Source organism: Lycium barbarum, chromosome 9 (assembly GCF_019175385.1).
Source record: "Lycium barbarum isolate Lr01 chromosome 9, ASM1917538v2, whole genome shotgun sequence".
Lineage (NCBI taxonomy): Eukaryota > Viridiplantae > Streptophyta > Magnoliopsida > Solanales > Solanaceae > Lycium > Lycium barbarum.
Genome location: NC_083345.1, coordinates 88,025,981 through 88,098,069, shown reverse-complemented (window position 1 = coordinate 88,098,069; position 72,089 = coordinate 88,025,981). Strand labels below are relative to the sequence as shown.

The window sequence follows — 72,089 nt, the reverse complement described above, 5'->3', positions numbered from 1 at the left end:
GCTTCTTCATTAGGAGGTTCCTCAAAATTTTGCCCAGGTTCAAACCCAGACTGTATGCCAAAAACATCATTAACCATATCATTAACTCTATTATATTGGACATAACTATATTCCTGCGACACACTACTTTCACCGACAACCAATTCTAACTTTGAATTCTCAATAACAATTCTAACTTTAATAACTTATGGATTCTAACTTTAATTCTAAAAATTGAAAAGTAAATCTAGTCAAATAAAGTCTACATTTTAGTTTTGAGGTTATAGAAATATTATAACTTAATAATTCTAACATAACTTAATAATTCTAACTTTGAAAAGCACAATTCCAACCAATTCTAAAAATTGAAAAGTAAATCTAGAGAAATAAAATCTACATTTTAGTATTGAGGTTATAGAAATACTATAACTTAACAATTCTAACTTTGAAAAGCACAATCTCAACCAATTCTACCTTTAAATTCTCAATAACAATTCTAACTTTAATAACTTATGGATTCTAACTTTAATAACTTATGGATTCTAACTTTAATTCTAAAAATTGAAAAGTAAATCTAGTCAAATAAAGTCTATATTTTAGTTTTAAGGTTATAGAAATATTATAAATTAATAATTCTAACATAACTTAATAATTCTAACTTTGAAAAGCACAATTCCAACAAATTCTAAAAATTGAAAAGTAAATCTAGAGAAATAAAATCTACATTTTAGTATTGAGGTTATAGAAATACTATAACTTAACAATTCTAACTTTGAAAAAGCACAATCTCAACCAATTCTAATTTGGAATGATCAATAACAATTCTAATAACTTATGGAATTCTAACAAAAAGCACAATCCAACAAAAAAAAAAAAAACTAGTCAAATAATTAAAGTATACATTTTTGCACATATTCAACATCAATAATATTACAAAGAATGATAACTAAGCTAACACAAATACATTGACAAAGAACATGAAATATAGCACAATCTCAAGCCAAAAAAAAAAAATGACAACTAAACTAGTCAAATAAAGTTTACATTTTTTTCACAAATTCAACATTAATAACATTGCAAATGACGTTTAACAAAGCTAAATAGATTAGCATTAGGCCTAAAATCTACAAATAAAACTAAAATTGAAAGAATTTTAAAAGCCCTAATTTAAGAGAAACTAACCTCAATTAATTAACTTCAAAACGGGTTTGGGGTTGGTGGGGACGGGCTGCGCAGGCGGCGGGGATGGACGGAGGGGAGGGGGGGCGGCGGGTAGCTAGGGTTTGAGGGGAATGGGAGTTTAATTGGGAAGAGGAGAAGAAATGGGTATGAAAACCCGTCTAGAATGTTTTTAAAGAAAAACCGACGGACAAAACCGACCCTGTCCGTCGGTTTTTCCCGCACGTTTGACCAGATTTGACCCAAAAATGAAAAAAAAATAGGAAACCGACCCTGTCCATCGGTTTCTTAAAAAAAATTGTTTATTATTTTTTTAAAAAACAAATTGAATTGCATATTATTTAAAATATTTTTAAAAATAAAACCGACGTCGTCCATCGGTTTTATATTAATTATTATTATTATTTTTTATTAAAACCGACGTGGGCCATCGGTTTTTTTTGGCGGATATATATTTTCAAAATTCTGCCAAAAAAACCGACGTCGTCCGTCGGTTTTCTAATTAAAATAATTAAAAAAAATTAGAAATGTAAAAAACCGACGCAGGGAGTCGGTTTTCCGTCGGTTTTTTAAACCGACGCACTGAGTCAGTTTTTTGTCCGTCAATTTTTGGCAGCTTTTTAGTAGTGATAGGCAATAATCTTACCATCCTACATTAGAACACAACCCAAACCTATACGTGAAGCATCACAACACATGGTGAAATCCTTCCCTTCAACTGGTAAAGATTGAATAGAAATTGTAGTCAACAGAGTCTTGAGATTTTGGAAGCTCTCCTCACACTCATTGGACCACTAAAAATGCACATTCTCCTAAGTAAGATGAGTCAAATAAGAGGCGATTGAAAAAAAAAACCTTCATAACCCGACGGTAATAATTGGCGAGACCCATAAAACCCCGAATGTTAGTCACTGAAGTGGGCCTAGCCCAATCTCGGACTGCTTAGATCTTCTTGGGATCTACCATAATCCCGTCCACAGACAGAACATGCCCCAAGAATGCTACTGAATCGATTCAAAACTCACACTTAAAAAACTTAGCATAAATCTCTTTTTCCTTCAACAATCCCTGAGTGTTTCGCATAATCTTCCTTGTTGTGCGAATGCACCAAAATGTCGTCAATGAAGACTATGATGAAGAAATCTAAGTATGGCTTAAAAATGCTGCTCATCAGGTCCATAAAAGCTATTGAGGCATTAGTAAGCCCAAAAGACATACCAAGGAACTCGTAATGACCATAATGAGTCCTAAAGGCTGCCTTGGGAATATCCTCGGCCCTAATCATCAATCGGTGATAGCCCGATCTCAAATCAATATTGGAAAACATGGAAGCTCCTTGAAGCTGGTCAAACAGATCATCAATGCGGGGAATAGGATACTTATATTTAATGGTGACCTTGTTCAACTGATGGTAATTAATACACATCCACATCGACCCATACTTCTTCTTAACAAAAAGCAAGGGAGATCCCAAAGGGGAGATGCTCGGTCTAATGAAACCTTTGCTAAGAAGATCCTGTAACTGTTCCTTCAACTCTCAAATTATCCGGTGCCATCATATATGGCAAAATAGATATAGGATGAGTCCCTGGCTCTAGATCGATCCAAAAATTGATATCATGATTGGGTGTCTTACCCGGCAAGTCTGTAGGACACATTTCTGCGAACTCACTCACTATAGAAATAGACTCAACTGACAGAGTGTCAGCACTGGTATCACGAATATGGGCCAAGTAGGCCAAACATCCTCTATCCACTAACTTCCTGGCTTGAAGGAATGAAATGATTTCTTCGGGAAGGGACTAGGAGTACCCTTCCATTCATGTCTAGAAATACTCGGCATAGCTAGAGTAACTGTCTTGGCATGACAGTCCAAAATCGCATGATAAGGAAACAACAAACTCATACCCAAGATAACATAGAAATCTAGCATATCAAGAATCAAAAAGTCTACCCATGTACTATACCAATAAACGTAATTGCACAAGACCGATAGGCTCGATCTACCATAACAAAATCTCCGATCCGAGTAGATACATAATAGGCACGTCAAGTAGACCACACACATCATATACAAACCCCTAGAGAAATATATAAACATGTAAGAAAAAGTAGAACCCGGGTCAAATAACACTGAAGCCACCTAGTGACAGACTGAGATATTACCTGTGATAATAGCAACAAAAGCCTCGGCCTCTTGTCTTCCAAGGAAAGCGTAACAATGAACTCGTCCGCCATCAGTTTGTGAACCTCCATGACCACAACGACCTGACTGTGCTCCGCCCCTACCGAGCTGATGTTCTCCTCCGCCTGACTGAGATCTACCTCTACTAAGCTGGGTATCACCACTACCAGATGTATGCCCACCCCTCCCAGGATTTGCACTGCCTTTACCATAAGATCCACCCCCTCTAGAAGAAGAAGCTAGAGCTCTGAGGGTCTGATACTATTTACTCTGACCACTCTGTCTGAGTCGGGGACAATTCCTATAGAAATGCCCCAGTTCTTCATACTCATAACATCCCTGGTCCAGCACAGGCCGCTGAATAGAAAGTGAAGAACTCGAATACCTACCACGATCAGAGAATCTGGAATACGAACCCACTAGCTGCCCTTAAGAATAATGACTAGGCCCTGAAGACCCTCCAACAGATGTCTACCGACTGAATCAGGTGAGCGAAATAGATCTAGGGACATTACCCATACTGGCCCTGCCCTCTGGAGAATGAACCACTGAAGCTGCCCTATTTGCCTCTGTTGCATCCAATAACCTCTAGCCTGGCCTCTATCATGTGCGGCGACCCCGGCAGCCGGTATTAGTGCCACATGAAATGCAGCTCTAGCACGAGTCCTCACCATCTGTGAGAGAATAGACGGAGAAATCAAATACAAATTTGAACTAACTAGATACCAATTAGAATCAGGTAGCGCGAAAGTAAAGAAAGAATTGGGGTTTTCCTAGTGTCCCATAGCCTCCCGAAGATAAGTGTGGACGTCTCTGTACCGGTCCGTAAGAATCTACTAGACATGTTCTTGTACAGGTGAGATAGGTGAACGTAGGGCTCTGATGCCAACTTGTCACGACCCAAAATAACGTCATGACAGCACCCATACTATCCCCCCTTGGGGGCGAACCATCCCCTTAATCATTTACTTAGTCAATTACGAAAAGGATTAAATAACATGATCAAATAATAACAAGTCTAAGTCAATACTGTAAATATAAAGTGTGGAGATACTAGGTCAAAATAAAATCCCCAGAAATGAATTCACTGGACAAGAAGAGCTAACCAACGATGTATAATAATAACACATAAGTCTGAAATACAAATGTAAATGTCTAATGCAATAGTAGTAGACAAATAGAAGGAAATCTAGGGCCGAATGACAGGTAGGAAGCTCACCCTCGGGATCCTGACAGCAAATAGCCTCAAGGCTAGAAACGGGGTCAGGAAGAAGGTCCTGCCTCAAAAGATGCACTCAGGAAAAGTGTAGCAAGAGTAGTATTAGTACACACACATACTGGTAAGCATCATAGGCCGAATAAGATTAGTTTATGCACATAAGCACAAAATCAACAAGATAAACAGATAGGCATAAATAACCACTCAAGTCACAGAAAATCACACAACCTAATCATAGCCTAAGGTGAAGCCCTAAGCACAAGTCTGCCAGGTTCCAACATTCCCTTAAATAAAAACAATACGAATATAACCAACAATGTAGTCAATATATGTAAAATATGATGAAGATCTATCCAATGTAATGAATTGGACATCATACAATGCAATGGCCAGTATCTCCACACATGCTCCAGACGGAATATCAATGTATCGGCAGTCACGACCGGCGGAGGACCCATGGTGTCCATGTACCACTTGCTCTGGAATGTCCCATTGGATCCAGAGCACACATACCTTCCCCTCCGGAACAATCCTCGGATCACAGATTCACATAATTACTTTCATCAAAAGTGTCACATTTCCTTTCATAGTTGCCATAAATCTTTCATCGTCGATACCAATTTCTTTCATCAAATCATTTCCAAACCATTCCCATCACGTATGAGTGTATGAATGCAAGAATGCTAAATCAAGTGCAGTCAATGACAATGAACATGCTATGGAAGTCACAATCACCATGGGCCATGCCAAGACTTGCACAAAAATGGAATCAATAATCAAGTTTCAATCACCATAGTGAATCTATTATATCACATCACTCCCAATCACACAACAAGTACACTATGAATCACAATGCGTAAAATAACGGCGATAAGCCCACATAATTAGAAGTCATACCAACCTGAGAGTATATCCATCCCAACATCATGTCCGAAGACCTAATCATGCTTTCTCCTATCAAATCTAAGCATACATGCACTTCCCTAATTAAAGTCTAATAAAAGTAAGTCGTAACCTACCTCAATTACTGAACAGGAGCCACGAACTATTCCACTTGATCCTTCCCTTTCCGAAGCACCTCAGAGCTATCGAAGTCTCTAACAATACTGATTCTAAGTAAATAATTAACGAAGAATATGAAACTATTAAAAAAAAAAGAATCGGGTGTGAAAGTTACCCAAAAAATCCCCAATATCCCTAACGAACCTCAAGGGAAAATCAGAAATTAAGGGCTAAATTACACTACCCATAGTCTAAATAGTCATTAACCTTAATTTCATGGAGTTCTAATCACTATTTGCCCCTCAATTTCATCAATTACACCAAAACTCCCCAATTTAGTAAGGAACCCTAATTCCATAATTGATTCTTGAAGCAAAGGGACATTTAAGCCTAGAATCCAATTTCCTCATGATTAGATAGTAGGAAACAGTGATTAACTCAATCAATACTCAAACAGATAAAAAGGTTTTTAATATCACAAGTCTAGGTTTCCATACTCATCTTCCCCATAGTTCATAAACACTATAGATACTAACAAATGAAACATAAACTACTAGAATGAGGAACAAGGACTTACCCCAATGTAACGACCCATTTGGTCGTTATTATGTTTTTACAATTTTTGCCCCTGTTGACTCTTCCCCGAGCCTTGTAAGTACTATTTTGATCTGTGGGGACCGGTAGCGCAGTTTCCTAGGCATCGTTTTGGGTTTTGGAATGACTTTTAAAGCGAAAATCATTTGACTCGAAGTTTCCTTGTGGGTAAACGTGCCATTAAATGAATTCCGAAGGGTAATTTATGACTTAGTAGTGTCCTTGGTTTGGCTCCTGAAGGTTTCAGGTGTGATTTGGGTCTTTGGTTGAGAAACTAGTTAAGTTAGAATTGGAGTTGACCACGGTCAACATTGGGGCAAGATGATCCCGTGTCGATGTTTTGAAAGTTCTAATAAGTCTGTATGATGATTTAGGACATGTCCACAAAGTTTAGTTAGATTCCGATGAGCTTTGGATAAGTTTGGGTTGTATGGCGATTGTTTTCGGTTTCGACGTTGATTTGAGCATAAATGATATCATATTGACAAAATAGCCTTTGATTCGTGTTTCGACTGAACCATTATATCCGTATCATAATTTCGAAACCATAGAAACTGAAATCATCAAGTTGTGACATTGTATGAGATATTTATGGTCATTTTACTAAGAATTGGGTTGGTAGATTTTTCATATTAATTACGAAATTGCCACTGAATTCGTTTTTAAAAATCTGCACTATTCCATATATTGAAACCAACATATATCCTTCATTATAAGGTCAAATGATGTCATTCAAAAGCCTAACTTGACTGGAATTTCACACGTAATCCATTGGAGGCATCAAAAGCAAGTTTTGGGATCGTTTGGCACCAAAAAAGAGGCAGAACAGCTGGGCGTTTTTGCTATTTAATGTTGTTTGGGTTTCTCTCATCTTGAGAGCTTGGGTTTAGGAGAATTCAAGGATGTTCTTCAAGTTTCTTCCATTGGGTAAGGTCTAAACCATAATCTAAGTATTTCCTTTGATTCGTTCCCTTGGTTTAAGCTTTAATCCATGATTTCTAAAGTAAGAAATTAGGATTTTTCATGAAAGAAGGTTTAATGAGTATTTCTTGAGAAGTTCATAAAATTGGTTAGACTTCCTAAGTTGCATTGAATGGTGAATTGATTGGGTTTATGCTAGATTATGATGTATCTAAGGTTGTTAATCATATACCTTCCATTATTAGTGATGATTCTTTAATTTAAGAGATAGGGTTCATAACCAAAATTGGGGTTTTTCTTGGATTTCGAAATTGGATGAATCCATGAGTTAATTTAGCAATTAGTTGATGGGTTTTGATCACCTAGTGTTTAATTGGGTAATTTACCCCTAAGTTTCTCGTTTTGATCTTGTGGGTCCCATTTCCCAAATTCTAGGGTTGGGTTTTGACCTGAATTGAATGATAGCAATATAGGTATCGATCCTTATAATTTCTATTCTAGATTTTGAATATGCCAAGAATTTCGTGATCTTGAGGCAAAGCAGAAGGGGAAAACGAAGGAGTGATTGTTGGTTTTTTGTTGTTCGGCCATCCAGGTAGGTTATGGCTTACCCTTGGTGAGACTTCGTGTAGCGAAGCATATATTTTGATTTTATTGTTGGAGAAAGCACGTAAACCTTCCGTTATGAAGTTGGGTTGGATATTGTATTAGGTTGGGCCCTGTTGTGTGATTGGGACTAGCCTCCCCGTTGTGTTGTGATTGAGTTGTCCTATTGTTGTGGGCTTGATGCCGCAAAAAAAAAAAAAAAAAAAAAAAAAAAGTGGATATTGGAGACTATTGAGATATCTTGTTCATGAAATTATGGTGGCCCACTTGTTGGCATTTGATTTCGGGGATAGTGTTTTTATACGACTTGTGTAGTCTTTCATGATATTGTTGGCGTCCCATGTTTAGTACTTATGATATTAATCTGATTATTCATGTTGACTCATACATCGCACGCATTCACATCTCTCATGATATATTGTTGACACATTGTTAATACTTGAAGAAAATGTTACACCTCAAACAATTTCGCATCGTTTGCGTCGTGAGTAAACAAACGTAAGCTCGGAGAGGTCATGGAACCCTTATAAGGTTAAGAAATATTCTTAACAAGTGTTAAGCAAGTGTCTAAAGGTTCTGGGATCAAGTAAATCAAAGAAAAAAAGTTCGTCAAAAATTTGGGAAAATTTGGCAGAATTTTGGACAGAAATTTTGGGTCAAATTTAGAGAAGTATATGTCCTAGTATATCAGGAGTTTTGAGGAAGAAAGAAAGCCTAAATTGAAATTCATTGAGTACTATAGTGGCAATGCGCGAACGCACAGCTACAGTGCGCGAACATTCTAGGTCGGTGCAAACCAACTCTAGAACAATATATAAGAGGGTTTACCCCGTATTTTCATCCAAACCACCCCTCAAAAAACTCCTAAAGCCTCTGGAACTTTCTCCCAACTTCCACCCATAAATTTTAGCCCAAATCAAGTGTAATCTCGGGATTTAAGTTCGGATAGCGTATAGTTGTGATCATAGTATCGTGTTGCGGTGAATTTTGGTTTCGATGCAAGGCGGATATTGAAGATATTGCAGCTCTAGTGGGAATAAGGTAAGAATCTCTCCTTATTGATAGTGATTTAGGTGTATTTACGAAGATAGAGCTATTAAATGGTCGTATAATAAATTAGTTGGTTGAGAAATCGAATAAACATCGCGCGGGATGTTTTATGGGGTATTTTGGTATTGATGATGATGTTTTTGATATTAGTGTTGTTGTTATTATTGTTGGTTGTTATGTTGTGATTTTGGGTTAGGGATATAAATAGGGGAAATGCTGCCCGAATTTCGGCAGATTCTAAAAGGATTTAATTTGAAGGCTTAAAATAAGCATATGAGGATAAGCCTAACAATACTATGAATTCTCTTGAATGTAGATTTACGGGCTTCAGAGGATAAGTAATTTAGGAGACCCCAATGGTTTGTTAAGGCTGTCCCCTTTCTTCTAAAGGCATAATTCTTTTCTTATGAATCCACACATGGTTTCCATAACATCCTTATTCCCAAAAAGCTAGAAGTTCATGATTCTCAAAGTTCTTATGATGCCAAAGATAGATGTTTTCGATGATGATGACGATCCCATTCTAAAGATTCCAAAGCTTATGGATTTGATGCTATTATGAGATTATTGATCTTATTTCATGATTTTCTTGAATTTATTCATTGTTGTTGATCTCACCTTATGTTACTTGTTCCTTCAAGGTGAGATATAGCGATGACGATGATTCCATAACGACACATCGGAGGTTACTGACCTTATGTCACTCCGATAAAGTAGTAGTTCTTATTTAGGCTCTCATGCATGCTATTTATATTATATATGTATATAATTATGATACCCAGCCTTACTATGGCCGGGTACGGATACTACTGAGCTTATATGGCCCGGTATGATATCTATTGCGCGCATACCACTGCAGTTGGGTACAAATATTATTGAACCTTACTAGGGTCGGGTACGGATAATACCGAGTCTATATGTCAGGGTATGGTGTTGTATAGATATGCATGTGGATATATGAAACGTTCTCCTAGAAAAAAAGGGTTAAGTAAGCATGACAAATGTCTTAAAAGGTATCATGAGGTATAAACGGTTCTTTATCTTACGCTATTCTTCATGCTTTTATCATGTTACTATTCATGCCTTACATACTTAGTACATTGCTCGTACTGTCGTCCTTTTTTGTGGACGTTGCGTTCATGCCCGTGGGGAAGCAGGAAGACGGACCGGATCCTTGGGAGCTTCATCAGCGGAGTCTTAGAAGCGCTTCATTTGCTTCGGAGCCGCAGTCTATTGGTATTACTCTTTTGTGTATATACTTGGGCATGGCGGAGTCCTGCCCCGTCTTTATGGATTCTCATATTCTATATAGAGGCTTATAGACAGATGTATGTAGCTAAATATTCCTTAACCTTATCAGTTCATATTGTTGTATAATATTTTGGCAGTTTAGCCGACTTGTGATGATAGGCACAGATGTTGATGATTGTATAGAGATGTGCCATTATCTTGTGACATATACCCTTACAGATTATGGTACCTATGAGATATCTTTGTGGTCCACCTAGAAATGGTGATGAAGATGATGTATATTCAGAGATGATCGGTAGGTTAGTTCAGGGTGCCCGTCATCGCCCTCTGGTTAGGTCGTGAAAAAAGTGGTATTAGAGCAGTTCGTCCTAGGGTGTGTCTGCGAGCCGTGTCCAGTAGAGTCTTGTTTATGAGTGTGAAGCGCGCCACACTTATAAACAGGAGGCTACGGGGCATTTAGGAATGATTGACCTTTCTTTCTCATCTTAGATCGTGCGATAGAGCTATGTTATCAGGATTCCCTTTTTTCTAATCGTGTGTTATAATTTCAGTGATGCCTATGAAGAGAAAAGAAACAGCGGCCCAAAAGGGCAAGACAGTGGCCGGAAGGAGGACTGAGCGGGAGCCGTCGGTAGATGTAGAGGAGGGTGAGTCTCATAATGAGGTTCCATCTCGGACCTCTCATACTCCACCCGTTTCAGAGGAGCATGAAGGGGCTTCAACGCCAGCTCTAATACCCCCAGTTCCTCAACCAGATGCCTCTGGTCAATAGATGAGAGAGGCTATCCAATTTCTAACTCAGTTAGTTGTCGCTCAGGCTCAGCGGCAGGGTGCGGTTTGTCACACCCCGACTTTAATAGGGTGTGATGGGCACCCGACCCCGTGTCAGGAACCGAGCGAACCCGCTGACTCTTATTACATACATAATCTTTTGGACCAATAAATCAAATAAACATGAAATACATAATAAAGCTTTCCGAAATATTCTTTTTGTTGCTTTCAAATCAAATAAAATCTGTAACCATGTAGAACTTATATCATAATACAAACTGACACATCGGCTGATGGAGCCGCTGACAGACTGACTCCCAATACCCACGACTCTGTCTGCAAAGTCTCTAACTTCGAACAAGACAACATAGCATAGTACGCTGACTCGGCTACACTCCAGGGCCAAATGGAGCTCGCCAACTTCGCTGGGACATCTTCTATAATAGCTTCAACTCATCTGGGTGTACCTGCGCGGCATGAAACGCAGCCCCCGAAGAAAGAGGGGTCAGTACGAGTAATGTACCGAGTATGTAAGGCATAAATAATAACAGGTTAATATGGACAGAGCATGAACAACAATATAATAAGGAAATCTGGAAGATAAAAGAAAAGATATAATTGTGACTGCTTGCCTCTTAAGGCGGAATCATGCATGCTCACTTTTACTTTCATGTATACATAACCTGTCTGAATCACATAACATCCTTAGCCCGCGTCCGGGGTAATCATCTTATGCCGCCCACTAGTAGTGATCATGCCCGGCCCTCTCGGCTCGGTGTAAACATAGCAGCCCGCATTAGCGGTGACATGCCCGGCCATATAGGCGCGGTGTAATCATCACAACTCAAGCATGCATAAGAGCCCAATCAAAAGCTATAACTTCACCGGAGTGACGTAAGGTCGGTAACCTCCGATTATATTATGAAATAATCTAGATCGTCATGTCTCACCTTGAAGGAACTAATATTAGAAGGCGAGACTATCAATGAAGGATAGCATTAAGAGAAAACATGGAACAAGATCGTAAACCTTGTAAAACATTACTTCATGTACTTTGGAGTCTTTAGAAAATAGAGTCATGACAAAGGAATAGAACTGGACTCAAGAACTAGTTCATTATTCTTATATTCATATTGAATCCTTAACTTAAGACTTTTAGACATACAATCATTCTTGTCATAATCATTCTAGACAATTCTTTTGTTTAACTTCATCGTTATCATTACAAAAGCATATTCATCATCGTAGTCATAGAAGCTTACAAATTCATACACCTTTGCTTTGGAAAGATATAGAAATTTTGGAAACCATTATAGGTTATTAGGAAGGATATCATATCTTGGAACCCTAGACTTTTAGCTTTGGATGACAAGGAAGATTTAGAAGTAACTACGAAATTATAGCATTGGAATCATAACACCTAATTTTCGAGATCAAAGAGATGTGAAAATAAATGTGAAATCTTAACGTCGGGATCATGCCTTGAAGGAAAAGGACGAGCCTTACATACCTTGTTCGCTTCCTTAATCAATCCAACTCAACTCTTGGCCTTCCAAAATCTATAACAATATTAACGAATATAAACATTAGCTATAGATGTCTAAGAACCTCATTCTAGACTAACACTTTGTCTACCGAAATTTTGGTAGCACTTCCCCTGTAAATACACCATCTCCAAAAATCTAACTTGGTCAATTTCAATCAACAACAATCCGGGAATTTAACCCGGCCAAACTATCAACAACAATACCATCAATCATACCAACAATATCAACAATCATTTCAAGACGCATTCTAATATTAACAACCTTTGTCATAAAATTCAATGACATTCATTTATATTCAATTCAATTCATATAATATTCAAAACGATTCAATCAACATACTACTTCATCCAACACCTTCCAACTTCAACAAGAACAATAACAACTTAATTCCTTCTTTCAAATTCAATCACCACAACCCAGCTTACAATCTTCCAAACAAATGTCTCACTTCCAAGTTCATGTATTCCACCAACATTTTACATTAACAACTTCATTTATACAATTATAAGAATTCATGATAATGTCACATTAACTTCCCCAACGACACCACAACGATTACAACTTCATTTCAAGCCATTAAATCCTCATTTTACATCATGGAATCCACAATACGACAATCAAAATACTAAATAGAATTAATTCATCATTTCTACACAAACAACCACTCCATTCGGCCAACACCATACATATACATAGTTCATGAATTTCATCCATTTACACATACTACAACATTCACCTTACTAAATAAAATTAATTCATCACTTCAATACCATGCAACACATACACGGCCAAACATGGCATATGCACGGCCATACACCAACACACATATTTTCATATATTTCATCCATTTCTTCACTCTACAACATATACCAACCATGCATAACATATAAAAGAAGATTGATTCTTACCTTTTCTCCTTAACTCGCCACTTAGCCATGATTTGTAACTTGCAAGAATACATGGTCCTCTTGCTTCAACAATAATCCCATGTTAAGAAGGGCCTTCCAATTGCTTAGAATACCACAAGAAAATATTTTTCTGATAAGTTTTCCATGGGGCCAATTTTCTTGGCTTAGGGCCGAACCCCTCTCTTCTCTTCCTCTTTCTTGCTCTTCTTCTACAAGTTTCTTGATTTTTGGAAGATAAATATGGTTTTATTTCTTCCACCACTTATCCATATTTATAATTTAGTCTCTCAATTTAAAAATAGGGACACATGGCCCTTCTCCCTTTCTCTAGAATTTTCTTAAAATAAAAGATGACTTAATTGTCTTGCCATGTACACTTTGGTCCCTCAAGAACTTTCCTGAACACCTTGTGAAATTCCCATTTTGCCCCTAGCTTTTCTACAATATTACCATGAACCATTTTGCGAATTTCCCTTTTTACCCTTAACCTTTCCCGATATTTCCAGACTACTAATATTCATAAATAATATTCATAACCAACTTGTACATTAAAATAATTTTGGAAGATGGTCATTCCCTTAACTTGCCACGACTACCTTGAAATATCCGAACGTATAAAATACGGGATATAACACGGGTCATGGTGATAGAGCTGTCAGTGCAAGAGCCTATGATTTTATTAGCTTAAACCCTCCCGAATTCTTTGGGTCAAAATCAGATGAGGACCCGCAGAGCTTTATAGATGGAATATCGAGAACCTTGCGGATAATGCATGCTTCAGATGTGGAGTCGGTAGATTTGGCCTCCTATAGATTATAGGATGTTGCAGTTCATTGGTATACAGTTTGGATGTCTTCTAGAGGAGTCAATGCTCCTCCGCCAGTATGGCAAGAGTTTGCCACCAGAGGTTTAACGGGCCCGGGCTGACAGATTCTTGAATTTTAGAGAGGGAATATGAGCGGTCGAGATTATAGCCTTCACTTTAATTCTTTGGCTAGGTATGCCCCAGCCATGGTAGCTGATATGGGAGATCGTGTACATCATTTTGTGAGTGGCTTGGAGCCACATTTGATTAAAGAGTTCTTGACGGCCTCACTCCAGGAAGGAATGGATATCTCTCGTATTCAGGCCCATGCCTAGAATTTGGAAGAACAACAGCAGCCGCAAAGGGGTGAGTGTGATTCTGATAAAGAGTCTAGTAAGAAAGCTAGATCTTCAAGTGTTGTCAGTGATTTCAGGGGGACGGGGGATCAGAGGCAACAACATTCTAGGCACCCAGGCCATTTAGTGGCTAGTGCACCTCCTCGATTTGTAGGTAAGAGATTTGATCGTCCTAATTATTCCGGACCGGGTCAGAGCTCCAGAGTTTCGGGTTCCCAGAATAGCGGTAAATCCGATCAGAAGTGTTATACCCCGTATTTTTTTACGTCGAATTATTCGTAAGCTAATCGACATAAGTTATGGACGAGATTATTTTTGGGATATGAGACAAGGGCTTTTAAGCCCCGATTTTTTTTAATGAGTGCACGATTACTTGTAAATTTAATTGGTGTAGAAATATTATTGGAGACTAGGGACTAATTAACTATGATTAGATTATTAAGTAGGGATTAGTGATTAATTAAGATTAATTAAGTTAATTATGTTTTGAGTGGGCCCCCCCCCCCCCCCCCCCCGTAATTAAATAATAAAAATAATAATAACTAACAAATAAAAAGCAACAAATTGGTGAGTCATAGGGGGGGAGCACGTGTCCAAGGGAGGGACACCATATATATATATATATATATATATATATGTGTGTGTGTGTGTGTGTGTGTGTGTGTGTCAATGACCAAAGTGAGCAATACATTTTCATTTTACAAGATTTAACTTTAGAGAAAGAGAGATAAAATCATAGCCATGGCTGCCATGCTCTCAGCCAGCCATGGTTCCCAAAAAAAAAAAAAAAATCTCTTGCTTGCTTGATTAAGTTCCAAGGTGAATTGCAAGTCCAAGGAGGTGATAGCAACATTGGGTATTGAATTGAGGAAGAAGAAATAGTGAAATTGGAGCAAATAAGTGTAGAATTTCCTCTGATTAAATTAAGGTAAGATTTTCTCATTTTATGGTATAATTGTATTAATGGTGTTGTAATGGAAGGATTAAAATTGTATTATATGAAATTGGAAGTAAGAAATTGCATGAATTCGTTGATATTGGGAGTTGTAGTTGTTATGTGGAATTGTTGAGTTGAAAAGATTAAAAGTGTGGTTTATGTTCATATGTTGTTGTTCGTGTTGTTGTCATATTGTCGTTGATATGGATTCTAAATTTGGAAGAAAGAAGTGTATAACGTATCGTATACAAAGCATATGTTGGTCTGTTTGGCGTATAATCTTAAATGTTAATGATTTGGATTGGAAAAGGGTTAAGAAAGGTTATTTGGTTGTTTGAGTTGTTTATGGGCTAGATTGTAAGGATATGATATGAATATTTCTATTACTGTCGTTGTTGGTATTGCTGTGATAACAGGAGATTAATTGGAAGTTCGGGTTAGGCGAGTTATATAGGGGAAATGCTGCCCGATTTCCGTTAAGTTCTTAACTAACAAAATTCTAATCAAGAAAGTATGAACTAAAGAATGATTCCTATAAGTGATTGGTTGTATATTTATAAGCTAGAAAGTATAGTTTACTAACGATAGCGTTACTTTCATATTAAATAGGCTAAAGGGACGACGAAGCGAACTGGGTTACGGTTAACCTATAATAGGTATGTAAAGCTAACCCTTCCTTCTTTTTGGCATGATCTTTATGAAACAAACAGACGACGTATATATGACTCCAAAGAAGCTCTTATTTTTAGAGACTCTACGATGACTAATGTCCTTGACTTCCATAAGCTATTTCGTATTATATTGATATATGTCTATGATTCCTGAGGCTCTATTTGATATAGTCCATAGTGACATTTAAAGGGTACTCAACATGACTATCGCCTTTGATACTCGAGTGTTAGTTATTCCACTTATTCTATTGAGTCTCAGATGATGATTTAGTTGCATGTGGTTACTCATGATATTCTACTCGTGCATACTATTATTGTGTCATTCACCGAGTCCCGGGCCGGGTATGTATTCGTGCACAGTTTCACTACGTTGTTCACCGAGTCCCTCACTAGAGGGCCGGGTACGGTATATGTATATGATGATATGATGATGTGATTATGGCACCGAGTCCCATGATGGTCCGGGTATGGTATACGTGTACACGACTTTATTCATCGAGTCCCATAATGGGCCGGGTATGTTATATGATAATGATATGCATGATTTTGTTCTGTAAGGCACAGGTACAGTGATTTCTTGATTATTATACTTGTCTCTTGGAATCTCTACTTCAGTTATGATCTTCCTTAATGCATTGCATGCTTTATATATTCAGTACATATTTCGTACTGACCCCCTTTCTTCGGGGGCTGCGTTTCATGCCCGCAGGTACAGATAGTCGGTTTGGTGACCTTTCAGCATAGGACTTCTACTCAGCTGTCTTGGAGAGCTCCATTGTTCCGGAGCCTAGACTTTTGGTACAGATCTTATGATGTATATATATATATATATATATATATATATATATATATATATATATATATATATATGTATATGTGTGTGTGTTTATCCAGGGGTACGGCGGGGCCCTGTCCCGTCATATTTAGCTATCGATACTCTTAGAGGTCTGTAGACATATTTGTGGGTTGTGTATAAGTTTGTTCAGCTGTGTCTATACGATGTGCTATGGATATGCTCTTCTGTAATGGCAGCCTTATCGGCTTGTATGGTGACGATATGTACTGGCAGCCTTGTCGGCTTGCGTATCATGTTGATATATTGTGGCAGCCTTGTCAGCTTGCGTATCATATTGTGTTCTGATCAGTTGTGACTCCCCAGGAGACTAGTTATTTGGATATATGTATATATGATGACGTTATGAACCTTTGGAGTTCATTTGCATGTTTCCATATTGATTTTAGCTTCAGTTTGACTATATCTAACAGGTACGTACACGAGAGTCCAGGTCGGGCACTAGTCATGGCCCACGGGGTTGGGTCGTGACAAGATGAGACTGCCCTTACCACAATGGAATCAATGTAGTAAGCCACATTTTGGACCATGTCGCTTGGGTTCGGATATTTTCTATGCCAGTGGTTAGCTAGGCCATATTATGCGTGAGTGTCCATTTCTAGGCAGACGAAGTATGGTGCAGCCTACTGGATCGGCAGCCGGATCGCTGTCATCGGTGCGCCCTCTGGGACAAGACACTCAGACATCAGCAGGTCGTGGTAGAGGTAGAGGGGGAGCGTCCTGCTTGAGCAGTCCTCAGAACCGTATTTACGCATTGACTGGTCGACAGGACTTGGAGTCTTCACCCGATATTGTTACAGGTATATTGTCAGTATTTTCTTATGATGTGTATGCATTGATTGATCCGAGTTCTACATTGTTATATGTTACTCCTTATATTGTTGGTCGGATTGGGGTAAGACTTGAGTCGATTAAACCTTTCAAAGTGTTTCATTAATGAGACGTCAGTATGATTAGATGGGAGTTGTAACTTCTTCTCGAAGTAAGAAGTGGAAGGGATAAGTATATGTTTAAATATGACCCTTGAGTATAAATATGCTAATGATTTAAGAGTACAAAAGGGTAGAAGAGATAAGAGAACGATGTACGTCACTAACCAGATATCGACAAGGGCCTTTAATCATATAAAATATATTAGCAGGGATGTTGTACGGAGATATGAGTATAAGGAGATATGAATATAAGACAAGGGTAGGACTAAGGTACAGAAAAATTCTCTTTCAAAAGCTCTCTTGTCACAAGATTATGGAGTTAGTAATACAAGGCTGAATAGCTAATGAAGGAAGTGAATCATGCTTTGAAGAAATTAGTTGTATGATGGTAGATGAATGAGTTTGAAGTCGTAAGTTGATATAAGATGCGCCCTTCATTAATGAGATGAAGTTGTAGTTTAAGAGAGGCTTGTCTAAAGACCGAGTGTTTATGTAGCGAAGAAAAGAAGGAATATTAACAATCAGGGCGGATTTTAAGAATGAAAATTTGTGCTAGATACCATCATGATGATGAAATGGGAAAGTGAGTAACAGGAGAAAGGTGATTTTGGAAGAACAGTAAAGAAACTATGAAGATCCTTTTGAGGAAAGATTAGGCCCATCCAGGACCAGTACGTCTACGGGAATATGTGACTCGTTACAAATATGTCCAACTGACTAGATAAAGTCAGATGATGAATAGTCACAACTAAGATTAGTTGCGGATTCGCTGAGAGTATGTACTTGAAAGAAAAAGGAGAATTAATGAGATGTTAAATATAGAATAATGGGCTAACAAGCTAAGGGGGGTAGATGAGACAAACAAGTATTTGATCAGAAGTAGGCCTTGTTAAAAGATGGAAATATGATAATAAAGGAATTGGAAACTATCTCAAAGGGATATTACATTAGCGGGCCGATAAGATGTAAGGACGATTTGATGATAAACGTAACTAGTCAGTCATGTGCATGACTAAGTAAAGATTGAAAGGGAGTACCCCAAGGAGGAAATTACTCAGAATTTCAAGATAAGAGTGTAATAGGAAGTTCAGAAATGAAGAATCAGAGAAGGATTGAGTATGATGTCATTCAAAGTAGATAGTAAACTAAGATAAAAGTTAAGTGAAATAGCCACCGTGAGCTAGTTTTGTGGATACAAAGTTCCAGCATCACAGAACAATTAGGAAAGCATTGTACAGGGAAGCCTTAAAAGCAAAAATATTCGAGCCAGAATCTAGTAAAATCTTGTCGATGGAAAGAAATGGAGTTATCAATTGAGAAGGACTAAAATGAAAATGAACTATTCGGAGGAACGCGATTATTTGATGATACAAATGTGTATGATGATGATATGAGAATTCCAGGCACAGAATATTCAGGAAATGATCAGCATGGAATTATTCGATTATCTAGTAGCTTTGGTTACCCAATTAAGATGTTCAGTTCTCTACTAGCACATGAGGATTAGTATATACAGAGAAACCTAAAGAATATAGATTACTCCAGTATTCTTTCCCATCTTGAGATAAGTGGGTAAGTAGAGCACACTTTTCCGATGTCTAAGGATATGTCATGAGCATGTATAGTAGAACCTTGAAGAGAATTAGGATGACCAGTTACTATGGATTGAATTTGCATATGGTATTAGTCATCATTCCAATATCCATATGACTCATATGAAGTTCTATAAGAATGGGAGAATGTCAGATTGTTTGAAATTTGGAATCTCATCCTGAAGAAATTTACGAAAAGTAATAAGGAAGGTAAGTATGACCCTTAGATATCTTAGACTTCGCAAGATGATAGTCGAAGGACCTACTAGATTTACTCTCAAAATCAAAATCTGTATATTTAGTCTTTTACATGTCTATGCTTCGCGAATGTATTGAGAAATCCCCCCCCCCCTCCCCCATAGTTGTACCATTTGATGATATTTAGAGTACAAAACAATTATCGTATGAGGAAGTCCCTACTACCATCACCAAAGTTCAAGGATTGTGGATTAAAAACTAGAGATGTAGCCTTGGTAATAGTACTATGACAGAACATGAAGGTAGAAGAGATGACTTGAGAAGTTAAGAAAGATATGAGATCCAGGTATCCGCATTTGTCTCCTTTACTAAAAGAGATCTAGATTGAAACATTATAACCTTCAGGTTGGTAGTACTACAGCTACAGAGGAATCTCTATCGAAACTTCCATAAGATCTCTGAGTGTTTAACATTCGAGGACGAATGTTTTTAAAGGCGGGGGGGGGGGGGGGGGGGGAGGGGAGAATGTTACACCTCAAAAATTTCACGTCGTTTGTGTCGTGAGTAAATTAGCGTAAGCTCGGAGAGGTCATGGAACCCTTATAAGGTTAAGGAATACTCTTAACAAGTGTTAAGCAAGTGTCTAAAGGTTCTGGGATCAAGCAAATTGAAGAAACTAAGTTTGTCGAAAATTTGGCAGAATTTTGGACAGATATTTTGGGTTAAATTAGAGAAGTATATCTCCTAGTACATCAGGAGTTTTGAGGTGGAACAAAAGCCTAAATTGAAGTTCATTGAGTCTAGTTTCCAACGCAACAAACAATTCATCGATATGACACCGGAGTAGAAAGTTATGGACGATGAATTAGTTGGTTGAGAAATCAAATAAACATCGTGCGGGATGTTTTATGGAGTATTTTGGTATTGATAATGATGTTGTTGATGTTAGTATTATTGTTATTGTTGTTGGTTGTTGGTATTGTGATTTCAGACTAGGGATATAAACAGGGGAGATGTTGTCCGAATTTCGGCAGATTCTAAAAGGATTTGATTTGAAGGCTTAAGATAAGCATATGAGGATAATCCTAACAATAGTATGAATTCTCTTGAATGTAAATTTACGGGCTTCAGAGGATAGGTAGTTTAGGAGACCCAAAAGGTATGTTAAGGCTGTCCCCTTTCTTTCTAAAGGCATGACTCTTTTCTTATGAATCCACACATGCTTTCCATAACATCCTTATTCCGAAGAAGCTAGAAGTTCATGATTCTCAAAGTTCTTGTGATGCCAAAGATAGATGTTTTTTATGATGATAATGATGATGATGATGATCCCATTCTAAAGATTCCAAAACTTATGGATTTGATGCTATTATGAGATTGTTGATCTTACTTCATGATTTTCTTGATTTTATTCATTTTTGTTGATCTTACCTTATGTTACTTGTTCCTTCGAGATGAGATATAGCGATGACGATAATTACATAATGACACATCGGAGGTTACCGACCTTACGTCACTCCGATAAAGTAGTAGTTCTTATTTAGGCTCTCATGCATGCTATTTATATTATATATGTATATAGCTATTTTATGATATCGAGCCTTACTATGACCGGGTACGGATACTACCGAGCTTATATGGCCGGGTATGATATCTATCGCGCTCATACCACTGCAGTTGGGTACGAATATCATCGAACCTTACTAGGGTCGGGTACGACTAATACCGATTCTATATGGTCGGGTACAATGTTGTATAGATATGCATGTGGATATATGAAATGTTCTCCTAGAAAAAAAGGGTTAAGTAAGCATGACGAATGTCTTAAAAGGTATCATGAGGTATAAACGGTTCTTTTATCTTACGTTATTCTTCATGCTTTTATCATGTTACTATTCATGCCTTACATACTAAGTACATTACTTGTAATGACGTCCGTTTTTGTGGACGCTGCGTTCATGCCCGTAGGGAAAAATCACGTACGCCTATATTTTTCTATTTAACTTATCACGTACGCCTATATTTTTCATTGGTTTAGATGCTTCAACCTGGGTGATGACGAATACTTGTTTCTCATTGTGTTTGACTTATACTTGTTGATTTATCTTTCTACCATGCTTTATTGTCTGAATTATATTAGCTATACTTGTAACACCTCGTAACGTCGGACAAAAGTTTGACTCATAAGATGATAATATAATGGAACCAATATGAGGGTTATAGGAAGTTTTTGGGCCCTAGGCCACAGTTTATGCATACGTATTGCTTGGGCCAGAGGCCACAGTTTCTGTGCACATTATTTGGGCCCCAGGCCACAGTTATATTTACAGTTTTACAGGTGATTCTTCATCCAGAACAGGGAGTACTTCAGCTTTTTGCTTTCCTGTTTAGTTCAGTTTCAGTTTCAGTATTTTATTGCTTCAGTTGTTTTATATACCAGTACAATTCAAATGTACTAATGTCCCTTTTTATTACTTGGGGGCCTGCATCTCGCGATGCAGGTAACGACACACAGGTTGACGACTCAGCTAATTAGGAGTGCACGTATCAGCTACTGGTGAGCCCCACATTCCTTCGGGGCGTTGTCAGCTATCCAGTTATTTCAGTTTATAGACAGCTCTATTATTCAGTACTCTTAGAGGCTTCATAGACACAGTTCAGACAGTCAGACATTTATTATGTTAGCCTTGTTGGCAGTAGTTCAATCGTTTTGGTTTAGCCGTGTTGGCTACAGTCAGATATATTTTAGATTGTCTAAGTATTTCCGCATTATGATTTCAGCCAGACCTTTAGTACATCATCATGTGTTTAGTTGTTTCCATATTCAGTCATGTTTTGATATCACATGTTGATTCAGTCAGCCAGTTGGTTCGCTCGGTCACATGCAGTCAGGCACCGGGTGCCGTGTTACGTCCAGGCCCAGGTTCGGGGCGTGACAAAGCTTGGTATCAGAGCCCCAGGTTTAAGTGTCTTAGGGAGTCTATGAAGCCGTGTCCAGTGGGGTCTCTTTTATATGTGTGAGGGCCCCACACATATAAACAGTTGACCACCAAGACATTCAGGATTTGTTTCACTTCTTTCATACTCTAGTTCGTGCAGATAGAGTAATGCTTTTAGGAATTCTTCTAACTCGTGCGAATTACATATTTCAGAAATGGCTCCAAAAAGGAAGTACAACAAGAAAAATACGGCTACTAGCCAGAGGGCTACCGCTGACGCAGCAACAGAAGGGGGCACTCAGGCCCAGGCAGCCGCCACAGCTAATGTCGCTGCTACGCCTCCCAATACTTCTGATGCAGATATTAGAGGAGCTATTCAGCTACTCACTCAAATTTTGGAAAATCAGGCCCAGCAACAGGAAACGGCCCCTAGCTCAGGCACTAGTAGTGGGTCAAACAGTTCTAGGACTCAGGAGTTTATGCGGATGAAGCCGCCAGTGTTCACAGGGTTAAAGAAGGAGGAAGGCCCCCAGAATTTCATTGATAGACTCCAGAAAATATTTCGTGTGATGCATGCTACTGATACAGAGGCAGCAGAATTCGGGGCTTTCCAGCTGCAAGATGCGGCCCATATTTGGTATGAGACATGGGAACAGTCCCGAGGGGAGGATGCACCTTCTGCTACTTGGGACGAATTTGCAGACGCTTTTATTGAACATTTCCTGCCAATTGAGGTTAGAGAAGCCAAGGCTATAGAGTTTGAGAATCTAAGGCAAAAGGACATGACTGTTCAGGACTATTACCTCAAGTTCGTGTCATTGTCTAGACATGCTCCTCACATGGTTCCTGATATGAGAGCCGTGGTTAGGAGATTTGTACTTGGCTTAAACCCGAGTTGCACAGGGATGCCAACACAACTGCTCAGAATGACAAGATGACTATTTCCAAGATACTGGCATTCGTGCAAGGTAACGAGACAAGAATGAAGGAAGAAAAAGCCCTACAGAAGCAAAAAGATAGAGAGTTTAGTAAGAAGGCTAAGTCTGCTGGTAATTTCAGTCATGGGGGATCTCAAGGTGATGGCAACCGTCAGTTTTTTAAGAATAGGTCATCAAGACCTACTCCCTCAACAGCTAGTGCTCCATTTCAAAGGTCCAAATTTAACCAGAAAGACCGGAACTTCAGAACGACAGGCTCACATTCACAGGCCAGCGTGACCAACCGTGGTTTTCAACACCCTACATGCAACACTTGTGGTAAGAAACATTCAGGAGTATGTCGTTTGGGCATGGATGGTTGTTTTGGGTGTGGTCAGCCGGGTCATTTTCTGCGGGATTGTCCGTCCGCAAGACGGAATACCGGAGGTAACAATAATGTAGCTCAGTCCACAAATTCAGCAGCTCCCCGAAATTTCCAAGCCCAGCAGGGGCGCGGAGCAGCAAAGCCCAGTAATACGGGCGGTGGTCAGAATCGTCTGCATGCACTGTCAGGTCGCCAGGATACAGAGGCTCGTGGAGATGTTGTCACAGGTATGCTAACAGTCTTCACCTTCGATGTATTCGCTCTTATGGACCCAGGATCCACTCTATCTTATGTAACCCCGTATATTGCTAAGAAATTTGGGATAGAACCCGAAAAGTTGCAAGAACCTTTCGAAGTATCCACACCGGTTGGGGAATCAGTTATAGCTAGGCATATCTATAGAGGTTGTCCAGTGTTAATCTACCATCGCAGCACCATAGCAGACTTAATAGAATTAGAGATGGTAGATTTTGACGTGATTATGGGTATGGATTGGTTAGAGTCCTGTTATGCCTCTGTGGGTTGTAGAACCGAAACTGTGACATTTGATTTTCCCGATGAACTTATAGAATGGAAAGGTAATTCAGTAGCACCTAGGGGTATATTTATTTCCTACCTTAGAGCCAGAAAGATGATCTCCAAAGGGTATATTTATCACTTAGTTCGAGTCAGGGATGCAGATGCCCAGACTCCAGCTCTTCAGTCAGTGCCAGTTGTCAGTGAATTTCCAGAAGTCTTTCCAGATGACCTACCCGGAGTCCCTCCCGATAGGGAAATTGATTTTAGAATTGACCTACTTCCCGGCACTAAGCCGATATCTATTCCACCGTATAGGATGGCCCCAGTAGAGTTAAAGGAGTTAAAAGTTCAGTTGAAGGATCTTCTTGATAAGGGATTTATAAGGCCAAGTGTCTCACCTTGGGGCGCACCGGTCTTGTTTGTCCGAAAGAAGGATGGATCCTTGCGTGTGTGTATAGACTACCGCCAGTTGAACAAGGTCACCATTAAAAATAAGTATCCTCTTCCCAGAATAGACGACCTATTTGATCAACTTTAGGGTGCTCAGTGTTATTCCAAGATTGACCTCAGATCAGGCTACCATCAGTTAAAGGTTAAGGAAGTTGACATTCCGAAGACCGTTTTCAGAACCCGTTATGGTCATTTTGAATTTCTTGTCATGTCGTTTGGGTTGACGAATGCACCAGCAGCTTTCATGGATCTTATGAACAGAGTATTCAAGCCTTATCTTGATTTATTCGACATTGTGTTTATTGATGACATATTGGTGTATTCCCGTAGTGAGACAGATCATGCAGAGCATCTCAGAATAGTGTTGCAGACTCTCAAGGATCATGAGCTTTATGCAAAATTCTCAAAGTGCGAGTTTTGGCTCAAATCAGTGGCCTTTCTAGGCCATGTAATATCAGGTGAAGGTGTTAAGGTGGACCTTCAGAAAATTGATGCTGTCAAGAATTGGCCTAGACCCACCTCAGCATCAGACATCAGAAGTTTCTTGGGTCTGGCAGGTTATTATAGGCGTTTTGTTGAGGGATTTTCCTCTATCTCAGCTCCGCTGACTAAGCTGACTCAGAAGAAAGTCAAATTCCAATGGTCAGAGGTATGTGAGCAGAGTTTCGAAGAGTTGAAGAAGAGATTAACTTCTGCTCCAGTTTTGACGCTGCCGGAGGGAACTGAAGGGTTCGTGGTTTATTGCGATGCTTCGGGAGTTGGTCTCGGATGTGTTTTAATGCAGCATGGTAAGGTTGTTGCTTATGCGTCCAGACAGCTTAAGACTCATGAGAAGAATTATCCAACCCATGACTTAGAGTTAGCAGCTATGGTTTTTGCACTCAAGATATGGCGGCACTACTTATATGGAGTGCATGTGGATATTTTCACCGATCATAAAAGCCTGCAATATATTTTCAAGCAAAGAGAGTTGAATCTTAGGCAGAGGAGATGGCTCGAATTGCTTAAGGATTATGATGTGGATATTCTCTATCATCCGGGGAAAGCGAATGTTGTAGCTGATGCTCTTAGTCGGCTTTCCATGGGAAGTTTAGCCCACGTGGACGTAGGTAAGAGAGTTTTGATAAAGGAAGTACACCGTTTGGCCAATCTTGGAGTTCGACTGTTGGACTCCGAGGATGGGGGTGTAGTTGTCCAGAATAGAGCTCTTTCCTCTTTAGTCGTGGAAGTCAAGGAGAAACAGTTTAATGATCCCTACTTGTTGCAGCTAAAAGAGGGAATCCACAAACATAAGACAACGGCTTTCGAACAAGGGGAAGATGATGGTACCTTGAGGTACCGAGGTAGATTGTGTGTTCCAGATGTAGATGGGCTCAGAGAGCGAATCATGTCAGAAGCTCATAATTCCAGGTATTCCATTCACCCAGGTTCCACTAAGATGTATCATGATCTTAAGGAGATTTACTGGTGGAACGATATGAAGAACAATGTGGCAGATTTTGTAGCTAAGTGCCCGAATTGTCAGCAAGTGAAAGCCAAACACCAGAGGCCTGGTGGCTTAGCTCAGAACATTGATATTCCTGTCTGGAAATGGGAAATGATCAATATGGATTTTGTGTCAGGTTTACCTCGTTCAGCTAGGAGACATGACTCTATTTGGGTGATCGTTGACAGGCTTACTAAGTCAGCGCACTTTTTGCCAGTCAAGACCACAGATTCAGCAGAAGATTATGCCAAGCTATATGTTAACGAGATTGTCAGATTGCATGGGACACCAGTGTCCATTATTTCAGATCGTGGTGCTCAGTTTACAGCGAACTTCTGGAAATCCTTTCAGAAAGGATTGGGTACCAAGGTGAACCTCAGCACAGCTTTCCATCCACAAACAGATGGTCAGGCAGAGCGCACTATTCAGACCCTTGAGGACATGTTGAGAGCATGTGTCCTAGATTTCAAGGGTAATTGGGATGACCATTTACCTCTCATAGAGTTTTCCTATAATAACAGTTATCATGCTAGCATTGGAATGGCACCGTTTGAAGCTCTGTATAGGCGAAGGTGCAGATCATCAATTGGTTGGTTCGAAGTAGGTGAGGCAGAGTTGTTAGGACCAGACTTGGTTTACCAGGCTATGGAGAAAGTCAAGTTAATACAGGAGCGTTTGAAAACGGCTCAGAGTTGCCAGAAGTCTTATACAGATGTGAGACGAAGGGACTTAGAATTTTCAGTTGACGATTGGGTGTTCCTTAAAGTCTCACCTATGAAGGGTGTTATGCGATTTGGCAAGAAAGGGAAGCTCAGTCCCAGATATATTGGACCTTACAGAATTTTACGAAAGGTCGGTCTAGTAGCTTATGAACTTGAGTTGCCACAAGAGTTAGCTGCTGTTCATCCAGTGTTTCATGTATCCATGTTGAAGAAGTGTGTGGGAGACCCTTCGTTGGTTGTTCCTGCTGATGCTATAACAGTTAAGGATGGCCTCACCTATGAGGAGATCCCTGTAGCCATTCTTGATCGTCAAGTTCGCAAGTTGAGAACTAAGGAAGTAGCCTCAGTGAAAGTCCTGTGGAGGAGTCAGAAAGTTGAGGAAGCCACATGGGAAGCCGAGGAGGATATGAAATCCAGGTACCCGCACTTGTTTCAGCCTGTAGAAGAGATTTACGATGAAGCACCAAGATTTTGAGGTATGTAAGCTTTCTTTTCATGCTATTGGTCGTGTGTGGCCAATTTATAATGCTATTGTGATGTAGCCCTGTGAGGCAATGATATTATGGGTTGTTGTGACAGGTTGGTAGTGCTTTATTACAGGGGAAACTCTGGCGAAATTTTTGTAGAATCCCGAATGGTTATCATTCGAGGACGAATGATCCCAAGGGGGAGATATTGCAACACCTCGTAACGTCGGATGAAAGTTTGACTCATAAGATGATAATATAATGGAACCAATATGAGGGTTACAGGAAGTGTTTTAAAAACCAATTAAGTCATAAGAAATGTCTTTGGGCAAAGAAAAGTTGGAAGCCACTCTACGGGGCATGTTTGCAAGTGAGTTTATGGAAGGTCTTACTTCCAACGACCAAAGCATGAATATTATTGCTAATATAGAATCCCTTTGACTTGTATTGATATAGATCAAAGTTGAAAGGGTTGACGAACATTGTATTATGCTCAAAGGCTGGAATTAAGGTATGTGAGGTTAACTATCTACGCTAGGGAATATTCATGATTCTCCCTACGCCTCATTCTTCATACTTGTCCGCAATTTGACTCAGAATATAGTTTAGCCCTAGTTTCATGATATGATATAGAACTGTTATCTTCTAGGGTTGCAGTTACAGAATTCGTTCATGGTTGTCACTTTGAACATCATGAACTCAGCACGTAATCTTTATAGACTTATGCATTGTTATCACATGAGTCTCAGTCAGTGTATAACCAGTTATTTGCATAAGTCCTATAATCAGAAACAGTTATCATGCTATCAGCTATAGCCAGTCTCAGTCTTGTAAATTGTTAATGTTGAAGACCTGTATCTGTATTTTTGGGCCCTAGGACACAGTTTATGCATACGTATTGCTTGGGCCAGAGGCCACAGTTTCTGTGCACATTATTTGGGCCCCAGGCCACAGTTATATTTACAGTTTTACAGGTGATTCTTTATCCAGAACAGGGAGTACTTCAGCTTCTTGCTTTCCTGTTTAGTTCAGTTTCAGTTTCAGTTTCAGTTCCAGTATTTTATTGCTTCAGTTGCTTTATATACCAGTACAATTCAAATGTACTGATGTCCCTTTTTATTGCTTGGGGGCCTGCATCTCGCGATGCAGGTAACGATACACAGGTTGACGACTCATCTAATTAGGAGTGCACGTATCAGCTACTGGTGAGCCCCACATTCCTTCGAGGCGTTGTCAGCTATCCAGTTATTTCAGTTTATAGACAGCTCTATTATTCAGTACTCTTAGAGGCTTCATAGACACAGTTCAGACAGTCAGACATTTATTATGTTAGCCTTGTTGGCAGTTGTTCAATCGTTTTGGTTTAGCCGTGTTGGCTACAGTCAGATATATTTCAGATTGTCTAAGTATTTCCGCATTATGATTTCAGCCATACCTTTAGTATATCATCATGTGTTTAGTTGTTTCCATATTCAGTCATGTTTTGATATCACATGTTGATTCAGTCAGCCAGTTGGTTCGCTCGGTCACATGCAGTCAGGCACCGGGTGCCGTGTTACGTCCAGGCCCAGGTTCGGGGCGTGACAATACTTAGTCGGCCGATGATAGCTACAAGTACTGTGGTTTTGTACTGACCTGCACTTGATGCATTCTTTTATGAATGCAGAACCCCAGGTTGGATCTACATCTGTTTCTCGTGGTTGATAGTCGCCCCGAGAGTTACTTAGAGTCTACAAGGTGAGCACGAGACATCTGCTGCCTTGAAGATTCTTCTTATTTATGTCTTATTTCCTATTTCGAGACATATTCGGACTTGATGTAATATTTAGACTTGTAGATTTTAATTAGATGCTCTTGTATGACCAGACCAGATACCGGGGCGGATTTCATTTACTTCCACATTTTCTTATTTATATTATAATTGTAAGACTTTCGCTTTTTTACTTCTTCCGCTATTTTCTATTATTTGGTAATATTGAATTAAGGGTTCGCCTACCGAAGTGGGAAAGGTAGGTGCCCGTATGATTTAGTTAAATTGGGTCGTGATAAGTTGGTATCACAGCCCTAGGTTACCCGGTCTATAATACAAGAGCGTGACTAGTAGAGTCTCAGGGATCGGTACGATGAGCTCCGTACTTATCTGCGAGAGGCTATAAGACATTTAGGAAACTTCCAAATCTTTCATTCTCTCATGCTACTTCATCCAAATTGGTATCTATTTGATTCCAATTGGTACCTTAACTTTCTTATCTTAATCACCCACATAGGGTGGACACTCATCCTTAAATTCTTATGCAAATGGTTGATCTATGAAGTGTGGTGGTTTGGTGCGAGATGTGTTCATCTGATTCGAGAAGTGATCAAGTTCAGTCTCTAGTGATAGCCTAAGGATACGATTGTGTGGAGTCGTGATTAGACTCATATGATCGGTTTGACTTCAGCTTCGTCAAGGCATAATAATGGTGTGCATGACACTAGTGTACGAATGGCGGATCGATGGTTCAGCAACGGTAGAGTATTAGGCTTCAGTATATGAGAACAAGTGTAAGTTCGGCTATGGCCATCGAATTTGGGCAAATGTATTGTGATCGCGTGTAATAAAGAAAATAAGTTGACAATAAGGACACGAAGGAAGACTCTGGTGGAAAGCGCGTGTCACGACCCGACTAGGGGCCGCGACGGGTACCCGGGGCTAACCACTGAGCACTGCTCATTCTATTACTCATCATACTCATTTAACGCTTTTTTATCGCATTTATACTCAAATCATAAGAACATCATTTTTCATATGGAAACATAAATACTTTTATATATATTGGCCTTTCGGCTATCAAAATCATATACATATACATATGCCTAATAGCAACCTCGTGAGACCATATAGCCCACACTGCGTATCTACGAGCCTCTACTAGAGTGCAAGACATATGGACGGGATAGGACCCCGTCGTGCCCAAAGCATATATGTACATAAAATAGTAAATCAATGGCACCTCTGGAATAATGGAGTGCTTTCGAAACTCTACTTATCGGCTTCTACAAATCTGGGTCTCCTCCCTGCTTACCTGTGGGCATGAACACAACGTCCAAAGAAAACGGACGTCAGTACGAATATTGTACTGAGTATGTAAGGCATGAATGAAATAAACATAGTAGAGAATCATAAGACTTAAGATGAAGACAAAACCTACTTAACCTTTAAGAGAGGATACCTTTCATGCCTATATCATATACTACCACGGTACATGTATCATCATAGCTCATACATCGTCGTATCACACACACACACACACACACACACACACACACACACACACACACATATATATATATATATATATCATAACACCGCATCCACTCATACACATTAACGTTATCCGCATTCGGCCACGTAGTGGCTCGACAATATCACCTACATATTTTTCGGGATTTTCATACATGCATTATATATATAATCATAGCATATAGGTATTTATATCATATACTACCTGGCCAACCAAGGCTTCAGGGTTATTGCTACCTGGCCCTACCAAGGCTTCAGGGTTATTACTACCTGGCCCTACCAAGGCTTCAGGGTTATTGCTACCTGGCCCTACCAAGGCTTCAGGGTTATTGCTACCTGGCCCTACCAAGGCTTCAGGTTTATTGCTACCTGGCCCTACCAAGGCTTCAGGGTAATTGCTACCTGGCCCTACCAAGGCTTCAGGGTAATTGCTACCTGGCCCTACCAAGGCTTCAGGGTTATTCGTACCCAACTGCAGAGGTGTGCGCGCGTTACATAAATATATACATATTCTACCCGGCCTTATAAGCTCGAGGTTTCATAATATTCATACATAAGCACATATATATATATATATATAAAATCCCATAAATATCTTTAGCGTCATCACTATTATCATCATCATCATTATCATCATCACTATCAACATCGTTATCATTATCATCACATGTGTCTCATAAACTTATCATAACCTTTCATGGAGCATACATTTGGATTTAAAGACAATCTATGAGAATCGCATCGTATTCGTAGCACGAGCTTCGTAATAATATCGCATAATAGCCTTTATAATCTCTAACTTAGGCTCATCGTTACCATCGTCGTATCTATAGCATATCTCTTACCTTTATCTCATGTGAAATCCTCTATGAACATAGACTCGTAACTTTTCGGAACATTGGTCATAGGACATGTATTAGAGCTTGTAGACAGTCTATAACAATGTCGGGGTGACATAAGGTCGAGAATCCCCGATTCCATTATGGAGCATTCATAAGCATTATGCCTCACCTTGAAGGAATTAGCATATAAGGTGAGTGTAGTCAATGAACAACATCAATGGATCGTAATATGGATCATTAGCCTTGTAGAACCATAACATTATAGGCCTTAGGATCTTTAGACTTAGACTCATTAGCATCATCATCGCATTCGTAGCATACCTCTTATCTTATCCCATATGGCTGCTCATGAACATAGGCTCTTAGTTTTCCGGAAGGTAAGAAAGTCATGGAGAAGTAGGGAACATAATATCATAGAAGTTAAATAAGGATCATTAGCTTCGTAAGAACGTCATATCCTGAGCTTGAGGACTTCTAGACTTATACTCATCATCGGTATCGTCATGCTCGTAATATATCTCTTCTCTTTATCTTGCATGAAGCTCTTTATAATCGTAGACTCATAGTTTTCGATATGTAGGAAAATCATGAAGAAGGGGGGAATATCATATCACAAGATTCATGCCTTAGAAAGAAGGGACTAGCCTTACATACCTCTTTCGTTTAAAAATTCCCATCGCTTGATTGTTCTCCTTCAATGCTCACGTTTCTACCTTCAAGGGAAGTCGCACAAACGTTAGCCAATCGATTACTTAAACGTGCTTACTATTTCTAGGGAAATTTGGGCAGCATTTCCTTTGTTTATACAACCTTTCCCATATCGTATATCAACTCTAAAACATTTATAAGAACATTTACAATATCGTAACCAACAATCTTCATTCATCTACGTTACCCTTGTTTCACAATTCCACCTCAATTCACCCATAATCATGGTCATAGTACACTAGTACGTTTTCTCACATATAATGTTTATCCCATGTCCTTAATATCATTTATAACATAATTATATCACAACACATCAATAATCATAACTCAATTCAAGTTATCACTCAAAATGACACTATTCACCCTTTCATGACCCATTTTCTATATCCTTTTACAATCCAAGTGTTTCAACTTTCAAATACCTTAAACAACATGTAAACATCATAAAACTTACCTTAGATGGTGTAGGAATGAACCTTGAGTGCAAACACTTCACTTGAGCAAAACCCTAGTTTCACCTTCACTTGGATTCCTTGTCTTGGATGAACTTTAATGAGTTTCTTACATTTGATTCACTTGGTTTGATGTAATTGATCATGGATTTCCTTTGATTTCTTGTATATGATGTTTGTGGAACCTTCTAGAGGTCTTGAGAGATGAAGAAGTGTGTGGGAAATGAAATAAATGAAGTGGGATCACATTTATAGAATCAGAACTTATTCAACTCGTCGGGACTTCCACGGACACTTTCACGGTCTGTGGAATATTGTATGGTTCGTGGATCTGGTCGTGGATCACCACCAGGAAATCATCATCTCTTCTGGGCATTCCATGGACCAGTATACGGTCCGTGGAAAGTTTCACGGACCGTGAAACATGGTCGTGGAACTCGCAGCTTCTTCCGAAGTTGTTCTCGTCGTTTCGTTCAGTAAAAAGGTCATAACTCTTGATCCCGATATCGTGTGAATACCCACGACCTATGGTTGGAAACCTCTTTCAATTATCTACAACTTTAATTCGTAGTGTTTTTCCAAATTCCAAACTTATAATGGAGTTTTGTCCCCTCCAAGTCAGATCATCCGAAAACGTTCCTTAAATCGCTCTTTTGGATGGCTTATGCCCATATTTGGCTTATGGGTCCTTCTTGACACTTTCTTAACACTTCATTACCAATATAAGGGACATTATAACTCTTCTCCAAAGTGTCATTAATCCATCATTAATTCGATACTCGTAATTCTTGCCCGACACACAACATATACCTTGCTTTCCTTAACAACTTTCGTCTCCTACCTAAAATGTCTTTGAAATATCATTTAGAATCATCAAATATTATTTCTTACTTATCAAAACATCGTATGCATCATGCCATTCGTCAGTCTATTCACTGTGCATGAACGGAAAATTTTCTGAGGTGTAACAGCGCGTAGCGAAGTGAGACTTCATCAAATATCTTAGACATGAGTACTTTCGAGAGATTTGGAAGGGGAAAATTTTTATCTGGCATGGTTGTCAGGATAAGATTGTGACTGGTGCTAAAGGTTATTCTGGATATAAGTTAGTTGATGTTAAAGGACTACTCGGTTACTAAGTGAATGTTATGGGCACATCGTTGGATCAATAAATTTGATTGGGTTGTAGGCTTTGAGGAATTAGTAAACGAATGATGGAAATGACTTCAAATATAGGCGTTCGTGATAAGTTAATGACTTGAGGAGTTACTGGTTGTTCACTTAGATAGAAAAAGAAGCATTGGTATTGTTTTGTGGTTTGTCGGCCTTAAATGGATGAGTAGTTTAGAGAATCAAGTGTATTTGAGCGTTGTTGGTTGATGGTGATAAAATTGATTTGAAATGAAATACGAGGATTGAAGGATTACAATGAGACATCTTGCAATCGGGTTCCGGGGTTAAGGTTCGTAAGATTTGAGGTGAGGTAATATGGGCTCTCGAGTCGTGTTTGGACTGTGGGGACATTATATCATGGCGTTCAGTAAAAGGGTGGCCGATGAGGTTGATTGGTGTCTTCGAGGTTAAGGGCAAAAAGAAAGTCGTTAAGACACAAATTAGTGATGTGAGAGCTTGGTTATCTCACTTTTGACCTGAGGGGACTGTTGACACGCTTCTCGAGGTGTTCAGAATTGATTTTAGTGATTTTTTGGGAAAAAATGGCTTTAAGCAAAAAAGAGTTGACTCAAAGTTGACTTTCAGGAAAACGTACCTTTTTCGGAAATCCATCAATTTCGAGAGGTCTGGATGGTCTTTTAGAACTTGTGTATATAATTGGTTCGGTTCCCAATGCACTCGGATATATTTTGGAACTTGGGTTGGAAAGTTAAAATTGAGGTATCGGGGGTTCACTCGGTCAATGAGACCTCCGTTGAGAATTTCGAGGCCACGGGTGCATTCGTAGCGTGTTTTTATGTGGGTCTATGTATGTGGTTTGTGAGCAGATGGCCTGGGGAGTTAGTTGGAAATTCGGGTGGAGTTATGAAATGGGAATAGTGTTCTAGTGTTTGGTGCCCGCTTTGGCAGCTCCAGCATCACGGCAGCGGTACTCCTGTAGCGGTCACCCTGCCGATGAGGCGGTCGGTGCCATTTAGGTGTAACCGCTATAGCGATCATGGGACCACTGGGGCGGCACAGCTAGAGCCGTAATCTTGCTGCGAAAGCAGGTCATGGGCAGCGAGTTCATTAAATGAAGTGTTAAAAGATCTTAGTCCCTCATTTATTTCTATTCCAAAATTTAAGATTTTGGGAGCAAATCTAGGATATTCTTGGAGAAGACTCTTGGTGGTAAGTCCTTCTAATCTCTTTGCTATTTTATTACCCCTACTCATATTAGAATCCCTCTGCCTTGTTAGTTCATTAAGTGATGGAAGATTAAAAGTGAGTTTAATGATTATTCTTTCTAGGCTTCTAAATCATGATTTGTTGGTTGGGTTGACTGAGTTAAGTTCGGTATACATTTCAGAAATTGAGCAAGGCAATTTGGTCAAGGATGATTCAGTGGGATACATAAGGATATTAGTGATACTATTATGTGATACGTCGGCTTTAGAGAGCGTTCAGTTAAGAGTGGTAAGCGTTAAAGGAACGCTAATATGAAGAGTGTGTGGTACGATCATATCTCCAGGATTAATTCAGCTAGTTTGCAAGATTTATGATTATGCGGTGTTCGATGGAGTGGATTCGATGATTGATTACAGTATCGATGATCGTGAAGTGATTAGGAAATTGGAAATTGACGAGTCGAGAAAAGGTATAGATGATTGTGAATCGATAAGAAAAGGGTACATCTTCGGGATTTCTTGGGTTAGTATGGATTGTGGTGTAGTCTTCTTGCATTTTCTAGTTGAGATGTATTTATTGCAAGAGCTTAAGAGGGAAATCTACAGGGATGAACTATGTAATATGACAGAGTTTCGTGAGGTTCGTGATCCGCGACTAGTGAGAAACATATTTAAGTGAACCGACTTGTTGAGGTTTATAAAAAATGGCTTGGTGGTACACCGCCGGATAAGTTTCGTGACCTTCTACAGTGGATGAGTTAGCATTCCTTAAGAGAAAAGATTGTGGAATCCCTATCATATGAGGACTAGAGTTATATTTTCGAGGTGAGACCCTACTCGTAGTGATATTTTATGTTGCAAGTAGTATTGACTGGACAATTTGGGTAAGCGCTTTTGGTTATTAAAGACTTGGGCGTGATTGCATGAGATTTAGAGCGATAGTGTAAGACTGGATACTTTTGGAGATTTTTTTAGCATATCGAGATGATACTATGAGAGGTTCGATAGTTATATGATTACTATATGAGGCTTCGGGTTTGCGTCGAAAAGTTCGAGTTTGTATCGGATTTGCGTATCGAAAAAGTTGATAAACATGAAGATTGAAATCATAAGGTATAGCTCTTCGATACTAAGTTGACAACTCGGATAGGACTCAACTTGTGGAGTCGAAGGTGATAGACATGATTTGTTATGTGTGAGAAAAAAAATGAAAATTAACCTCCACAGAGGTGTGATAGGACTGTGATTGGGTTCGGGAATTCGGAGTCAGTTAAAATGACTATTGGTGATATTCAAGGGTTGTGCATTCATTTCGGGTCAGCATAGTGAGAGTTAGGCTTTATATGGTAGGAGGTGTCGTTCTCCCGTAGGATTGGTTTGATGCATTTGAGGTTCTTTATAGAGTTTGAGATGTTGGGTGTTTCTCCGATTTCCCTGTGCCTATACTGAAGAAGTACCATTCTGATGGGTCTTACATTATTCTTTGGGATTCAGCATTGCGTGATGAGAACTTGTCTTGTGAGGAGAAGCATTTTACTATCCTGGATAGGAAGGTTAGAAATTGAGATCTAAGGAGATTAGGTCAGTGGAAGTCAGTGGAAGCATCGTCCGATTGAAGAAACTACTTGGAAGACTAAGTCTGAGATACATGAGAGATATCCCCAGTTAATTGCCGAATCAGCTACTGTTCCCTCATTTCATCCCCAAGTCACTCGAGGACGAGCAATTGTTTAATTGGTATCTAATGTAACGACCCATTTGGTCGTTATTGTGTTTTTACGTTTTTGCCCCTGTTGACTCATCCCCAAGCCTTGTTAGTACTATTTTGATCCACGGGGACCGGTGGCATAGTTCCCTAGGCATCATTTTGGGTTTTGGAATTACTTTGAGAAAATTTGATCTTAATGCGCAAATCGTTTGACTCGAAGTTGACTTTTGGGTAAACGTGCCCGTAAACGAAGTCCGACAGTTCCATTAGGTCCGGAGGGTGATTTATGACTTAGTCGTGTCATTGGTTTGGTTCCCGAAGGGTTCGGGTGTGATTTGGGTCATTGGTTGAGAAACTAGTTAAGTTAGAATTGGAGTTGACCACGGTCAACATCGGGTCAAGATGATCCCGTGTCGGTGTTTTGAAAGTTCCAATAAGTTTGTATGATGATTTTGGACATGTTCACAAAGTTTGGTTAGATTCCAATGAGTTTTGGATAAGTTTGGGTTGTATGGTTATTGTTTTCGGTTTCGACGTCGATTTGAGCATAAAAGATATCATATTGAGAAAATGGCCTTTGCTTCGTGTTTCGACTGAACCATTATATTCGTATCGTAATTTTGGAACCATAGCAACTGAAATCATCAAGTTGTGACATCGTATGAGATATTTATGGTCATTTTACTAAGAATTGGGTTGCTAGTTTTTTCATGTTAATTACGAAATTGCCACTGAATTCGTATTTAAAAATCTGCACAACTCCAAATATTGAAACCAACATATCTCCTTCATTATAAGGTCAAATGAAGTCATTCAAAAGCCTAACTTGATTGGAATTTCACACGGAATCCATTGGAGGCATCAAAAGAAAGTTTTAGGATCGTTTGGCACAAAAACAAAAAGGCAGAACAGCTGGGCGTTTTTGCTATTAATGTTGTTTGGGTTTCTCTCATCTTGAGAGCTTGGGTTTAGGAGAATTCAAGGATGTTCTTCAAGTTTCTTCCATTGGGTAAGGTCTAAACCATAATCTAAGTATTTCCTTTGATTCGTTCCTTTGGTTTAAGCTTTAATCCATGATTTCTAAAGTAGGAAATTAGGATTTTTCATGAAAGAAGGTTTAATGAGTATTTCTTGAGAAGTTCATAAAATTGGTTAGACTTCCTAAGTTGCATTGAATGGTGAATTGATTGGGTTTATGCTAAATTATGATGTATCTAAGGTTGTTAATCATATACCTTCCATTATTAATGATGAATTCTTGAATTTAAGATTTAGGGTTTATATCCAAAATTGGGGTTTTTGCTTGGGTTTCGAAATTGGATGAATCCTTGAGTTAATTTAGCAATTAGTTGATGGGTTTTGATCATCTAGTGTTTAATTGGATAATTTACCCCTGAATTTTCGTTTTTACATTGTGGGTCCCATTTTCCCAAACTCTAGGGTTGGGTTTTGACCTGAATTGAATGATAGCAATATAGGTATCGATCCTCATGATTTCTAGTCTAGATTTCAAATATCATGATCTTGAGGCAAAGAGGAAGGGAAAAGCGAATGAGTGATTGTTGGTGTTTTGTTGTTCGGCCATCCAGGTAGGTTATGGCTTACCCTTGGTGAGACTTTGTGTAGCGAAGCATAAATTTATATTTTATTGTCATAGAAAGCATGTAAACCTTCTGGTATGAAGTTGGGTTGGATATTGTATTAGGTTTGGCCCTGTTATTTGTTATATCCCGTACTTTCGTATGTTCGGGAAAATCTGAAATAATTTTGATTTGTAAGGAATGAGGTTATATGTTGGTTTGAGTTAAAATGTGTGTGTGTTGTCTATGAGAAAAATTATTGTGGAGTTTTTGAAGAAGGCCAAGCGCAACATCGAGATTTCGGAAATTAGTTTCGGGAATTACAAAACGAGAGTGTAATGAATTGGGCTCAACAAAATGAAAACAATTTTGGGCCCAATAACCATAGGGGTGGCCGGCCATTGAGGCTTGGCCCAAGCCCAAAATAATTGTTAGCATGTGATATATTAATAAAGGGGCAATATTATATAATCATACCAATCCATTAGAAGGTTCAAGAAACAAGTACAACACAAGAAAAATTGAAGAAACCCCTTTGAGGAGCTCTCGGCTAAGCACAAAAAAAAAATCCCTAGCCTTTGATCTTGAACCAAAAATCTTACTCTTCTTGAATCCTTAACAAGTGCAAGACGCTCTACAACGTGGTGCAATTAGTTTGGCGAGGAGGCAACGTTTGTGGCAAGTGAAAGTTGGAAGAAAAGGTAAGGATTCCATGTTCTTGTTATGTTATGAAAGATTATATATGTGTTGTGATGTATGGAAATGAATGAAAGTGTGAAAATTTGGTGTGTTGAGAATATGTGTGTGTGGCCGTGTGCTATATGGGAGGAGGAGGAACATGGATTAAATTATTTGATATGTTAATTGTGGTGTTGTAGCCTTATGATGTAAATGGAAGCATAATGGTTCAAAACTTGCGTGAAAATTGGTTGTAAGTTGTTGTGGAAAGATTATGTGAATTTACTTAGTTTAATGTAATCATGGAAGTGGAATTACTAAATTGGGAAATGATGTTGTTGTTAATGAATTTGGAAGAAGACGACGCGACTTTATTGTTTTGTCGCATTTGTTGAAGTATCGGATAGAGTATGGAATCGGTGAATTGTTTGAACCCTTGAGTGTTGTTTAAAATATCGTCGAAATGTACTTGAGTGATTCTTAATTAGTTAATGGATATGGAAAACATGGATAGTAGCTTGATATTGTGGAGTTGAAATGAAAGTTTTTGTTTTATGAAGAAAAGAGGAATCTTTGCATTCTAGTGCGATCTGTGGTAGTTGTTTATATTGTTGAATGGGTTGTTGTTGTTGTTGTTGATATATTGAGCCGAGATAAGTCTCGGGGATGCTATATGTATAAGGGAGATGCTGCCGAAATTTCGGTAGGCCAGTATAGACTTAAGTGATTTCTTAAAAGCTCGCAACTCACAATTGGTAAATGTGACCATTTATAGATTTTTGGCGAACTTGAGGCTTGGTTTTGGAGACGTATAGGTGGCGGAAAAAGGTATGTAAAGCTCATCATTCCCTTCTTTGGCATGCCCTAGATCTATTAGGTTGAGATTTCGGCCTCGGGGACAATTCTGCTCTTCGTAATCCGAGATTTGGGTTTTGTTACTATTCATTCAGTGCCATTGAACCCTAAAAGGTGCATTTTGCTTGAAAAGTGGCTAAACCTCCATAACTTTTACAAATGTAACCCGATCACTCTGAAACTTTCCTGGATGACTCCGTAGAGTCTAATAGGCGTGATTCTTGTCCGCCGCCTCGACTTGGCCCGAGGTGGGCCCGCTATCCCCGATGCCCCTCTTATTGTTCTGTTTGTCCTATTCTCGTACGGTAAGTCAAGGGAACTCATGGTTATTGTTCCGACTACTAAGCGGGAGATATTTTATCTATCCGAGACGGATTTTTAATGATTATTGAACCAATTGCGGGGATAGAAACCCTGATATGTGCTGTATGGCTTTAGCCAATGTACTTTTGTCCGGAGTTCGCAGGTAACTCCTGGTCATTAGGCTGTTTACTATACGATAGGTGTTATGACCACCTTTATGATCATTATAAAATGTTTTTGACATCTAAAGCGTTTTAAAAATCTTACCCTGAGATTTTAGACAAACTACTTATTTTCTGTGTTTTCCGATATACGATTTTGGTATACCTGAGCCCTGTGTGATGCTTGATCCTGGCATGTGTGATTTACATGTGGGAAGTGATAATTTGGCATTTTGTATGGTTATTTTCTGTTTGGCCGAGTCCCGGGCCAGTTATGTGAATATGCGCATATGTAATATTGGCCGCTGGACCCTCGACCGCGGCGTGTCCGACATTGACGGCTGGACCCTCGACCGCGTCATGCCGGACGTATGGCATTGACTGCTGGACCCTTGACCACGTCTGCCGCACTTGTGATTATGCCCGACATAGACCGCTGGACCCTTGACCGCGGTATGTCGAATTTGTGATAGTGACCGCTGGATACTCGACAACGGTATTTGTGATTGTGACCGCTGGATACTCGGCCGCGATTTGTATGATAGCGACCGCTGGACTTAGGGCCGCGGAAACGGCGCGTTGATTTTCCTATGTGAGCGAAACAAAAAGGTTTTCCAAAAGAAAGCAAACATTTTGGCATTCCGATTGCCGTGTTGATTTTCCGGAACTTCTTTTGCTGTTGTACGCCGGATACGACTCCTTAGTATTCTGGCTATTGTGCTCGCTTTCTATATATCGTATTTCAGTTGTGACCTTGCTTTCTGTGTGGTATGCTTTACATACTCAGTACATATTTCGTACTGACCCCCTCTTTTCGGGGGGCTGCGTTTCATGCCCGCAGGTACAGATCCACATTTTGGTGACCCGCCGGCATAGGATTCCATCTTGCGGTTTGAGGTGCTCCCTTTGTTCCGGAGCCGACGTTTTGGTATATACTCTTCTGATGTACATGTGATGTTGTTCAGGGTACGGCAGGGCCCTGTCCTGCCAGGTGATTCTGTCGTATTGTATTAGAGGTCTGTAGACATAGACGTGGGTAATGTACAGTTTTGTCTGGATGTGTCGTGTGAGTTGGGTTTGGGCGGCTCATCCGCCGTGGCGACCCTATCGGTTGCATGTATATATGTTTCAATACGCTATGTATAATCTGAAAGCCTTGCCGGCTTCTGTGCAGTGTATATGGTTGTAGGTACCCGGGTGGTGCCTCGTCTGGTATTTATTTATATACAGGCCATTTGTATGCTGGATTTGGTAAATGAGCACCTAGGGGGTGCCCAAGTCGGGCACCAGTCACGGCCCACGGGGATGGGTCGTGACAGAAGTGGTATCAGAGCAGTTCCGTCCTCGGATTGTCTACAGACCGTGTCTAATAGAGTCTTGTTTATCGGTGTGTTGTGCACCACATCTATAAACTGGAGGCTACAGGACATTTAGGGTGTTATCTTTTCTTCTGGTCCTAGATCGTGCGATAGAGCTGTTTATCAGGAGTGTTCTTCCCTGACGAATTGCTATATTTTCAGCGATGCCTCCGAGGAAGGCCACGGGCGCCCAGAAGGGCAAGTCTACAGCGGCAGGTGAGACCAGCCGAGATCAGGTGGCTACTAGGGCCCGTACCCATATCGAGTCAGATGTTGTGCCTTCGACGACCAGTTCCGTTACGCCACCAGTGCCGGAGGGGTCTGGAGCAGCCACAACTGCAATACCGGGGGCGGCCCCACCGCCAGCTCCCGCGGCACCAGTACCTGTACCCCCAGCCCCCCAGCCACGGGCAGATGATGGGACCCTGAGAGAGGCAGTCCAGTTATTGACTCAGTTGGTGGCGGGACAGGTTCAGAGACAGGGAGCAGGAGATGATCGTGTAGACGGACGCAATGGTAAAAGGGCTCGTGATTTTCTGCTTTGTCGCCCACCAGAGTTTTCCGGGTTAAAGCCCGCAGAGGACCCTCAGGAGTTCGTCCGGCAAATGCAGCGTTCCCTGCGATTGATTAGTGCCTCCGAGGCAGAGTCGGTTGAGTTGGCGTCATACCGGTTGCACGACGTAGCAGCTAACTGGTATGAGTCTTGGATGTTATCCAGAGGTGAGGATGCCCCTCCAGCGGTATGGGGAGAGTTCACAGAGGCCTTCCTGGCCCATTTTATACCTCCGGAGATGAGGCGGGCCAGAGTAGACAGGTTTCTGCTATTGAGGCAGGGGGGCAGGAGTGTTAGGGAGTACAGTCTGGAGTTTGATTCGCTGGCTAGATACGCGTCCACCTATGTTGCTGATATGACTGACCGGATGCACTGGTACGTGATGGGGTTGGATGATTATTTGGTTGACAGCTGTACAGTGATGGCGGCCCAGACAGGGATGGACATTGCCCGTATACAGGCCCACGCCCAGAATATGGAGGACCGACGCTGAGGGCGCCAGCCTGACAGGGATTATGATAGGGGTCCGCCCAAGAGATCCAGATCCGCGAGATATTCTGGGGGGATCGCGAGGCAGGCAGCCTCAGCAGCAGCAGAGCGGATATCCTTCCCAGCCAGCACAGAGCACCCCCCCACAGTTCCCTGGCTGGGAATCGGATGGTACAGAATATTCGAGGGCAGGCCAGAGCTCTAGGGCTTCAGACTTTCAGAGGGAAAGAGATTCCAGCCAGTGGAGGCCACCTTTACCCCGCTGCCCTCTCTGTAGGAGACACCACCGGGAGGGGGAGTGTCGTCGTGCCACGGGTGCTTGCTTTACCTGCGGCCAGCAGGGCCACTATATGAGAGACTGCCCACTCGGGGACCGTGCCGGGGGAGCAGCCCAATCTACCGGGTCAGTCGCTGGTTCGTCTTCCCCTTCGGTAGCCATGCGCCCGATGGGACGGGGCACACCGGTACCAGCAGGTCGTGGCAGAGGTCGCGGCGGAGCCTCCAGTTCCGGCGGTCCATCGAACCGTCTATACGCGCTGACCAGCCGGCAGGACCCAGAGATGGCACCGGGTGCCGACCCAGGTATAATATCAATCTTTTCTTGAGAAATATACGTGTGGATAAATCTGTGCTCTATTATATTATGTGATTTTCTTCCTCCGGGTGTTTGCAAAAGTAAAATAATCTTCAACCCAGTAGAACTATATGAGATAACCATAAACATACCTATGGAAATGGACATTGAGGATTCGGAAGGGCGACACGATAGTCGTATGGTTTAGACCCGGGGTGGGACCCGCTACGAAATTATTTTGAAAATCTACTGAAACTGTGATCTGTCCTAAATTGTGTGGCAAAGGTCGTGTGGGGCAGCCGACGCAGTTGTATTGACCTTAACGCATCCAAACGCACAAAAGTTCCAAGGTTAAGTGTGTTGGGGCCAGGGTAATTTTGGGATGGGTGACCCCTGGGAAGTACCCCGAAACTTTCATAAAGCCAAGCACAAAAGATAAATGGGAACTTTGGTGTAGCCTAAAGGGAATTAAATGTACTAAATGGTTAGAAACCTTGAATAGGTCGAGTAGGCTAAGGCGAACCCAGCCGGTAAAGAAAAAGAGATAGCAATCGCAACCTTTGGAAATCTTCGAAGAAAAGACGAATCCCTCCCCGGATGTATCAAGAGACCCCATAAGGTCAGTTTAACATTCGAGGACGAATGTTCTAAAGGGGGGGAGGATGTTATATCCCGTACTTTCGTATGTTCGGGAAAATCCGAAATAATTTTGATTTGTAAGGAATGAGGTTATATGTTGGTTTGAGTTAAAATGTGTGTGTGTTGTCTATGAGAAAAATTATTGTGGAGTTGTTGAAGAAGGCCAAGCGCAACATCGAGATTTCGGAAATTAGTTTCGGGAATTACAAAACGAGAGTGTAATGAATTGGGATCAACAAAATGAAAACAATTTTGGGCCCAATAACCATAGGGGTGGCCGGCCATTGAGGCTTGGCCCAAGCACAAAATAATTGTTAGCATGTGATATATTAATAAAGGGGCAATATTATATAATCATACCAATCCATTAGAAGGTTCAAGAAACAAGTACAACACAAGAAAAATTGAAGAAACCCCTTTGAGGAGCTCTCGGCTAAGCACAAAAAACAAAATCCCTAGCCTTTGATCTTGAACCAAAAATCTTACTCTTCTTGAATCCTTAACAAGTGCAAGACGCTCTACAACGTGGTGCAATTAGTTTGGCGAGGAGGCAACGTTTGTGGCAAGTGAAAGTTGGAAGAAAAGGTAAGGATTCCATGTTCTTGTTATGTTATGAAAGATTATATATGTGTTGTGATGTATGGAAATGAATGAAAGTGTGAAAATTTGGTGTGTTGAGAATATGTGTGTGTGGCCGTGTGCTATATGGGAGGAGGAGGAACATGGATTAAATTATTTGATATGTTAATTGTGGTGTTGTAGCCTTATGATGTAAATGGAAGCATAATGGTTCAAAACTTGCGTGAAAATTGGTTGTAAGATGTTGTGGAAAGATTATGTGAATTTACTTAGTTTAATGTAATCATGGAAGTGGAATTACTAAATTGGGAAATGATGTTGTTGTTAATGAATTTGGAAGAAGACGACGCGACTTTATTGTTTTGTCGCATTTGTTGAAGTATCGGATAGAGTATGGAATCGGTGAATTGTTTGAACCCTTGAGTGTTGTTTAAAATATCGTCGAAATGTACTTGAGTGATTCTTAATTAGTTAATGGATATGGAAAACATGGATAGTAGCTTGATATTGTGGAGTTGAAATTAAAGTTTTTGTTTTATGAAGAAAAGAGGAATCTTTGCATTCTAGTGCGATCTGTGGTAGTTGTTTATATTGTTGAATGGGTTGTTGTTGTTGTTGTTGATATATTGAGCCGAGATAAGTCTCGGGGATGCTATATGTATAAGGGAGATGCTGCCGAAATTTCGGTAGGCCAGTATAGACTTAAGTTATTTCTTAAAAGCTCGCAACTCACAATTGGTAAATGTGACCATTTGTAGATTTTTGGCGAACTTGAGGCTTGGTTTTGGAGACGTATAGGTGGCGGAAAAAGGTATGTAAAGCTCATCCTTCCCTTCTTTGGCATGCCCTAGATCTATTAGGTTGAGATTTCGGCCTCGGGGACAATTCTGCTCTTCGTAATCCGAGATTTGGGTTTTGTTACTATTCATTCAGTGCCATTGAACCCTAAAAGGTGCATTTTGCTTGAAAAGTGGCTAAACCTCCATAACTTTTACAAATGTAACCCGATCACTCTGAAACTTTCCTGGATGACTCCGTAGAGTCTAATAGGCGTGATTCTTGTCCGCCGCCTCGACTTGGCCCGAGGTGGGCCCGCTATCCCCGATGCCCCTCTTATTGTTCTGTTTGTCCTATTCTCGTACGGTAAGTCAAGGGAACTCATGGTTATTGTTCCGACTACTAAGCGGGAGATATTTTATCTATCCGAGACGGATTTTAATGATTATTGAACCAATTGCGGGGATAGAAACCCTGATATGTGTTGTATGGCTTTAGCCAATGTACTTTTGTCCGGAGTTCGCAGGTAACTCCTGGTCATTAGGCTGTTTACTATACGATAGGTGTTATGACCACTTTTATGATCATTATAAAATGTTTTTGACATCTAAAGCGTTTTAAAAATCTTACCCTGAGATTTTAGACAAACTACTTATTTTCTGTGTTTTCCGATATACGATTTTGGTATACCTGAGCCCTGTGTGATGCATGATCCTGGCATGTGTGATTTACGTGTGGGAAGTGATAATTTGGCATTCTGTATGGTTATTTTCTGTTTGGCCGAGTCCCGGGCCGGTTATGTGAATATGCGCATATGTAATATTGGCCGCTGGACCCTCGACCGCGGCGTGTCCGACATTAACTGCTGGACCCTCGACCGCGTCATGCCGGACGTGTGGCATTGACTGCTGGACCCTTGACCGCGTCTGCCGCACTTGTGATTATGCCCGACATAGACCGCTGGACCCTTGACTGCGGTATGTCGAATTTGTGATAGTGACCGCTGGATACTCGACCGCGGTATTTGTGATTGTGACCGCTGGATACTCGGCCGCGGTTTGTGTGATAGCGACCGCTGGACTTAGGGCCGCGGAAACGGCGCGTTGATTTTCCTATGTGAGCGAAACAAAAAGGTTTTCCAAAAGAAAGCAAACATTTTGGCATTCCGATTGCCGTGTTGATTTTCCGGAACTTCTTTTGCTGTTGTACGCCGGATACGACTCCTTAGTAATCTGGCTATTGTGCTCGCTTTCTATATATCGTATTTCAGTTGTGACCTTGCTTTCTGTGTGGTATGCTTTACATACTCAGTACATATTTCGTACTGACCCCCCTCTTTTCGGGGGGCTGCGTTTCATGCCCGCAGGTACAGATCCACATTTTGGTGACCCGCCGGCATAGGATTCCATCTTGCGGTTTGAGGTGCTCCCTTTGTTCCGGAGCCGACGTTTTGGTATATACTCTTCTGATGTACATGTTATGTTGTTCAGGGTACGGCAGGGCCCTGTCCTGCCAGGTGATTCTGTCGTATTGTATTAGAGGTCTGTAGACATAGACGTGGGTAATGTACAGTTTTGTCTGGATGTGTCGTGTGAGTTGGGTTTGGGCGGCTCATCCGCCGTGGCGACCCTATCGGTTGCATGTATATATGTTTCAATACGCTATGTATAATCTGAAAGCCTTGCCGGCTTCTGTGCAGTGTATATGGTTGTAGGTACCCGGGTGGAGCCTCGTCTGGTATTTATTTATATACAGGCCATTTGTATGCTGGATTTGGTAAATGAGCACCTAGGGGGTGCCCAAGTCGGGCACCAGTCACGGCCCACGGGGATGGGTCGTGACATTATTTGATTGGGGCAAGCCACCCTGTTGTGTTATGATTGAGTTGTCCTATTGTTGTGGGCTTGAAGCCGCATAGTGATAGTGGATATTGGAGACTATTGAGATATCTTGTTCATGATATTGCGGTGGCCCACTTGTTGGAATTCGATTTCGGGGATATTGTCTTTATATGACTTGTGTAGTCTTTCATGATATTGTTGGCATACCCATGTTTGGTACTTGTGATATTGATCTTATTATTCATGTTGACTCATACATCGCACACATTCACATCTCTCATAATTTATTGTTGAAACATTGTTGATACTTGATGAAACACTGTGATGAGCTGAGCTCAGTTTGCATAAGAGTGATGTGAGTAGTCCGATATGTGGTAGTTGTCCCGGAATCGTGGATTGTGTTATGCGAGAGTCCGATGTCCGATGATTGTCTCGAAATCGTGGATGAGTGAGTACATGGACTTCACAGGTCCCCCATGGGTTGTGTTACCGGGACGTCGATACTTCCGTATGGTGTACATGTGTACACTGCATTGGCATTCTTACCTTATTGCACTGCATTGCATCTTGGCTTATATTGTGATGATCCAGTGTTTTACTTGTGTTGTTGTTTTCGGATTGGATATATATTGAGACTTGACATACTTGGGTTTAGATGCTTCAACCTAGGTGATGACGAATACTTGTTTCTCATTGTGTTTGACTTATACTTGTTGATTTATCTGCCTATCCTCCTTTATTGTCTTAATTATGTTAGCTATACTTAGTCGACCGATGATACCTACCAATACAGTGGTTTTGTACTGACCTACACTTGCTGCATTCTTTTATGAATGTAGAATTCCAGGTTGGATCTACTTCTGTTTCTCGTGGCTGATAGTCGCCCCAAGAGTTGCTTAGAGTCTACAGGGTGAGCACGAGACGTCCGCCGCCTTGAAGATTCTTCTTATTTATGTCTTATTTCCTATTTCGAGACATATTCGGACTTGATGTATTATTGGTATTCCAGACCTGTAGATTTTAGTTAGATGCTCTTGTATGACCTGACTAGATACTGGGGCGGATTTCATTTACTTTCGTATTTTTTTTTTATATATTATAATTGTAAGACTTTTGTTATTTTACTTCTTCCGCTATTTTCTATTATTTGGGAATGTTGAGTTAAGGGTTCGCCTATTTGGTCGTGACATCCAAGATTATTCCACCAACTATTCTTCAGAAATCACACACAATACTCCTTAGGATTAGGTTTTTGGTGAATGGAAATAATGATTCGAAGTTGGAAAAAAATAAGGTTTCTTATTCAGCTATCATTGCTGGGGGAAGGGAATTCCGCTTCCGCCATTCTGCCTCAGCAGATACCCGTCCGTTGGGGCACACTTCATTAAATGATTCGAATTTTTGCTCCGGCGAGCCAGGTCTCCCTTGGGCGGACCCGCAGGGGTGAGACATCAGAAACCAGAAAATTTCTGGTCTCAACCCAAATTCCAACATCCACTGAGACCTTCCAGATACAAACCAAACATGCAGACACAAGTAAAATCATTCTATGAACCCATCTGTGACCTCGAAATTTACAATGGAGGTCACTTTGACTCGGTCAACCCCTAAACGACTAAAATTAAGTTTCCAATCAAGTACCCAAAATGCATTTGAAAGCCTCGAGAACCGAACCAGCCACTCTACCAAGTCATAACGACCCTCCAGACCTCACGAAATTAACGAATTTTTGAAAAAGTCTGATTTACCCAAAAGTCAACTATTGATCAAATGCTTTCACTTAAGGGTTCTAATTCTTTTAACTTTCACTAAAAATGCCCAAATACCTTGGGAACTGGATCGACGAGGTAATATGATCAAAACACGTGTAACGACCGAACGGGTCATTACACATTTGCGCTAAATGTCCATGTTTTCTTTTAATTCTGTTGAAAAAATGAAATTGGCCAAAGCCTATTTCTTCGTACCCGCAACCCCCCGAACCACCCGAACTAATTTTCCCTTTTCTTCCCAAAACCAAATGAACCCCTATATAATTTCAATCTTTTTGTGATTTGGGTTCAGATCCCCAATGCCTCTCGTTCTCTCTCTTCTGTGGTTGCCAAAAACAGCAAATACGCAGGCCAAGCCTGCTATCTCCAGTCGCTTCTCGTCTAAATTGGGCAAGAGCAATTATTGCTCTTGCCCTCTCACACCGTCACCACCGTATCTCAACTCCGAAAAAGGATAAAATCTTTTCTCTTTCCTTTTCCTTTTTCTGCACAGCAAGGATGAGTTCTTAATGAGTTTTGTCTTATTCATGATTTTTCATTAGTTTTCGTTGAATCACAAGGATTCAAGAGGAATCCCTTCAAAACTAGAAGTCCCACATCGTTTGAAAACACGAAAATTGAGGGGTTCTATGTATAAAATCCCATGCCCTTCAAGTTGAACAAATCTTTTCGGAGCAAAAAACTCGAATATTTTAAGTCTCAACAAGGAATCCAACTTGAATTGGAACCCTTCCTTAGTTTTCTTAATTTTTTGGATTAGATTTAAAAGTTTTTATTTCTCTTTGTGTTTGTGTTGCTGTGTACAAGTGTGGAGGAGTTCATAAGATCCCCAAGTCCATTCTCGACCAAGGCTGCCCGAAAGAAAGGTAATTTTATTTTCTTTCATTTTATTTTTGCATTTTTTATGTGATTATGTGTTTTATGTGTGAGTTTGGTCCATTTGTTTTAGTTATTTATTGATTAGTTTAATTTGTGGTTATGTAGCTTACTTTGTTTACTGTTAGTTTAGTTGTATGATCTGCTAAAGAGTAATTAGTGTGGTGATCTTTTGGGTGGTTAGGAGAGACTTTATGTTTTTCTGTGTTTTCTAGTTAGGTTAGTAGTTTAAATATTTAGCTTAACACAGCAGCATTTCAATAACTTAGTCATGATCTATGTGATTAGGTAGTAATGTCATGATTGTTTAGAATAGTGGGCTTGTTTAAGTAATTATTGGATATGTATTATGCTTAACCAAATATATGATTGCATGTTTGGATTAGTTGGGGGTTGCTTCATATGCTTAATTTCAAGAAAAAACTGTATGGTTAAGCCCTGTGTTGAGCATCATTTAAATCTTTATGAGCTGTTTGAATTGATAGGTATCTGGATTCTATGTAGAGGGTAGAAAAAGGATCAAACAGTCTGGTACCATGAAGATATGTGTTTGTTTACTTCCAAATGCTTATGTATGTGTGAATAGTAATGAATATAAGCTAAGATAGGTTCTAGAAAATATGATTTAAGTTATAATATTCGTAGGATCTTATTCATTTGGCCCGTGTATGGATTATATCTTTAGCTAAGTTGACTGACATATGTAATTCTCATGTGAAACTTTCCAAATTCGTAAAATACATGTCAGAATATGATGAGTCAGATTTAGAACACATTTATAGAAATACCCTTATGTCCCTTTGGGCCAAACCTGACTTGGGAAGATGTTTAGAGTAGCTAAGGTATGGAGTGATTTCCTAGGGCCATAAGACTAAGAAGAGGCTTTGGGTAAAACATAATCAGCTTTATCTTAGTTATTCTACCTGTCGGGGTTCGTCCTTGCTGTCTCATAAGGCCATGGGACCCTCTACGAGTGTGTTTATGTGTTGAATTGAGAACCTACTAAATATCCCATGTAATTTGACTATGTACTCTCTGAGTATGAAACACTAAGTTGGCTAACCTCCTTGTTAAATTGGACATCTAAATAGTATAGAAATAAGATTCAAAACATAGAAGTAGAAAATGCATGACCTAATTTTTAGTTGCTGCTTGTGTTAATTTGTAGAACTTTAAGAACCGAAATTTGTAAAGAGTAAGGAGGTTTGCCCTGTTTGGTTATTGTTTTGAAGCATGAGTTGTGCCAGAAGCTTCAGGGTGTCTGAGTATGCTTATATAGGTCTGGATTTAAACTTGTTCTTGGGATTAAACAAGATTCATTAACTTGTCTCAGCCTTAATCCATAGTTAGTAAAACGTAGCATGAATTATGACCAATTTGCTTGAGTCTGGAATCTATTAATTTTTAACTAGTTCAGTGTACAATTTGGTGTCAATATGATAGAAAGAGATCTGTTAGTTCATGTTAAAATAAACAAGCATGCTTAATCACATATTGCATATGCATACCTTTTGTCGTTGTCAAGAAAAAAGCTGTGAAAATTATGCATGTGTTTCATCTCATCCCTTACATCATTTGTATACTGGATTGATGTGTCCCCTATCTTTTGTCTATGTTTTGTGTATTCCCTTCCTTCCTTTGCATAAAGAATTTGCTGCCATAGTCTAATGATACCCTTGAATCTTAATATGTGACATCTGGATATTGTGAGATATTGAAATTGGTGCATTTTTTGAGTAGTGAACATGTTTGGATAAGTAAGATCATATCATCTCATTTCCATTGTTTATGTTATGGCCTCATTTCCTTTAGGTAAGAGTAAATATGCATATTAATATACCCTGAATATACTTTCAGATAAACAGAGGTATACACATCCAATATACCTTGAGTATATAGAATGTATATTTATTGTATATCCTAGTATATTTTGAGTAAGTGTGATTATTTTACGAGTATGATAAGTATGGTTGTTCAAATATTTCTTCTTCTTCCTTTCTTAAGTTGATATCCCATGATATTACTAATATATAGAAATGGGAGTTGGGGTGGGACTAACACTGCACTAATTTATGATACCAAAAGTAATATGAATGGTACATTATGTTTGCCCATCTGTTTAGTACTGTACAATGTTTGACCTATTTCTGTTATAACACGTGTATGCTCTTTATTTTTAAGCAGAACACGTGCAATCCTCTTCTCTGCCTCTTCATTCCCTCTTTCTTTTTCCTCTTTTAATTCCTTTCAGTTTCCACTTTTTAACTACTCCCTCCGTTCACTTTTACTTGTACACTATTCCTTTTATAGATTTTCATTTTTACTTATCAATTTTCACATATCAAGGTAAGACAAAAAAAATTCCTGTTTTACCCTTAGCATTTATTACTCATTTCAAATCATTTTTCCAACTCCAATACAATTATACACCATTTAATAGGGGTATTGTGGTAAAATACCTATCTTAATCATTGTTTCTTAAACAACGTGAAAAGTCAAAACTTGACAAGTAAAAGTGAACGGAGGGAGTACAAAATTACCAATTAACTATGATAGGGTAAGTTCAGAGTTTTCCGATGTACAATCTCGATTGTTGAAAAATAAATTACACTCCTTAACTATGCTCCATCTTTTCTCATTAAATGCAAAAGTTGTGTATGGACTCTGATGCCTTATACTTGAAGATTCCGCGATTCTGTTTTTAACTTGGAGATGTATGTTAGTTCCTCTGATCGAGGCAGATCATTTCGATTGCGTGTGCTCATGGGTAATTTTAAAATTCATGAAATTCAATTGCATTTAGTTCTAAGACTTGGCAAGGTGAGGAATTGAAATTTTACTTCTATATAAGATGTGAAATTACCTCTCTTTGAGGGTAAAGTATTTAATTGTTGTGTAGGAAAGTGAGTTTTTAAGCATTTTCCTTTGGAAGGTTCTAAAAATTTATAAGCTGAAATATTAGGAGAGGAACTGCCGAGCCATTTGATGTTTTTGTGTTATAGTTTGAGCACCCCAGTATCGATATTATGTCATTTTTTGCATTGAATAGAGTATGCTTTAGTTGGCTTTAAAGATGGTTATGCATTTTGCTACTTAAAGTGCCCAATAGTAATTACATGTTGAGCTAATTTTATCGCATCATAGGTGGTTCATTTTGTCTCTTCCTCCAAGAAATGTATTTATATTCATGAATGTCCAGTGTATTTTTGACAAATTTTATTTATAAATATATCTATAAAAAAGTTATTTGTAAACATTTACACACAACTATTCAATACATCTTTTTCCTTTTGATATGGGAGGACTTAGCAATACTTACTAGACACCTGCATGCAGTGGGTTTTGGTTCATTATGTCTTCTAATTCTAAATATCAATTTTGAAGTTGGTATACATTACTCCTTCTATACCAATATACTCCTAATTTAACTGGAATTAGGAGTTGAGGGTGGAGATGAAAAAGGTACCCGGGCTCAAGGTTTTTTAACTAAAAATGACATGTTCATAGTTTAAAAGACCATAGCAGCAAATCAGTGATACTTGACACTTTATTTCTCAAATAGTTTAATATTCAAAAGAAGATACCGTAGGTTAAAGATTTCCAAGAAAAAATTTGATTGTGTTTTGAAAAGTTGAAGGACAATCCATATTATTCTTTGGAGTCTAATTGTGAACATTATTTTTGATCATATCATCGAAGGAGTGATAAAATGATGATTTGTGTCCTAAAGTAGAATACCGTTTCTGAAAAATGAATCTCTCTTTGACTATTTATGGTGTCAAAACCTTTCGTTCTTGATTGTGCTTGCTATCTCTAGAAGAATATGTGACTGTACAGAGGACAATGAAGAAGTGATAAGTAGAATGTGGAAGTGCGTAAGCGGTGCAAGGAAGTAAGATGTGGAGGTGTGTAAGTAATGCAGTTATGATATTTTATTATATCTGAAATATGTTTAATGCATTTCTTCTGATTCAGGTGTAGTTAGAAGTTTGGGGGGAAGAGCTCTTTGTGTAGTTACAGACTTAAAGCAGATGAACAACAACAAGAAGAGGGGTGATGAACGACGAGGGTTATGACACCAAATTGGTAAATCACTTAAAGTGGTTGGCACACGCTGTGAATGGCTAACTTACTTTCAAACATGACAGCTTAATTATAACAGTGCAAGTTAGCAGTGATCTTTAGAAAATGATCAAGCAGGTCTTCTGGTGAAGGTTCTACTTCTTTGACTAACTGCTTTTTTGATTTGGTTCATTGTGCCCCTGTTTTGATCATCTATTGATAGGTAACCCTATAGTGGAGAAATCCAACCTTTTGATTTAATTCTTTATATTTTGCTTTAATCGTCTACCGATAATGACTGATGCAGAATACAAAGGCATTTTGTTAGTAAGAAGGATTGTTATGCTGATTTGGAAGTTTTTGATCGCCTCAATGTTCTAGATTTATAGGTATAGATGTGTCATTTTCTTTTTAAGTTGCTTCAAATAATTTTTGCTTTAACGCGTGGAATCATTTATCGAGTATTAAACAACTCCAGATATAAACATGAAGATCACTATTTAATCATTTTAAACCTCTTATTTAATGGAGCAAAAACTGGAGGTAGTATATGAATCCTAATTGTTCCAAAATACATCGCATTCTGCTCTCTTGCTTTGTCGCTATTATATAAGTACTGTCAATTTCCCTTCACAATATTTTTTTCTCATGACCTATTCTTTATATCATTTCTGCAAATTTTTGTGTTTCATGGATACACAATGCAGATAAGGAGACGGCCTTACAAAAGACAAGAAGCAAAGAGATACAGTAGCAAATATATCCAAAAGAAGCAAAGAGATACAGTAGCTAATGTATCCAAAACATACTTTGGCATCAATATATCTGCAAATATGTATTAGTTGTGTAGTATCTTCAACATCTCTGTAAATATGATACCTGATGCAACTTTTATTGAATAACTGTTACTCTATACGTTCTTTCTATTATGGCATGTGCCACATCTGATAGCTGCAATCCAATTAGCTTTATGTTTCTCTACGTGCTAAATTTTTGTTTTTTTCTGTTCTTTACTGCTATCTTTCATGACCAAATGACTATGCAAAGCATCCAAAACTGACTACCGCTTGAAAATGTAAATTGAGCAGTCATCCCCATCTAGTATATATATATATATATATATTAGAAGTGGGAGTTGAGGGTACGGACATTGCATAAATAATTGTACAAGAAGCACTGAAAATTGTACAGTAGAATTAGGACGAACAGGGGTAAATAAATCAATTTTGTAATATTTTGTTTATGTCCCAGCTCACTCTACAATGAGCACGTGTTTGTCAGACGATTACTTTGCCCTTAATGCTACACGTGTTTAGTGGTTCGAAAGCTGGCATCCTCTCTTTTGAGGCTTTCAGTTAGATTTTCTTTCTAATTCTTCCATTTGATTTCCAAGTTGTTTCTACATGCATTCCTCTGATTTGTTCATCCATACCTGTAATTTTAAGAGTCCGGAACCAAAATGACCCAAAAAAAATTTTTTTTGAACCAAAATACCCAACAAAAAAAAAGTGACATAAGTACCTTTAGCGCAGTATTTTACTGCGCTTAAGCACTTAACTGTGACGGAAATACTGCGCTTAAGCACTTAATTGTGACGGAAAATACTGCGCTATAGGAGTCCACCATTTTTCCAAAACAACCACTTATTACATTTTCACACTTTTTTACGTAGTTTAGCCGTATATTAATCGTGCTTTGAGACTCTGGAACTTCAATAATTTATATAGAACCCTACTTATATTTGTACGATTAATAAGGTAGGTTCAATACTTCAAGGATACGCAAAAGTTTGGATTGTCGTTTTAATGGTTGAAAAGTGCTCGAAGTCCTTTTTTGTTTGAAGACTTGTAGTCATTAGCTTTACGTTATTTATCTTTTAGGGTTTCGTGTTATTTTTAAATTAATGTTAAACTTTATTTCGAATGTGTCACTTTTTTTTATTATCAATTTAGGATGTGAAACTATAAACAATAATAAAGACTAAGATAATATTTATAAATATAAATAGATATGCAAAAAATATATAATATTTACGATAAACTGTACAACACTAATGTATATACACTATCGTGGATGGGTTCCACATGTGGTATGCATGAGACTATCCTTAGGTCTAAGGCTAATACTATCCCCACCGCCCTCGCCATCGTCTCCATCGCCCTTTTTCCTTTTAATAACTGGACGCTCCAAGTCATGATCATCTCCTCTTCCCCTGGCCTGTGCGCCCTTGACTAGAATGTGCTTCTTCTTGGGATCTGGTCCCGCTAGCACGGGCAGAACCTAATGCTGATCTGGGTCTGGAAACTCGACCTCTTCCTCGTCGGGAGTCGCCACCGCAGGCACCGAAGGATGAACCTGAAAAGTATATAATAATTAGTACCATTTCTTATTTATATTGAATACATTAATGTTTGTTGAATAATCAAACCTGTGTATCAACGGGCGCCTGAGTAGGCTCCTGAGATGGGTTTGGTGCAGAATATGAGGTAGTCTCCTGGACGAGATGCTGTTCGAAGTCCAAATAAAGGTTATAAAAATTAAATAAATATTTACCTTATATTGAATAAAATTGATTTTAAATTTACCTTATATTGAATAAAATTGATTTTAAGTAAAAATCTTACCTGCGCCTCGGTAGTCTCATGAGAAGACACCTCTGCCTCAGCAGGCTGATGAGAAGGCTCCTGTGGATCCACTGGCGTCGAATCCTAAAATATGAAAAAAACGAAATAATAAGTAACATACATATTTAAAATAAGTACTTTAAATAATCAAATATGTATTTTAAATATTGACGTTATATTGAATAAAACTAATTTTAATAAAAAGCTTACCTGTGGCTCGACAGTCACATGGGAAGACACCGTTAGCTCGGCAGGCCCATAAGAAAACGCCTGAGTGGGTGGCTCTGCTGGACCTGCTGGCGCCGAATCCTAAAATATAAAATATTACTAAATAATGAGTAACATATATATTTAAAATAAGTAATTTAAATGAAAAATAAGTATTTTAAATACTAACCGGGATCAAAAACTCATCGAAGTCAAGAATCCTGGCTCCCTCTAAATTCCTCACAGGCCGCTCATCAGCTGATGAAGCGTGTAACGCTGCCCAATTGACGTTATCACGCTCCTCCATGTATGCAATCTGTCTCGGCTGTGATGAAGATCCAGGTATCTCAGCAAGTAGGAGCGCCGGCGTAAACGTAGGTGAGTCCCTAGGTGAGCTGCCACCGGCCTGGAACGGCTGCGGATGGACTAGAACGGGAACGTCCTCTAGAATGGGATCGGCCTCATCTACCAGATAGTGTCCTCCGCCACCAGGTCCTCTAGCAGCAGCACCGCGTCCTCTACGCGTACGGCGTCCTCTGGCAGCACGACCTTCTCCTCTGGGATCACCCAGTCCTCCTTCTGGCGCTAGCTGATACTCAGCCTCTGGAACAGGCTCCTCCATGCACCTAATCTCTCCTGCCTGCCAGATACCATCCTCGGATATCCGTACCATCTCCGATGCAAGCCCCGCAAGCCCGGGATAAGGCATATGCTCTAACCCCAACATGCGTAGCATTTGTGTTCAACAGTAAAAAAAATAAATATATTTTTTAAAACGTAACAATTAATGCAATTAAATAAATCTAAATACGATAAACTTACCAATGCCTCGTATTGCCCCGCGAGTGCTGAGTATCCTACATCCCTAGCGGGACGCAAAGCTGGGTTGCCGATCAATCGGCGTGTGATCTGATGATACCAGTGCATGTAATCGTCAATAGGAGTCAAATGGTCAACCAACGCTAAAGTGCCCAACCTGTTCTCCTAACGGTGAAGCCGGACAGCCATGAATGCCAGAAAATCATCATCAATGGCAGCCCGATTGTCCTGCTGGTAGTGTCGGAGCTCGTGACGGACGTCAGGGGGTATACCGAGTGTATAGTGGCTCTCCATCTACCCGTAATCCAAAGAGGACCTCCACATCCTGAAGTGTAATCGTGGCCTCACCAGTGCGAAGATGAAAGGTATGTGTCTCCGGCCTCCACCGCTCAACCATGGCCGTAATGAGCGCCCAATCATGTTGTACCCGACCAACAGACACACAACGATAGATGTCTCCCCGAAACAATATCTCTAAGATGCGAGGGTGTGGGGGGCGCTCGCGTAAAAGAGTCCACGCTCTCTACAGCCTACGGGGATGGAGCCTAGTCGATATCCCTATAGTACCAGCTCATAATAACTCTGGCCTATGATTGCCTTGCAAAGACAATACTGATCTATCAGCGGGCCCCGGGTGATCATCGGGCCTTGGGTGATCATCAGGCCCAGGAGGAACATTCGGATCCATGAAAGAGTCCAGTCTGTATAAACTAAATTAGTCATTATTCTTGAAATGAAAGATAAATTATATTAACTAATTAATAATATGTAGGGAATATGCGAATTATGTTGTATTATATCTTGTGAATAATTAACATGGGATAAATAATTTCACAAATAAATAAAATAACAATGGCATAATTAACATAATAGGAGATTAATATATTTTGGGGGTATGTAGTCTCCATGTACGTGCATTGCACGAATATTTCTTGTCGATTTTTATAATATTATTTATATTCTATTGATAAGCAACTTGGAAAAAAAATATCTACTTATTATCTTGAATACAATATTTATTAGATAGTCTTTTCCAAAAATTATTTTCACTCTCCAACCAAATATTGGAATAAAAATAATTGTTTTCAACATGACTTTCGTCATATTAAATGTGCAGTAAATTTAATATGTGATAGTAAGGACACATATGTGATGGCAAAGACTTTTAAGTTAATTAGTTTTGAATTATGTGATTGGCAAAGACTTTTAAGTTAATTAGTTTGGGAATCGAAATTCATCAGTAATACTTGTTTAGAACTCTATTTTGAATATGTGATATATTTTTAGTTGACCAAATAGCCAACACAACTATGATAAAATTAGACTAAAAGAGTATATTCGTTGACCACATATTTTCGTACGAACTTTACATTTTTATCGTTAACTTATGTATGTATGAAAAGAAGAACTTTAACTATTCTTTTTTAGATAATCTTTTTATTTATTTAACATATATATTCATGCTGTTAAAATAATATAGATTAACAATTCATAATCATTTACAACTTGTTTGGATGGTTGTTACCTATTGTATTACATTGTGTTGTTAGTTTAAATACAATGTTTGCTTTGATTGTTACTTTAATTTTATTGTATCGTATCGTTAAATCCATCGTTATGTAATGACGAAAGATCCTATTTTATGTAACGACTGATTTGGTCCTATACAATACAACACAATACGATACATTATGAAACAATTCATAACAATCATCCAAACAAAGTGTTAACAAAATAATAATTCATTACCAATCAACTTCTTTCAATTCATAACCAATATTTAACAACTAATTAATTCATAATCAATATTAAACAAATAATCAATTAACAAAATAATAATTCATTAACACTTAACAATTAACAATTAACAATTCATCAACAATTAACAATTCATAAATAATTAACAATTTATAAATAATTAACAATTCATAAACAATTAACAACTCATAAACATATAACAACTTAACAATTCATAAAAATTTAACAAATTAAAAATTCATACACATTTAACAATTAATGAATTTGCCAAAAAAAAAAAAAAGGAATAGTGGCAAAAGCAACTGCCCAGCCGATCAAACCAAAATAAAATAAAATGAAATTTGACTTTTTTTTTTTGGAAATTAATGACGATTAAATGTTAAACATGCGTACAATATAATGTATATAACAAATTAATAAAAAAAATTCATAGTAGAAAACCTTAATCGAAGATTTTTTGTCGAGTTGTGTTAATCGAGTTGTACGCTGCTTTTGTCCACAATTCGAGCTTAGAATCTTGCTCCTTGACTTGAATATACCAAGAATCTAAACTTTCCCGACGAAAATTAATAGAAAACAACATTTTTTTAAGTGGGGACCACCTTAGAAAACAGAACCATAATCGAAACAAGCAGTACAAAAGTAAGTACATTTTTCAGAATACCAAAATGCTTATTTTCCAGAATGCAAATCGTGTATACCGATGCCATATGTCAGAAGAAGTACAGAAAATAAGTGGATCATCCAGAGTGCCAAAATGCTTACTTTCCAAACACAGACCGTGCGTGCCAATATCGTATGTCATCATATACATACACACATAACTGATTCATATGTAACATAATAGAGCCGAGAAACGTACGGCCCGACCCATATATATAACTTATTAGTGCCGAGGAACGTTCGACCCGATCCACAAATGTATTTGCTGCGGAACGTGCAGCCCGATCCATATACACATATTATATTGCTGCGGCACGTGCAGAAGGTTAGTACAAACAGTAAGCACGATATGCAGAATAACAAAAATAACTTACTGGAAACACGAATCATGCATGCCAGGAACGGTATCTGGTCCCTTACGGGACCCGGGGAACGTGGCGCCACCCTGCCTTTGGCGCCACACACATCATACTCCAGAAGGTTTGCTACGTAATCTCCGTCACACATCATAATATCACATCATAAGATCAGAATATACATATACACATATATGGTTCGGCGAACCATGAACACATCATAACACCGTAACACATCATACTCCGAAATACATATATGGCACCCGACCCTCAAGCAAGGGACCCGGCGAACCATGCGCACGATATATACCGGCCCGAGACTCGGCGAACGACATAATAGTAGTATGCACGAGCAGAGTAGTGAGAAACCATATGCACATAAATCAAGACTCGATGGATAAGTATACTTACCGACCCCTGAAGGCTCAGAAACAAGTTTCGGGTCAATCCGACTTAGTATAAGAAAGTTATGAGCGTTTGAAGTACGGAACGTTCTACAAGCATTTCAGAAGTCATTTTTGGAAAATCAAAGCCATAATCATGTCAAGTACCTTTCGGATATCGTTATGGATCAAATCAAATAGAGCTTTTGGAATCATATGTACATATCAAAATGTATCAAAAACTTAACGGAATAATCAGACGTGCTATCATTTAAAAAAATCAAGACATTAATCATACCACTTATCTTTCGAATGCCAATCCGGAAACATATCAATTAGATCTTCGGACATCATAGATACGCATCAAAATCATATGAAACAACTTATGGAAATCAAGGATATTAGCCATCCTAATGGCTCTAAGAATAGGAATTTCTTTGAAATCATACATATACGTCATTTGTTCGTTTCATAAAGATCATGCCAAAAGAAAGAAAGGGTAAGCCTTACATACCTGCTCCACGTCCTATTAGCTACGTTTATTCATCCAAGCTCGTTAGTCTACATTCAAGGAGATTTACATAATCATCAGACATATTGTCACACACTTGTCTTAATCTTTCAAGTAAACTCACTTATAATCTGCCGAAATTTCGGCAGCATTTCCCCTGTAAATACACCATCCCCGAGAATCTAACTCGGCCAAATCAACAATCAACAATCCGAGAATTCAACTCGGCCAAATTATTAACAACATTACCAACAATCATACTAACAACTTCAACAATCAATCCCAAAACATATTCTAACATCAACAACTCTTGTCACACAATTCACGGCATTTCATTTATATCCAGTTTAATCACATATATTCAAGCTAACACCAATGATTCCACATTCAAGTATTAATCCGAAATCTTTCTAACATGATTCAAGAATACTTCTAACAATTCACATAATATTCCAACAACCCAATCAACATATTACTTCACCCGAAACCTTCCAAATTCAACAAGAACAATAGTGACACATTTCCTTCTTTCAAGTTCATGAATTATACCTACAATTCACACACTAACAACATTATTTTCCATAAATACAAGAAGACTATATTCAATCACATTAACTTCTAAAACAACTCTCCAACCATTACAACTTTACTAGAATCATTACACCTTCATTTTCATCATAGAATTCATTACAACAACAACCAAAATACTAGATAAAATTAGTTCATCATCCCTATACAACACAACACACACACGGCCAAACTCCACACCACACGGCCACCACTCCAACACACTAAATTCATGGTTTTCATTCATTTCTACATACTACAACATACCCAAACCATTCATAACATATAAAATAAGATTAATTCTTACTTTTTTCCTTTGATTTCCCTCTTGTCTAGAATTATGGACTTGCAACAAGGAGAGGTTTGCTTGCTCCAACAATTATACCACGTTAAAGAGGACCTTTGAATTAGTAGGAATACTAGAAGAAAATATTTTTTTGGATCAAAATTGAAGGCTTCAATTTTTCCTTGGGTTGGCCGAATAGCTCCCTTGTTTGGGTCTTCTCCAAGCTTCTTCTATTTTCCAAGTGTTGAGAATGAAAAATGTGACTAAATGGTCATCTTTTATGAATATAAATTAGGCCTCCATGTGGGCCTTGGACCACCCCACATGGCCGGCCACTTGGCCCAATTTTATCAAGCCCAATCTTTCTTTTTTTGCACTTCATGAAGATTTATTTTCCAAATTCCAAATTTGCCCTTAGCCTCCCTCCATATTTCCATGAGTCATCTTGCGAATTTCCCTTTGTACCCATAGCCTTTCTTAATATTTCCACATCAATATTTTTTATAACCAACTTATATACCAAACAAGATCAAAATATAGCCTTGTCTTTAACTTGTCGCAATTATCTCAAAATATCCGAATGTGCAAAATACGGGCTATAACATACTCGTTCTGTCTCAATTTAAGTGTCTAAATTTGACTAGACACATAGTTCAAGAAATAAAGATATTAGAAATAAAGACAGACTTTTGAATCTTGTGGTTCTAAATTAAAAATGTGTACAATACAATAAAATATCCTTTGAATCTTGTGATTATGAACTTGAAATGTAGGATATGTGAATTGTCAGCGTGAAGATGGGACGAACACAACTACACATAGTGTAACAAAAGTTGTCTGAGTTGTACATTAAATTTGGATTTATTTCAATTGTACTTGGTTTCTTTCCTTTTTTTTTCCAGTTGTGGGTCCACTTCATTTAACAAATACTATTACTTGGTTTTCCACTTGTACACATGTATTTCACTTTTACGTTATCATATGTCTTTACTTCTACACTTTATTTTATTAATCTATCTATTATAGAAAGCACATGAAATTGTACTTTAAGTAGGGACTAACATGTGTACATTTTAGAAATTTAACATTAATTCTACCTCTTGTGTGCTTATACCTCTTGTGTGCTTACTTTTTAGGTATCCACGTGTCCCCAGTGTCTAAATTATTCTTTTATTTCCTTCATTTGACATATACTCCCTTTGTCTCAATTTAAGTGTCTAAGTTTGACTAGACAATAAAAATAGACTTTTGAATCTTGTGGTTTTAAATTAAAAATGTGTATAATATAATAAAATATCCTTTGGATCTTGTTATTATAAACTTGACATGTAAGACATTTGAATTGTCACCTTACTAAATATAAAAAGAGGCGACATAACCAAAATAAGACAAATAAGACAAATTTTGACAATAATTGAGAAATTAAGGGAAAAAATAAGAGGAAAAGAAATAAAATATGGAGACTCGCTAAGGAGTTTCATTTGTGGATTGCTTCTTTGCTTAATCGCTTCTCCTCTTAATTTTTTTCATTGCTCCTCTTTTCTTTGATATTTAGTTTGCCATTTTGTTGCTTTTTTATTTTTATTTTTTATTCTTCTTTGCAATTTTCTGGTTATTGTTTCTTCACCTTTTCAAAATTTATTATTCTATATTTTCATTTAGCAATTTGAGAATTTTACTTAGGGATTAAAATTATGTGATTTACAATATTACGTCCATTTTTTTTTATTTTAAACTTCTACCATTAAGAAGTTTAACATTAATTCTACCTCTTATGTGTTTACTTTTTAGGTCCCCACGTGTCCGCAATGTCTCAATTGTCATTTCATTTCCTTCATTTGACATATACTCTCAATTTAAGTGTCTAAGTTTGACTAGACAATAAAAATAGACTTTTGAATCTTGTGGTTCAAAATTAAAAATGTTTATAATATAATAAAATATTTTTTGAATCTTCTGGTTATAAACTTGACATATAGGATATTTGAATTGTCAACTTACTCAATATAAAAAAAGGCGGACATAAACAAAATAAGACATATTTTAACAACAATTGAGAAATTAAGAAAAAAATAAGAGGAAAAGAAATAAAATATGGAGACTCGCTGAGGAGTTTCATTTGTGGATTGCTTCTTCGCCATTTCTCCTCTTAATTTTTTCATTGCTCCTCTTTTCTTTGATATTTAGTTTTCCATTTTGTTGCTTATTTTATTCTTTTTTGCAATTGTCTGGTGTTTCTTCACCTTTTTTAAAATTTATTATTTTATATTTTCATTTAGCACTTTGAGAATTTTACTTAGGGATTAAAATTATGCGATTTACCATATTACGTCCATTTTTTTTTAAATTTCTGACTAAGTCTCTTCAAATAATTAAATTGACTAAATATGGTGATTAATTATGTTGGGCCCCGTCCATCGCACGGGCATAGTTTGCTAATATCATTAAATACACCAAAGTACACACCCATGCATTTGCATTATTATACAAAGGTGTATATCATGTATGTCCATGGTATATCAGAGTATATTGGGTTGTGTTATTATTGTCTTTGGGCTCATTGGTCCCTCCTTCTAACGCCTCTTTTACTTAAATGGTATATGGGCGTGTAACAATTTAAGTTTGGTTATTCATACCATCTTCTGTGTACATAGAGTGAATATATGTGTATAGAAATCTTCAATTTGCTTACATAGACTTGTGTTGAAATAAAAAGTTTTGTTTAAAGTGGTTTCTAAGTATAGATACCCTCTAATCTTCATCTTATTTTCCCCCTCTTTCTTTGCATGGACGTCTCTAGGTGGGCCTAATTAGGCCCTATTCGTGTGTCAGCCATTTTCGTTGGGCTAGGGGCCCAACCCTCCGCTTCATTGAATCCAAAGTGTAGCTTTAAAAGTCCAACCATGGGTGGAAATGACAAAAATATACTTCTACTGGTGGGCCTAGTAAACCCACCAGCCCATTTTCTTTTCATTTATTGCATGTTTATGTGTGTATACGAATTCTTGTATATTGTTGAAACCTGGTGGAACCTAACTGAAATAGGACTAGACAAAGACCAACATTTCTAAACTTTGACCTAGCTCGAAAGATAATTGGACTTTATTTTCACAAATGAAATGGAAATAATATATCTTCTTCAAAACTGCCTTCTCCAATCAACAAAAAATGCAAGATTTTGAACTTCTAAATTATGATAGGAACAAACATATTTCTAAAGGATTCTAAGGGGTTTATAAGAAAAAAGGGAAAAAGTGATTTGATGTAATACTTTTCTTCACCTAAGATCTTTTTGGGTTTTAGGCAACATATAAGTTTTTTTTTTTTTTGACTAGTTTTAGGAAAAAGCAATTGGACCAAAATAAGGTTGACCTACACTTTCAAAGGGAGAATTTATGTGACTTTACTTTTAAAAGATTTTTTTCCAGCAAAAAAAAAAAAAAAAGGTATAATTTTTGTCTCAATTTTGTGAAATCATGGCTAATCAGACAAACGAAATGCACTTAAAGAATATTCTCGAAATTAATACGGATGAATAATGTTGCATGATTTGCATCACATTGGACCAAAAAATTGAAGCTCTACTTAAAGGAAACTTTGAGTGTATTTTGGTCTAGAAAAGTGAGAATGGGATTATTCAAACCCTTTTTGTAACCTAAACTTAATTTTGACGGAATAAAAAGATTTTACTTACATAAACTCAATTCTTTGATATGCCATGAACAAAATAAAAGCAATACTCTATACATACATTTTAAGCAAATATATGCTTAAACCGAATTCTTAAAACTCGTAGGTCAATGACATTTTGCCAATTCTTAACACCGAGGTGCCTAACACCTTCCTTGGGGAATCACCTAAACTCTGGTACTAAAAGGTTTTCTTTAATAACCTTAAAATCGCCTTCCTAATTCATGTAAATTAAATAGGTGGAAACTCTAAATAAAATCCTGCATAGAGGCCAAATTATTAAGAAGTTATTATGCTCCGCGTAAAAGTGAACCGTGACAGGAACCAACAACTAAGTCATAAATCACTTTCTGGATTTAATAGAATTTATGAAAATTTGGTACGGACTCATTTACCCCCGATGTTGACTTTGATCAACCATACTCATTTCTTAACTTAAGGATTTTCAAAATATCCTTTTACTATCCGAAACTCACCCGAATGCCTCGAGAATCGCGCCACTAATCCCGACTAATCAAATATATCATAAAGCTAGAGAAAAGGTCACTTAGAGAAAAGGGATAAATATCTCAAAACGACCTAACAGGTTATTACATTCCCCGAAATCTTTCCCCATAATTTCAATGGTTAATGTCATGTTTAAGATAACCATTTTGTAATCCTCTATGTATTAATATAAACAGAGGCATGAAATATGATATGAGACACACTTACAAAACACTTGGAAAGAAATACTAAGAAAATTTCCTCTCTACATGTTCTTATCAATGCTCTTGGTATTGTTGCTTTTTATCTTCTTGGTTGCAACAGTTTTTCTCAAGATACATAAAATAAACTACGATCACAAAATAAATAAATAAAATGATTTCATTTATCAAGATTGGGAGTACATATCTGTATATTCCCTTAATTCTTCTCTCCTAATATTTCTCCGTAATTCGAGGGCCATTAGTTGTGTATTTGTCGAACATAGGATGACCTCTTTGTGATGATGTAACGACCTGTTAAGTCATTTTGAAATTTTTACTTTTTTCCCTAAATGACACTTCCCGTAGCCCTATTATGGTGTATTTGACTAGCAGGGATGCATAGCGCGATTTCCAATATTATTCGAGAAGAAAATCCTAGTTTTGAGTTTCTGAAATTGTTGGATTTTTAAGCTTTGAACAATAGTTTACTTTCGGATAAACGTTTCTGAAATCAAATTTTGATAGTTATGTTGGGTCCGCAACACGATTTATGACTTAGTTGGATAGTTGGTTCAGGTCCCGAGAGGTTCAGAGATAATTTGTGTAACGACCTGCTACTTGCTAGGTCGTTATGTGCGTTTTGACTATTTTTCCCCTGCCGGTTCAATTCCGAGACAAGGAGCGAGTCTAGTGGAAAGTTAAAGATATAGAATCCTAAAATGAAGGCATTTGATTGTATTATGTGCACTTGTTTAATAACTTGTTTTATTCCGTTTGGGGGTTAACTTAGTAAATTAGACCTCCGTTTGGAAATTCTGAGGCCACGGGTGAGTTCCTAGCGTATTTTTACATATGTGTGCATATCTGTTTTGTGTATGTGAGGCCTCGAATTGATGTAGGGATTTTAGGAAAACACGGTGAAAAACCAGAGGATTCTGGTTCTGGTGCGACCGCCGCAGCGGGAATGGGGTTCCTGTAGTGGGTCCGCCACAACGAGGATTCGGCTGCCACCGCGGGAGCTGGGTTTAGGGAGTTTTCGCTAGGGTGGATAGTGGGCCACTATTGCAGGATCGCTATGGTGCTGTCTTGACCGCTATGGCGAGTGGGAGATTTTAATTAACTCCACCGTAGCGGAGGGTCTTGCTAATACAACGGGACCGTTGCAGTGCACCTAGTGATCGTTGCAGCTTTCGACGCAAAGCAAAACCCACTTTTGTATTGCTAAGTACGAGTCATTAGTCACATAACACCAAAAACAGTTTCCAAGAGAGAAAAGGGCGATTATTCTAAAGCTTTGGTGGATTCTTCCTTAACTGTAAGTTCTAAACTACCATTTCATTCCTTTACCTTTATTTCTTAAGTTTCCATGGTTAGTCTTAAGGTCCATTAACGGTGGATGGATGTTATAGAACCCTAAATTCATGAAAGCCTTGTTTAAAATCGTGGAATATATTTTATAACACTGCTTATAGCATCTAGAAGTGTAGGTTATCACTTTCTAGGATATGAATTGCTTAATTATTGTGATAATTATATATTGAGACTTAGGGTTCCACCCAAAATGGAGATTTTGCCGAAAATTTGCTTTTAAAGGGTTAAATTGATTAGAAATCTATAAATTGGAGGATTATGATTGTTGGGACTGAGGGTAGGATAAATTCAACCTTAGTGTCACGACCCAACCAGAGGGCCATGACGGGCACCCGGAGCTAGCCTACCGAGCGCCTCATAACATACAGCTTATACTCATATCTAAGTGGACCACGAGGCTAACTCATCAATATCATAATTTGTAAGAGGCATAAATTCAAAGGAGATATGCATCTGTATTCTCACTATCAAACTATGCCCATATATATATATATATATATATATATATATATATATATATACACACACACACACACACACATATTTATAAGCCAACAAGGCTGCTAAAATGATATAACAAATATGAACCGATGAGGTTGTAAAACATCTAACTATACACATCTGTCTACGAGCCTCTACATGGAGTGCATAACATCATAAGAACATCAAGAGCTATAAACTTCTAGCATTTCTAGAAAAGGAGTCATTATGGAGAGCAATTGTATATATGCTCTTATCGAAGAGATCATGAAAGGGTTAGCCTTAACATATCTTTTGGTCTCCTTAATTACTTAATGCTTATCCTCCCAAGCTCGTAATATTTAAGAGGATTCATACTATATTAAGCCTTGAGAATACTCACAAGTTCAAACTAGAGTAATTAGCGAGCTAGCGGAATTTGGGTAGCACTTCCCCTATTTTATCGAATTCCACCTAGTTCCAAAACAACTCCCAAAAAACAATAACAATACCAACAATAACATAGTCAAGGAATTATATTCAAATTAATCTTAAATCTCCTTTCAAATTCAACCCATAACCATCAACTTTAACTTAATACTTTGTGACTTCTCTACTATGATTCTTTTCTCTACTATGATTATGCGGCATTGCATTGCCGCATAAACAATGGATTTGCTATAATATAAGAACTTCACCTCGCTCAACTTCTCCGAAGACCAAATTCATTACAACATTGAGTAGAAGCAAGAATAACCATCTTCCATGGATTATCTTGAGGTTTTGGAGTTTGATCTTCTCTTTGGATGGTGTGGAAGGTTTTGAAAAGTTATAGAACCTTCAAGAACTCTCTAATAATATGGGGAGATGAGTGTGGGAAGTGAAAGTGAAAAATGGGGTCTTTTGGGGTTTAAAAAGGATTTAAAACCGCCCCTCCGTCTCGACTTGCAATGGAGATGCCGCCCAGCAAGTTGCAACTTGCGGCCGCATATACCGTCCTATCCTTGTGGTGGTTCTGGGCAGTGAGGTGCCCAAAAATTTGGAGTTTTCATCAAGTATGCTGCACAACAAACTTAGTTTGCGGCTGCAAATTGCCCACAAATTCCAATTTTTGCGAAAATGCGTTCTTTTTGATTCGTTTGACCTCCAATACTTATGAGACCTTTTTGGCACTTGTGTAAAACTTCATTAACCAAGTAAGAAGCCCTATAACTCCATATCAGGGTAGTGCTAAGAAATGTATAGCTCAAATGATGCAAAATCATCCCAAAACATGACTCCAATTCTAACTTTCAACGAACTTACTTCCGCTGATTCATTTAACTCCGAAACCTTAAGGTACATACTTAGAATTGTTAGATATCCTCCTTAAGCTTGTAAATGATTCATTTTCTCTTTGGTGTTATGTTAGTTTACTTATAATGCGAACAACACAAAATTTTCCAAGGTGTAACACTTAAATGTTGGTTTCGCCCATTCGAATGGTTATGGGTGGTTTGGTGTATTCTTTCCCAAAGTTGATTTATATGTTGATTAGATGGTCTATTGCTTATGTAGCATTATATTGCTAGACTTTGAGCATGATAAGGCGTTACACAAGGGGAAAGCTCTAGCGGAGTAGCTTGCATTATTCCAGTTCTGCATCTGAGGTAGGTTATGGTTTACTTCAGTTAGAAATTAATTAGTTGATTGTATATGTAGTACAATTGACAGGAGAAAGCATGATTAGTTCTTTGAACATAATGTTAGGTTGGATATTACTTAGGTCGGTATGATTGCTAATTATGTGGGCTTGTCGCCATTACTTTATGTACTGAGACCTGAGTTTTATTTGTTGTGATATAGGAAGGAAAGAGTTGACATAGATGATCTTCCTATTGATTGAGATGACTTATGCACTTATGTTGTTGTTGAGTTGATTTATTTGAGTATTGTTGTGACTTATGGCATGATGCCCTGTATTCCTTGACATTGATATTATTGACTTATCATGTTTCATACTAAGTGTCGAAATGGATGTACGTTGAGATTCTACGTGTGATCAGATACAAATATATATATATATATATATATATATATATATATATATATATATATATATATATATATATATATATATATATATATATAAGGCACATTTGACGGGGGTGAAGATGTGGCCTAAATATGAGCTCGTGATCCGATGTCAGTTTCGGAGCGAGTGGTACATGGACACCATGGGTCTACTGCATGTCATGACTATTGTGCGAACGATTCCTTTAGCATGTGTGTACATTTGCGATACTATGATTGGTTATATTTCATTGCATTGGGTCTTACCTTATTTTTGCGATTGGCAGATGGTTTGTTGTTGTGATGTTGTGCCTATCTACCTATTCCTGTTGATTTTATGAACGTATGCTTGATACTAATCTTAGTCGGTATATGATATCTACAAGTACATAGTATTTGTACTGATACTACCTTGCTGCACCCTTTTCGAGTGCAGATTGTGTGCCAGAGACTTCGTCCAGACCTCACCTTTAGCTTGAGGCCATTTCCAGTTCAGAGCTAAGGGTGAGCTCCTATCCATGCCATTCCACTTGAGGATCTTTCCTCATTTTGTTTCTAGACACTTATGCTATTTCAGACAGTTATTTATTCTTTAGACAACTTATGTTTTAGAGTCGTTGTACAATGACTCTCGGATCTTTGGGGTTGTAATTGTTTAAAATTTCACACTTTTATTTTATTATGGCATGACTAGATAATTTTATGATTATACTCTTGTTATTGATTTATAGTTGGTAAAATGAATGAGAATTTGGTTAAGGGGATAGTTCGCCCGCCAGGGGGGTTAGTGTGGGTTCCATCACGACGGGTTGGGTCGTGACAAAGTTTGTATCGGAGTCCTAGGTTCGGCGATCTCGTTGTACAAGGACATACAGAGTATAGTCTTACGGATTTATATGGAGACGTCTGTACTTATCTTCGAGAGGCTATGGGACTCTAGGAAAATTCTAGTTCTTTCTTTCTTTCATTCTACTTGATTCCCATTAGTATCTAGATGATTAAAATTGGAATCAGACTGTTCATTTTATTCTCTCACAGAACTTGATTCAAATTAGTACCTAGATGATTAAAATTGGTATCAGATTGTTCATTTTATTCTATCACAGATTGTGAGGACTTGTGCGAGGTTCGCAAATTGTGGCAGATGTCAGGTTAGAGGCGGTGGTCGAGGTGGAGGCCTAAAAGCAGCACCAGCCCGGGGAAGGGCTCATGCAGCTAGTCAGGCTCGTGCTAGATCCCTGAGTCTTAGGTAGTCCAAGATGAGGCTGCAGAGTTTGCAGCGGCACCAGGTCAGCTAGACGTTGTGGCTGCTCTAGTGTTGACAGATGTTATGGGCCGAGTGTTGAACCTGTTGTACAATTTGACTGAGGCAGGTGTGTTGCCAGCCTCTTAAGCTGGCTGGGGTGTGAGATTAAGTGTTCCGGCACCAGACACAGTCCGTGCTCTAGAGGTATAACATGTCGCAGTTGTGGCCCCACGTTTAGAAGAGGCTTCAGGACTTGAGGTATTTCCTAGACAAGTGGCAGGGCCGATGATGACTGGTGAGGAGCAAGATTTGGTTTGGAGGCTTACTGTAACACCTCGTAGCTTCGGGCTAAGGTTTGACTCGTAAGATGATAATATAATGGAACCAATATGAGGATTATAAGAAGTTTTGTGAAAACTAATCAAGTCATAAGAAGCGTCTTTGGGCAAAACAAAGTTGGAAGCCACTCTACGGGGCATGTTTTCAATTGAGTTTGTAGAAGGTCTTACTTCCAGTGACCATAACCCCTTTATTAATT

The 72,089-nt window shown here is 38.7% G+C and overlaps 1 long non-coding RNA gene across 2 annotated transcripts; it reads left to right on the top strand.

Moving 5' to 3' along the window:
* The first annotated feature begins 49,809 nt into the window (after positions 1 to 49,809).
* On the top strand, positions 49,810 to 54,785 carry LOC132609071 (uncharacterized). Of its 2 annotated transcripts, XR_009570663.1 has the most exons (3): positions 49,810 to 54,022; positions 54,178 to 54,259; positions 54,578 to 54,785. It is a non-coding gene; the product is annotated as an uncharacterized LOC132609071 (long non-coding RNA). The 2 variants fall into 2 exon arrangements; XR_009570664.1 differs by having other exon boundaries at positions 49,810 to 54,259.
* Positions 54,786 to 72,089: the final 17,304 nt, after the last annotated feature.